The 72,089-nt window shown below is 38.5% G+C and overlaps 1 non-coding gene across 1 annotated transcript; it reads left to right on the top strand.

The window, feature by feature from the left end:
• The first annotated feature begins 36,102 nt into the window (after positions 1-36,102).
• LOC127088452 (small nucleolar RNA R71) lies at positions 36,103-36,209 on the top strand. The gene has a single exon (XR_007790287.1). It is a non-coding gene; the product is annotated as a small nucleolar RNA R71 (small nucleolar RNA).
• The last annotated feature ends 35,880 nt before the right edge of the window (positions 36,210-72,089 follow it).

Below are 72,089 nucleotides of genomic sequence, written 5' to 3'. Positions count from 1 at the left end.
AACACATTCATGCACAACTTCTATGTGTTAACCGTTGGTGAAGTACAAGCCAAATAGGGGATGGTGGAGGCTCGTAAGGTAGTCAGACTACAAAGAGGTCATGCACAAACCTGTCATACCCCAAAATTTTCCCTACTTTTTTATTCAATTCGTCTGGCTTATGGTTTTGTTCATTTGCATACTTTTTTCTATTTAATCATGCATTCATCGGCATTTGCATATGGTAACAAATTTATGCCAAAGGTTTGGTGATAATGGATTTAATCGGTTTAAGTGGATTTTTCAGGTGGATATTATTTGGTAATTATTCGGGTTTATTTCTCGTATTACTTGTGGTGAGAATCATCTCTTTATTTGAGATTCATGGTTATCAGGGGGGATTGAACGGATCATCACTTAATTCAGATGTTTGCTTGGATTCAAAGGAAAGGGAAAAGTTGGAATAAAATGAAGATTTCATTCATATATTATAAAATATCACTTCTAAAAATTACTAAAAGTCATGGGTTAAGTCACTCAAAATTCAAGCCAAAAGTGGTAGAAAAATCAAGGCAAGTGCATGAAAATTCAAGTTAATTACTAGTGACTCTTTGTCTTACATCCTAAGTTGGTACTGTTGCTAAACTTCAACATCATTGGTCTCTAACTATCCTTAACTATCTATTTCTCCACAAGTTATCCATTTACGTAATTACCCTTAACTACCATAACTTCCAAACTAACACAAACCTCAACTTCCATTTTTTTCACTCAATCCTAGCCACTCTTAACAATTAATCCTATGGTTGAAATTGATGATCCACAACTTGAGCTTAAATTAATTTCTAATCATTTGTAAAACCAATTACTTGGATCACAACCCAATGATGATCATTCACCTACCAAGTCTATACAAACATATTATTTCTCATAATTTTGGCCTTAGCTAATATCACTAACCTAACTTAGAAAATTCACAATTAATCATTATTTTTTCACCATTTTTTCTTCTTAATTTCTCTCTCAATATTCATCTTCTCCTTCACACTCACTAAAGTTCATCTTCATTACCATTTAAAACTTGACATTGAAGTTCTAAAATGGTGGAACTTAGCCATCAACAATTTCTATATTATCATTAACAATTATCAATCAACAATTCAAGCATTATCATCAAAAATCACTCATCAACAATTTCTACAACAATCATCATCTAAAGTTTATCAAGATTTATCAACAATCATCATCCAAGATTCATCACTTCAAGCTTATTCATCAATATTCTATATTCATGATTCATCTTCTACTATTATTCATCATCAAGAATAATTATCAAAGCTTGGAAGTTAATTGGATTAATGGAGTTTATTCTTGAAGTTTTCCGAATTTCTTTTTGGCGCTTCAATTTTCAACATTAACCGGAGTAAATCTCCGCTCCGTCGGTAATAATTTATCTCTTCCACATCTTTGCATGAATTATTGAATTTTTGCTTGTTGATCAATTTTAGCTAATTTTTTTAATGTTGCTTATTAAATAATCACTTATTTTGGCATAAGACACATAAACTTGAAAATAGTGATTTTTTAATTCTTAACAATTAATAATATGTGAATATACCATTTGAATTGTGTAGCGGCAAATTCATGATCATCAAGCTATGGATAAACTTGACGTCAATAAAATCAGAGTTACCACCGTGCTTTTATTATTTCCAAAGGAAAAGGGTAAAAGTACGAACAAAACCCAAAGACAAGAAGTTTTCGAATTAAAACTAATAAAATGTTAGAGACTATAGGTAATGGGGTTGGTTACACAGAGGGAAAGTGTTAGCACCCAAAGTGTCCTAGGTACTCCTAAGGAACCCTTTTTTGTGTGAAAGTGTTTTGGTCTAAATGATGTTTGATAAAAAAATATAAAGTGGGAGGATAAGAAAAGAATTTATTGATTATATTTTTGTGTTTAACAAGACCTTCGGTCGCATGTCTATGTACCAACATAAAAATGAGGGATCAAAACCTCGTAGTTCGTGGTAAAAACTTCAAAGAAGTTGATGAATTGATTTTAACAAAAGTTTTACAAGAAAAGAGCATAAAAGGCCAAAGATTTAAATGGGGTTATTAGTTCTTTCTGTATTTTTGAGATTAAAGTCAATATGATTAAGTTTATTTATGTTGATTGTATTTTTAAGTGTCGGGTTTTTGTTATCGTCTCCACAGGGATTGTGAGATATCACCGCCTTTTGACAGTTGTTTTAATTCTTAGCTTAAGGTAACAATGGGGTTTTGGTTTTAGTCACGGTATCTTGCATAAAAGTGTAATAAAATGCGGTAAAAGTTTTGGTTTTTCTATTTGAGAAATATTGCCAAAGTTAGGGTTCGACGATCACTTTGCATGTATATGTTCGATAAACAAAACTTATAAACTCCTTTAGATGATAAACTATTTCACAAAGTCCTCCCAATGTGTTTATCTCTAACACATATTATGAGTTTTCCCATTTTGATCCATTGTTTATCTCTAACACAATCTATCAAAATGGCAACTTTTTGGTTCAACCTTATGGTGAATAAAATCATTCATTACTATCTCTAGCTAACAAACAAGATTGGATGAAAACCTAGGTAAAGAGTTGGTAAACATCTCTCGATCATAAACCAACACAAAGAGTTTTCAATAAAACAAAGTTTTCACCATATATTCATCATTAAAGAGTTTACAAATGAAGATCATCTCATATACACACAAAGCTTATGACCATCTACATCTAACCTTGACAAAATGAAGAACTTAGCTACTCATTTTCATGGTAGCTTGGTCAACAAGTTTCGGAAGAAGGTTGATCAACATCTGAGTCGAATAATCGAGATTGGATGGGAATCCACCTTCTTTTTGTGAAAGATTGTTAAGAGATGAAGAGAAATGATTTCTAGGTCACAAAGTATCTCTAGAGCAATGCTGGAAAAATATCTCAAAAGTACAAAAGTATGGAGGTGTAAAGTATGGCTCCAAAAAGTAACCCCTGCTACTTATAGTGCTGCTACTGAGCTGTCATGCTCGCTAGGCGAGCAGAATGGCTCGCCTAGCGAGCCCCAAAATGAGGCACATGTGCCCAAAGAAATATCCTTTGCCAGATTGGCATGTTCGCTAGGCGAACAAAACCTTCGCTAGGCGAAGCCCACGCTTCACTCTTCGCTCCAGCGAGCTTAGGAGGTTTTGCTACTGGAATTGCTCGCTGGGAGCTCGCTAATGGCTCGCCTAGCGAGTGAGTGCTGGCTGCGCTTTTGACCAAGTCTGGATGTGTTCGCTACACCCTTCGCTGGCTGCTCGCCTAGTGAGTTTGTTGATGTTTGCTACTGTAAAATACTGGAGCTCTTCGCTGGGTTCTCGCTGGTTGCTCGCCTAGCGAGCTCTTCGCCACAGCCCTCGCCTAGCGAGCAAGCTGATGAATGCATCCTTTTTTGGTCCCTTTGCCAACTTTCTTGTGCCTTCATTTTCTATTATTTCATGCCTAATTCCTGCACAATAACACACAAATCAAAGGTACCAAGGTCGTTTATCATTGTATTGCAATTCATCTAAAACAAAGGTAGTTTCGAACACTTTAGCAAGGAAATGGAGTGAAAGATGCCCATATTTGATAGCTCAAATAAGCACTTTTGGGTATCTAACAACTCTCCCCAACTAGATTTTTGCTTGTCCTCAAGCAAAGTATGCCTTTTGAAGGACAAGAGGATTTGCATTAAGAAAAAGGTTTCTCCGAAATCAGATAAAACGGCTCAAACACAAGCGAATCAGCAGATACAAATTTCCAACGGTTAGAATAAAATAATACACAAGAACTAAAACTTAGTAGCAATGCGAAATATGTATCTATCCACAACAATATTATCTTGAATGAATCACCCTATCTCTCCTCTTCGAATAAGGATTGAAGAAATTACGCGTTTGCAACCGCGGGAATAATCTTACTCTCCAACAAACAATGAAGAAATCAATTCAATTCATACAATGTCTAACAATTATAAATGGTAATGTGGAAGCACGAAGATCACTAAGGACTTTTCGGTTGAAGCTTGGTTAGGTTAACAAACAAGGGTCATTTCTAAGGCCATTGAAAACGAAATTGCCGATGCAAAAGAGACATTCACTGTACATTATTCACACATCTCAACTTCGTTCCATTTATTTCTCATTTGAAACCTTCACAACTCTTATTTCACAACTCAATTTTTATTTTTCACTATTTTTCTTCCAAGCAAGCATTCATTTTCATTTTCTCTATTTTTTCTTTTCTTTCACATCATATTTACAAAACAGATGTTTCTCTTTTCTATATTTTATATATATATTTTTTATGCTTGCTCGGTTTTTCAAGAGTTGTGGCACTTACCGATTCTCATTTTTGTTCTCCCTAACTTATTTCTTACTCACCCTAAGTGAATGCTCTTGACTTTTTACGGCAAAAGAACAATTATCAAAATTTTCCGGGTTTCAAGAAAAAAAGATTTTTGAAATCTCACTTTATTTCAAGCTGAGATTCAACTGTTTAAGCTCAAAGGGGTTAACGAATACTCTCTCTGCTCACAGGTAAGTTGTATTTGGAACTGGTTGTGCTCGATAGAAAACAAGTGCCTTGATCATTTCTAATTGCTTCCACATATTCACAATAATAAAAGACAAAGCATGAATCAAATGAATCAACAAAGCTTATTAGAATCCAGCATTTAAGTGTACAATGGAGGTTTCCTCACAATTTGTGGTTTTAAATCCTAGATAAAACATTCATTCAATTATGTTGCAAAAAGACAATATTCAATTACAAAAAAGAGTAAAGTTCTTAATGCATTCTAAAATTCTAGCCGGAGGTAACCATGTACCTTAGCATTATTCACTTGTTTATTTTTATCATTGCCATCCAAACTCGGATGCACCTTCATTGGATACTTCTTTGAGGAGCAACCAATCTAGAAGGTTTGACACTCAACCAACCAAAAATTATTAAAACAAAATAAATTTAAAACATAAATAATAACATTACTTCAAAATTTAAAATTGTGCATGGGGGACAAAACACCCCAAAAGTACATAACCAAAATCAAAATACACAAATCTGAAAATACAATAGAAATACAACATAATATGAAAAATAAAATAAACTTAGCCCTCCAAGGACTCATAACCCTCATCACTACCGGCTTCAGAACCGGTAGCCTCATCATCATCAGCAGCAGCAGCAGCAGCAGCTGCACCAGCACCCGCCCCCTCTCCAAACACAGGCCTGTCCACAGGCCAGCTAGCGTTTTGCAGAAACTGCTCACGTGTCATCATAGAATTCTCACCGGAGGGGTCGCGCATCTGCAACTGTAACAGCTGCATAGAATCGTGCATATCGAGCATGGCGCGCTGAGTTTCCGCCATCCAATCCTAGTTGTTGTTGCAGACAGCCTGCTGGAAAGGATTGGATCCTAGAGTAAAAGTACCAGGACCATCAGAAGCCCCGGTAACCTCAGCAGCTGAACTACTTCTTACATTCTTCAGTTTGTAGTACTTAGCCACGTATCGATCATCAATGGCCGGCGGGATCCTTACTTGACCCTTGGAGGGTAGCCTCACCCTCGCTTGTTGGCACAAAGCCATGATTAGACAAGGGAAAGCCAGGGGACAATTCACTCGTGCCCCCGACTTTAGCCCGCTTTCAGTCACGGACTTCAACTCCAAAGCAATAATCCTCGCCACATCAATCTGGATATTCGTGAGGATGCTGTGTACCTAGTGTGCCACTGGGATTGGCACGGTAGAAGTATGAGACTTGGGTTTGATGTTTGTAAGAACCAACAAAAGGATCAGTTGAGCCAAGGGAATCATGTCCTCCCTATGGTATCTCATCGGAACCCCAGATGGGTTCAACTCAACTGATTTCCCTTCCAAAAGCAGGGCAGCAGAAATCGAATCGGTATCCCAGTTAAGCCTTAAATCTTGGTGGTAGGTGTCTCTCTCATTGGCTCCCAGATGGAGTGGTTCACCCAGGACACGGTTAATTGCATCCCGATCGAACGCAACAGGACGGTCGGACACTCTAGACGTCCATGTGAATGGCTCGTCGTCGTTCGGCAGTGCGTTCGCGTAGAACTCACGCACTATCGCGATGTCGTAATGCTCCAGGGGGGATATTAACCGGTCCCACTTTTTGCTGTTAATCAACACGGCGAATGTACGGTTCGTGCCTTCAGGGTTGATTATAAATCTCTTTTCCGGCAAAATCTTTCGCTTTTCCAAAGCAACATATCTTGCTGCTTGCTTTGGCCCGACAAATTTGTCGGTGTCGAATTGTATTGGTACAGGACGGGAAGTGTTCCCGCCCTTTCTCTTTTTCAAAGCTCCGGACCTGGATTCCATCTGCAAAGACATAGAGAGGAAACAACACAAACACAAAACAGATTAGAAAGCAAAACCAGAATTCCAACTACTGTCATGGTCGCTGCTGCTTCGCCTAGCGAGAACCTAGCGAAGCTTCGCTACAGGTTCGCCTAGCGAAGTGGCAGCGAATGCTCGCCACTGATTCGCCTAGCGAGTTACTAGCGAATCTTACGGGTTTTTGGGTTCTGCAATGTTTACACTGAAATTTCAGCAAAACCCAAGGTCTCATGGTGTCTATTTCAGAACAATATGATTTATCAAGAAAGGCATCGTTCTAAGGTACATGCAAATCTACACCCACATGCAAAACCTAATGCACTCATTCCCCCAAATTCACCCTAAATGACATATACTTCAGAAATTTACAATGTGCAAGCATAAAGTAATGAGAAGGAGCAAACCTGGTTTGAGATCTGTAGAAGTTAGAATGGACAATGATGGTTGCAATGTAACAGGTGGGGTTGTGAGTGAGATGCAAAGTGAGAGTGTGTGTGAGTTCTGTAGTTTAGAGTTATAAAAAGAAAAATGGTAGTTGGGCCCAAAAGAGTGGCTTGCTGAGAATTAAATGAGTTCTGCCACGCAGCGCTCGCTGCTGCTTCGCCTAGCGAGCAGCTAGCGAATCCGCTCGCTACTGCTTCGCCTAGCGAGCATCTAGCGAGCATGACAGCATTTGCTTTTTCAAAAATAGCATTCCTGGGACATTCAGTAAGGTTTAACAATTGGAATCCCAATACGACACCACAGAAAAACTGTAAATACTTACAATGTTGGGGTGCCTCCCAACAAGCGCTTGTTTAACGTCGGATAAGCTCGACGGTGCGATGCTCACAGAGGAGCATCCAAAGAAATAGCACAGCTCTCGCGATCCACATGACCGCCGAGATAAACCTTCAAACGTTGGCCATTAACGGTCCAACTCTCCTTCTTTTCCATGTCCTCAATGACAATAGCTCCGTACTCCTTAACTTCGTTGACCCGAAATGGCCCGGACCATTTTGATTTCAACTTTCCGGGGAATAACTTCAACCTGGAATTAAACAATAGGACCAACTGTCCGGGCACAAATTCTTTCTTTCGAAGCTTTTCGTCATGATATTTTTTTACCTTCTCTTTGTACAACCAACTTGAGTGATATGCGGCATTGCGCATCTCTTCCAACTCGAGCAGTTGAACCTTCCTTTTCTCACCGGCCAAATCCTTTTCAAAATTTAAAAATTTCAGAGCCTACAAGGCTTTGTGCTCCAATTCGACCGGCAAATGGCAAGTTTTACCAAACACCAATTGAAAAGGAGTGAGCCCAATTGGAGCTTTAAAGGCGGTACGGTATGCCCATAACGCTTCATCCAATTTTTGTGACCATTCTTTTTTCGAATTTGACACAGTTTTTTCGAGAATTCTCTTAATCTCACGATTAGAGACCTCGGCTTGCCCATTAGCCTGTGGGTGATACGGAGTTTCCACTCTGTGTGATACACCGTAATGTTTTAAAATGCTTTCCAACAATGCATTACAAAAGTGTGACCCTCCGTCACTTATCAACACTCGGGGGGTTCCGAAATGGGAAAATATGTTTTTCTTCAAAAAAATTATTACCGTTTTCGCATCCGCCCGAGGTGAGGCAATCGCCTCAACCCACTTAGAAACGTAATCAACTGCGACAAGCATATACTCATTACCTTAAGAGGGTGGGAATGGTCCTATAAAATTGATGCCCCAACAATCAAATACTTCGACCTCTTGGATGTTTTGGAGAGGCATCTCGTCTCTCTTACCAATCCCACAGCTTCTCTGGCAACTATCACAACTTTGCGCATGGGTATGTGCGTCTTTGAAAATAGTGGGCCAATAAAATCCTGACTGAAGGATTTTAGTGGTCGTTCTCACCCCATTATAGTGTCCGTCGTAAGGCGAGTTGTGACAATGCCAAAGGATGCTCTGCGCTTCATCGCCAGTAACGCATCTCCTTAAAAGGTTATCACTACCCAACTTAAACAAGTACGGGTCATCCCATACGTAATACTTGGCATCCGAAAGAAACTTCCTTTTTTGGTTCGAAGTTAGGTCGGGAGGCACAAAACCACTAGCCTTGTGGTTCACAAAGTCTGCAAACCACGGCCTAACTTGAATTTTGAAAAGTTTTTCATCAGGAAACTCTTCCCGGATTTCCTTCTCTGAAGCGGTAACCTCCACATTAACTAAGCGAGATAAATGATCCGCCACCAAATTTTCCGATCCTTTCTTGTCTTTGATTTCAACATCAAATTCTTGCAACAAGAGGATCCAACGGATGAGCCTTTGCTTCGAATCCGGTTTGGTGAGCAAATATTTAATCGCCGAGTGGTCGGTATACACTACGACTTTAGACCCTATAAGATAAGACCTAAACTTTTCAAGCGCATACACTATCGCAAGTAATTCTTTTTCAGTGGTGGCATAGTTAATTTGAGCCTCATTAAGAACTTTACTTGCGTAATGTATCGCATGAAAAATTTTCTCTTTTCTTTGGCCTAATACCGCTCCGATTGCATAGTCGCTCGCATCACACATTAGCTCAAAATTTAAATTCCAATTTGGAGCGACTATAATTGGAGCGGTAACCAATTTTTCTTTCAAAGTCTCAAAAGCTTGCAAACATTCATCGGTTAAGAGAAATACCTGGTCCTTAGCTAGCAAATTACTCAAAGGCTTAGCTACCTTTGAGAAGTCTTTGATAAAGCGCCGATAGAACCCGGCGTGCCCCAAAAAGCTTTGGATTCCCTTCACATTCACCGGAGGAGGTAACTTTTCAATCACTTCAACCTTAGCACGATCAACTTCAAGCCCTCTTGAAGAGACTTTATGGCCAAGCAATATCCCCTCGGTCACCATGAAGTGGCACTTCTCCCAATTAAGCACAAGATTGGTCTTCACACATCTTTCAAGCACCGTTTTCAAGTTTGCCAAGCATAAACTAAAGGAACCACCAAATACCGAGAAGTCATCCATGAAGACTTCCATCGTTTTCTCAATAAGGTCGACAAAAATGGCTTGCACACATCTTTAGAAAGTCGTCGGTGCATTGCACAACCCAAAGGGCATTTTTCGGTATGCGAAAATTCCAAACGGACATGTGAAAGGCGTCTTTTCATGATCGGTCAGGTCAACCGCAATTTGGTTATACCCGGAATAGCCATCCAAGAAACAATAGTATTGTTGCCCCGAGAGTCTTTCGAGCATTTGATCCATGAACGGGAGTGGAAAATGATCTTTTCGAGTTGTGGTATTCAACCGCCTATAATCAATACACATTCGCCACCCCGTTGCAACTTTAGTAGGGATCAACTCATCCTTGTGATTTCGGATCACGGTAATTCCACCTTTCTTCGGAACCACATCCACAGGACTAACCCATGGACTATCCGAAATCGGGTAAATCATTCCTGCATCCAACAACTTGACAACTTCCTTTCTAACAACCTCCTTCATAGTAGGACTTAAGCGGCGTTGTGGTTGAGCTACCGGCTTAAAATCCTCTTCCATTAAGATCTTGTGCATGCAATAGGAAGGACTAATTCCTTTTAGATCGGAAAGAGTCCAACCCATGGCTTCTTGATTATTTTTTAGCACATTGATCAAACGGGCTTCTTCATCATTTGACAAAAGGTTGCTTATGATGACCGGCTTTGCTTCGGTCTCATCTAGGAATACATACTTCAAAGTAGAAGGTAACATTTTCAATTCAATAGGCGCTTTTTCGTCATTAACCTCCTTCTTCAAGTCTTCCTCCTCAACTTCCCACGGTTGTAGTTCGTTTAAACCATCAAGTTCCCTTAAGCATTCATCAAGAGCTTGCTCTTCTTCAACTGTGAAAACTTTAAATGAGTCATCAAGAGCTAACTCCATAGGAGATATCTCATGAATATGCTTAGAAACCTCCAAAATTGCCTCTTCGATCACATCGATGCGAAAGCTATCACTTCTATCTTTTGAATGCTTCATTGCTTCGAATAGATCGAAAGTAACTTCTTCATTTTGGACTCTCACCTTCATCAAACCGTCGTCAACGTCTATCATCATGCGCGCGGTTTTCATGAACGGTCGGCCCAGAATGAGCGGAGCATCATCATCCTCTTCCATATCAATAACAATAAAATCGACCGGGAAAAAGAATTTGTCGACTTTAACCAAAACATCTTGGGCTACGCCACGAGGATGGGTAGTCGACTTATCGGCCAATTGCAAAGTCATCCGGATGGACTTAATTTCAATGTTGCCAAGCCTCTTTACAATAGACAATGGTATAAGATTAATGCTTGACCCCAAATCAATTAGTCCTTTTCCGACATAGATATCACCAATTTTAACCGGCAAAGTAACTCGTCCCGGATCAACCTCTTTTTTCGGAAGCGTCCTTTGAATGATTGCACTACAGCTCGCATCTAGGACAATGGTCTCCGGTTCCGTATACCTCCGTTTTTTTGTAAGTATGTCTTTCATGAATTTGGCATACGTGGGCATTTGCTCCAATGCTTCGGCAAACAGAATGTTGATTTGCAGTTGTTTGAAAATATCCATGAACCGGGCGTAATGCCGTTCATTCTCCCTTTTAGATGGAGCATGTGGATAAGGAAGGTTTTGGATTTGAGTAGCGCTTACTACCTCCTTTCCTTTAGCAACTCTAGAACTTCTCGCTCTTGGCTTTTTCACTTCCTCCCCCATTACTTCATCACTCTTATTTTTCTCAATTTCCACACTTTCTTTCTTTTCAACTTCACCATTCTTTTTGTTCTTTTCAACTTCTTCCTCACTCCACTCCCCCACTTCACCATCAATATTATCCTCCAATATTTCCTCCTCATTTTTCTTCTTTTCCTCTCTTTGTTCACTCTCATCTCTTTTTTTATTCTCACTAATCAACTCCCTCCCACTTCTCGCCGTGATCGCTTTACAATGCTCCTTAGGATTTGTTTGCGTGTTCGCCGAAAAATATGGACCGGGTTGTTGTTCCGCTAGTTGCTTAGCAAGTTGTCCAACTAGAGTCTCGAGATTTTTGATTGCCGCATCGTTGCTCTTTTGATTAGCCATTGACATTTGCATAAATTGTGTCAATGTCTCTTCTAACTTTGAAGTTACGACCGGCGGTTGTTGAGGTTGATAAGGATTTTGGGGAGGGTTTTGACGGCTAGAAGAACCACCCCCATAACCTTGGTTATGGTAATAGTTACTCCTAGGTTGGAACCCTTGATTCCCTTGGAAGTGTTGTTGTTGATTTTGAGGATGTGGTTGATAAGGTTGTTGTTGTTGTTGTTGTTGTTGTCTCGGTTGGTAGTCTCGTTGCTTCGCCATGTAGTTTACTTCTTCGAACCCGGGAGGTGGACAAAATCCGGTGTCATGCTCACCTTTGCAAAGCTCACAACAAGCTATTTGTTTAGCTTTTGAAGGTTCTCTCAACTCTTTTATTTGCTGCATTAAGAGTTCCACTTGTTGTGAAATGAGTTTGTTTTGGGCAAGAATGGCATCGTTCGTCCCAAGTTCAAGCACTCTCGGCTTCTTCAAAGAGTTGCCTCTACTTTGACTTTGGAGATCATTTAGAGCCATTCGATTTATGATATCTGTAGCTTCTTCGGCGTTTTTAGACAATAAAGAACCACCCGAGGTAGCATCCAACAAAGTCTTGCAATTTGGTTGAAGTCCATTTTTGAAAATATGGATTTGAGTCAATTCATCAAAACCATGCCCTTTACATTTCCGAAGCATGGGTTTGAATCTTTCCCACGCCTCATTTAATGATTCGTTGGTTCCTTGTGAAAACACTGAGATGACCGTCTTGGATTCCATGAACCGGTTGTGGGAGAAAAATCTTTCGATGAACTTCTCTTCCAACACGTTCCAATCTGTCATGACGGCAGGTGTTTGATCTAAGTACCAATCTTTTGCTTTGTCGAGCAAAGCGTGGGGAAATAATCTTTTGAACAACGGTAGCTCTTGAGCTTGATCAACTCCGGCCGCCAATGCTATCTCGTAAAATTTGGTGAGAAAAGCAAAGGGATCTTCATGGTCCATTCCGGTGAATGGACTTCCATATAGTAAATTAAGAGTTCCCGTTTTCATCTCGGCTTGCCTTCCCGTGTGGTTGGCAAACTGAGCAGTATTCCTTGGACTGTTTACACATGGAGTGGAAATGGGCGGTGGTGGTGGTTGTTCCATGATAGGTATGAACGGTGGTGGATGTGTGGTAGAAGAACTTTCTCCTTGTTCTTGTTGTTGTCTAGCTTGTTGCCTCCTTCGCCTTGTTCTGCTATTCAGCCTCCTTGCGGTTCTTTCGATCTCGGGATCAAAAAGAAGTTCGTCCACAGGAATCTGCCCTCGCATAAAACGAAAGTTGCACACTAAACCAAACAAATTACAAGCACAAGTCAAAAATTCGAAAGCTAAAAATTAAGCAACTATTGCGATGCTCGCAATATCAATTCACAATCCCCGGCAACGGCGCCATTTTGTTGATTGTATTTTTAAGTGTCGGGTTTTTGTTATCGTCTCCACAGGGATTGTGAGATATCACCGCCTTTCGACAGTTGTTTTAATTCTTAGCATAAGGTAACAATGGGGTTTTGGTTTTAGTCACGGTATCTTGCATAAAAGTGTAATAAAATGCGGTAAAAGTTTTGGTTTTTCTATTTGAGAAATATTGTCAAAGTTAGGGTTCGACGATCACTTTGCATGTATATGTTCGATCAACAAAACTTATAAACTCCTTTAGATGATAAACTATTCACAAAGTCCTCCCAATGTGTTTATCTCTAACACACATTGTGAGTTTTCCCATTTTGATCCATTGTTTATCTCTAACACAATCTATCAAAATGACAACTTTTTGGTTCAACCTTATGGTGAACAAAATCATTCATTACTATCTCTAGCTAACAAACAAGATTGGATGAAAACCTAGGTAAAGAGTTGGTAAACATCTCTCGATCATAAACCAACACAAAGAGTTTTCAATAAAACAAAGTTTTCACCATATATTCATCATTAAAGAGTTTACAAATGAAGATCATCTCATATACACACAAAGCTTATGACCATCTACATCTAACCTTGACAAAATGAAGAACTTAGCTACTCATTTTCATGGTAGCTTGGTCAACAAGTTTCGGAAGAAGGTTGATCAACATTTGAGTCGAATAATCGAGATTGGATGGGAATCCACCTTCTTTTTGTGAAAGATTGTTAAGAGATGAAGAGAAATAATTTCTAGGTCACAAAGTATCTCTAGAGCAATGCTGGAAAAATATCTCAAAAGTACAAAAGTATGGAGGTGTAAAGTATGGCTCCAAAAAGTAGCCCCTGCTACTTATAGTGCTGCTACTGAGCTGTCATGCTCTCTAGGCGAGCAGAATGGCTCGCCTAGCGAGCCCCAAAATGAGGCACCTGCACCCAAATAAATATCCTTTGCCAGATTGGCATGTTCGCTAGGCGAACAAAACCTTCGCTAGGCGAAGCCCACGCTTCACCCTTCGCTCCAACGAGCTTAGGAGGTTTTGCTACTGGAATTGCTCGCTGGGAGCTCGCTAATGGCTCGCCTAGCGAGTGAGTGCTGGCTGCGCTTTTGATCAAGTCTGGACGTGTTCGCTACACCCTTCGATGGCTGCTCGCCTAGCGAGTTTGTTGATGTTTGCTACTGTAAAATACTGGAGCTCTTCGCTGGGTTCTCGCTGGGTGCTCGCCTAGCGAGCTCTTCGCCACAGCTCTCGCCTAGCGAGCAAGCTGATGAATGCATCCTTTTTTGGTCTCTTTGCCAACTTTCTTGTGCCTTCATTTTCTATTATTTCATGCCTAATTCTTGCACAATAACACACAAATCAAAGGTACCAAGATCGTTTATCATTGTATTGCAATTCATCTAAAACAAAGGTGGTTTCGAACACTTTAGCAAGGAAATGGAGTGAAAGATGCCCATATTTGATAGCTCAAATAAGCACTTTTGGGTATCTAACAATTTACAAGTGTGATTTTAAGAAAAAAAGTTTTAAAAATCCAATGGCATAAGGCCAAAGTTTCAAATCTTTAAAACATGTCTAAGTTGAAAAACACAAACAAAGAAAGTTTTTGAAAAGAGGGAGAGATTTTGAAATTTAAGAAGTGGGAGGAGATGAAGGGGCTATCAAAGATAAAAATTTAAAAGTTAAGAGTTGAAAAGATCTGACCAATGGGATGCAATCCAACAAACAAGAATGTCATATAGAAACTCATTTTCCTTTGGATTTTAGCAAGCAACAAGCCTAAGCAATCATGGACCCAAGTAACTGGTAACCGGTAAAAGGTAATTTACCTCTTTGATTTTCTCCAGCAGACTCATTTTCGTTTCTCAGACAAGTTTATCCTCGATATGTTCATCTTAACCGATGACAAATATTCTTTCTTTTGTATTCTACCAAGTAAAAAGGTAGTTGTAATTCCTACTTTCCCCAGAAGAGTTCATCTTTGATATGTTCACTTTAACTGGTGACAGACTTTCTCTTTTGTTGGTCTTCTATCCCCACAGATAGTTGTAAACCCTATTTTCCTGGTAGTTTATCCTTGATATGTTAATCTTAACTGATGACAGATATTTTTCCCTTTGAGTTTATCCTTGATATGTTCATCTTAATCGGTGACAAATACTCTCTCTTTGGTATTCTACCCAGTAACAGGTAGTTGTAATTTCTATTTGATTTCTTTTCCCCAGTAGGTCATTCTTACCCAGTAACCGATAATGAATATGCCTCATTTTATTCTTAGCGATTCATCCTTGATATGTTTACCCTAACCGGTAACGAATGTCCTTCTATCTGAGTGTATTATCTTCCTACACAGTAACCGATAATAGATAATATATCTCTTTTTACTCTTGCGTTGAAGTTTTTCTTCCCCAGTTGAGTTTCGTTTCGTATTTCTTTGAGAAATCGAATCCCCTTTTACGTGAATATTTCAGCTTTGTTCTGATTTACGCAGCAAGTGTTTCTTGCGGTATTAGAGTTATCCCGATAATGCAGATTTCCTCCTCCCCAGTCTGAGTCTTTCCATTGATTTATTTTCATGGAAATCCCCTTGTGTCTCCAGCAGTTTTCAAGTTGTAGCGTGGTCTACACATAGCTATATCCTCAGAGTCTATGTCTCCTCAGTGAGCTTTCCTTATGGAATACATTATGCTCTTGTGGACTTTTGGTTTCTTTCGGATTCTTTTCCTTTGTGGAAATATATTCCCCAAAAAGATTATTTTAAGATTCATATCATATGCATCGTGAGGTCTCTCAGGGATCAAATTTTTTTTCTTGATGTTGTTATTTAAGTTCAATTGATACGGAGATTTTAACCTTCACATCCTCAGTTAGAATGTCCTTAAATAGGGGCAACTGTAAGACCCCAATTATGACCCTAAGATCCCTCATGTTATCTCACCATTTGCATTGGCTTTGGGATCACACCTTGGCATCCTCCTCACCCCTCATTCATTAGTTTAACATTTAAGACTTTTTTTTTATTTGGAGCTTGGATCATGATGAATTTTGAGGTGGACGTTGGAGAAATCAAACATGGTTGAAAAGTTTCTAAGTACAAAGTCAAATGACCACTTTTTCCACCTTGAATAACTTTTTCTATGAGCTTCAAATGAAAATGGTTCCTTTGTCAAAGTTGTATCTCTTTCATTCCTTTTCAATTTGGTCACAAATTTGACATCATTTGGATTTGGCATGAGGGAGTTATGGATTTTAACATTGAGGAAAATTGTTTGTTAAATGATGATGTCCCAATGACCTATCATGTTTCCTCTTGGCACATGCTCTTGCAAGTTGAATTTTACATTTATCAAAGGATAAAAGTTGGATAAGACATTTTGAAATTGGTCATGAAATTTGGATAGCCTTCATATCATAAAAATTGAGCACGTTATGGTTTATGGAAGTTGACCTCCTAACTAGGGCACAAACAAAATGACCTATAATCTTTCACCATAAAAAATGACTTTCCAAGCAAAATTATCTCTTGATACCAACGTGAAAGTTGTTCGGAATGTAATAAAGAGTAAATTTTCTCTTGTAATCATTTTGTTATGACAAACATTGTAGGGGATAGGGTCTAGGGAACCCCAGTTTTGACCAATTGACTTTCTCTGGTCAACCTCTTTGAACCAACTTGCAAACTTGAAGTTTTCTTGATCTTTGGGACTCATGGAGGATCATATATTCTTGATATGATGTATAATTAAGTATACCTTGATATCTTTGACCAACTGGTGAAGAAACTTGTTGAGGAAGTTACACAAGATACCCAGATGAATTAGGGCTTCCAAGGCAAACAAGCTTCAAACTCTTGATGAATTCTTGATCAAAATGACAAATAAATAACATGGGAATCCATATATGGTGCTTAGAACCAGTATGAACTTCTTCTTGATTGATCTCTTGCCATGAGGGTCTCAAATCCTAGTTGTGAGCTTGATGAGACACAAGTGGACACACACTACCTACAAAAGAAACAAAGCTACACATAAACATATTTTTGGTATTTTGGTTAGTAAACAAAAGAAAAGAAAGTATGATACAATCAAATATGCTTGGTGATATCTCCCAATGAAAAACCAATGACAGAGGGGTAAAGAGGATGTCAATGTGTGATCCTAGAGCCAATGCAAATGGTGTGATAGCACGAGGGATCTTAGGGTCAAAATTGGGGTCTTACAAATTATTTTTTCGCACTGATCATGAATATATAAATATTTTTCGTTTAGATGTATAGTTTAGCCGAACGGGTGCATTCTTTAATCAAATATTTTGTCCATTTTTACTATTTTTGGGTATAATTCGTAGCTTGTTTCGTAGTTTGCAATATATATTTAACTTCTTCATGAAATTATGATTCCAGCCATCACCCTGAATTTAGTAAACGCATCTTCTAGCCAAAGGCATTTTTACCATTGAGCTTTGCTATAAAGCCCAGGCGCGTTTCACTTTGGAAAACCCATGTATAAGGGCCATACCCCCCAGCTTGACTTTTGTTCTATTTCTTTTTTTAATTGTTTAGTTTTTATTTTATGTTCTTATTGTTGATTAATTAAAATAATTAGGATTTTAGTTAGATTAACATGATAGAGATTTCTTATAATTTAATTAAAAATTAAAATATTAATCTTGATTAGAATTAATTGTTTTAATTAGATAACTAGAACAAATGATTTTAATTAGATTTTTAATTCTAATTTTAATTCCATAATTGTTTTCCATGAGATTTGACAATTTTAACCCTAGGGTTTATTAGTAGAATTCATGGTCCCTTAGGGTTAGGAATTGACTTAGAATAATTGATCTTTTAATCATTAATTTTTATATGAAATTTGGTAATTGATGACTAGTTTGATCTTAACCTTTGCATGATCCCTTAGGAATAACTTGTAGATAATTTTAATTTTAGATTAGGTTAACCATATATTTTCAATCTAATACAAGCCCTTAATTCAAGTTGATCAAAAGCAATTTTGATTAAATAAATCCTTTGATTAGGTATAATCCCACATTCTATTCAAGTGATCAAAAGTCCTTTAATCACTTGATAAGACTCTTTCTATAAGCTGTGGATCTCAATGCCTCAAGTTCAGACTTTCATACAAGGCATCCCAGTCAAAACAAGTAGTGGATCATGCAAGGCACATCAAAAGTGGTTCTTCAAGAGCTTGTTAAATCAAAGTTAGAATTGCGTGGCATGGGCCTTAAGCAATAGAGAATGAATGAGATTGGAGAATTCCCATCCTCATTCTGAATATCATTGGGTACGGGACGAATGATCTAGTTGCTCATTGTATTCACTTCTATTCATAGACTTTAGCACAACTCAAATCATACGATTGACAAGTCTCTCCCCTCACAACGTAGCAGTGCAACAAGCAAAGGACTAAACCAACAACTTATCAATCCTGATTCAAGTTGTACAACACGAGCCTTAAGTAATAGAGAAGGGATGAGACTATAGAATTCCTAGCCTCACTCTGGATATCTTTGGGTGCGGAACGTTTGGCCTGTTGCTCATCGTATTCAGCTCCATTCATAGACTTTAGCATAATTTGAATTACATGATTGTAAAGTCCCGTTCTGCAACATTAATAAGATTAACACGCGGGATCTCCTGTCAGCAACTTGTTAATTTTGATTCGAGTTGCATGCTATGAGCCTTAAGAAACAAATAATGATGAGAGTGGAGAATTCTTATCCTTGTCTAGAATATCCTTGGGTAGGGGATGAATGACCCAGTTGCTCAAGGTATTCGCCTTTGTTCATAGACTTTAGTGCAATTCATACAATTGATAAGTCTCTTTCTTCAAGCAAGCATCAATCTTTCAACACCCCAATAGTGAAGTATCTTTTGCTATCGGCAACTTGTGGTTGTACACCCTCTTCCAATCAACATTCTTTGCCTTGTAAGGTGTTAAACCTTGGCATATTATTTGCCTTGTAAGGTGTTAACCCTTGGAATTATTCTTAGCCTTGTAAGGTGTTAAACCTTGGCTATTCAATTCAGTCATTTGCCTTGAGAGTCATGGACTCTGGCATTGGTTTCTCTTTGCCTTGTAAGGTGTTAAACCTTGACACTTTCTTTGTCTTGTGAGGTGTTAGACCTTGGTTATTTGATTTTGTTATTTTCCTTGAGAGTCGTGGACTCTGGCATAAGTTTCTGTTTGCCTAATGAGGTGTTAAATCTTGGCTATTCAATTTGTTCTTCGCCTTGAGAGTCATAGACACTGGGATATCAGTCTCTTTTAGCTTGTGAGGTGTTAAACCTTGGTTATTCAATTCAATTCTCAACCTTGAGAGTCATAGACTCTGGCATCTGATTCTCTTCGCCCTGTAAGGCGATAAACCTTGGTAGTTCAGTTCTTCGACATCATTAGTTTTAAACTCTGGTAGTGATACTTTGATGTTTGTGCTATAAAACCAAACATGTAATTCCTTTATTTTCGGTTGTTCCAATACAATTATACTGTGATGTAGGCCCTCACTTGTTGGTTCATACCAGTTAACTCTTGGGTTTATATTTCACCCCTTGTTGGAGTTCAAATAAGATATTCTTTGGCTTAGACCATACTTTGATCACAATTCTTTTCATCTCCCACCATTAGTTCTTTGAACTATGGAGCTCTGAATTCCTCATTGCACTATGAGGATACGTAGGCACGAGGGCCCCAGTCCTCACCGAGCACTTTATCTATTTCTTTTCCTTTCCCCCATCGCGAGTAATATTTAGATAACACCCATTCAAGCGAGAATAGTCAAAATGGTTCACATGGAGTACCATGGATGTTTAGGGTGTTAATACTTTCCCCTTGCATAACCGACTTCCTTACCCAACACATCTCTTTCCCCCGGGTTTTATCGATGTTTTCCCTTTCCTTCGGGAATAAATAAAGTTCGATGGCGACTTTTTTATATCTTCAAGCATGCGATACATTCAGGTATATTTCCGCTAGCTTCAGCTAGCAACTCTGTTGGGGATGCTTCGTTGCTTGGAGTACTTCCTAGTCGCTAAAAGGAGTCGAGCCTAGCTTTGGTTATTTTCGCTTGATATATGTGTTTACTTTTATGCTTTACTTGCTTTATTTATCACTTTCTTTATCACTTTAAATATTGTTTATTATGGATATTATTAGTTATACTCTTTGTTGGGTTAGAAGTTATGCTACATGATTGTAACTCTATACTCGAGCTCAGTATACACCCAAGATAGATTCATGGATAGTCGTGTACACCTGTATTTTGCACGTTGGGTTGTCACGAGAACCACGCCCAGACTAGATTCACTTTGAAGTACTTTTGTCATGTGAGCATTCACTACGGAAGGGTATTTTCATTTCGAGTTGATGATTCTGGGAGACCTTCTAGGGACCACCTTGGAGCATAGTCCATACTTGTGAGGGGGATATGGGTTTTTCTGCAGGAAACCATAGACCCTACATACATTTATTCTCATGAACGTTAGACCTTTGATCCTGCATCGGGCAGTAGGCACAGATTATCTAGATTACCTTTATGCTGTTAACATACTTTATTGCATATCATCATTGCATCGCTGTATATATGCCAGAGTTTTGACCCTGAATTATTATATCATTGATGCTTTGAATCTATGGGTGTTGCATAATCATTTTCATTCCATACCTAACATATGAAATCATTCACTATCATTTCATGCATGTTTGGCACTGATGATTTTGGAGACTTGGCTTTTAGTGCAAAGGTGAAGAATGTGGAAATTTCTATGGATATTCCTCAACAAGGACAGTGTCTTGAAATCCCTTCGGACAAACAAATATTTCGTCATGGCTCCGAACTTGACCATGTTTCTTGGGATAACTATAATAGTCTGGAATATTTTGTTTCCATTTCTAGAGGTACTCAAGCCAACCTCATGAGTCGGCAACGCTCAGAATCTTCAAGAGTTGTGAAATATGCAAATATGCTGTCTGTGAGTGATAGGATGCTCCACTACGTCCTCGCATATGTGTTGGTACCCAAGCACTCTAATCACTCTCAAGTCAGTGAACTTGAATTGCAGCTGATTAGAGCCATGAAGTTGAATTTAAAGATTAACTGGTCATACGTTATCTACCAACACATGATGCATCAACTTTCTTTGAGTGGTGGACTTCCCTATGGCCGCTTTATCTCAAGAATTCTTGAATTCTCTGGTGTTCCGCTTTATCTCAAGAATTCTTGAATTCTCTGGTGTTCAGCAAAGGAAACAACGATCAAGAAAAGGAGACGTCCTTGCTATGATTTTATTCCTATGTATTATTCATATTTGCTACCTATACTAGTTAACGTTGGGGCAATTGTACCTAAATAGATCGAGCCTGCTAGGTCCCCCTACAACCGTAAGCACAACATTAATGCCTCGTACGCCTACATTGGCATGTATATAGGACACTCTACCGAGTATTGTTGGCCTCTCCAGTCAAGAGTATAAGAGAATATTGATCAAAAGGTTTTGTCATTCTCTGAGGCAATACCCAATGTCCTAACCAACCTATTGCCAGACCACTGTGGACAAGCAGTGAATGCAGTTAGTGATGAAGATTGCTCAGATTCAGTTGCTTCTTTAGAGGAGTATTAAAGCTAGCAATATCATATTGATTCAATCATGTCTCATTTGTAATCTTTTCTTGTTTGTTAATTGTTGTTCGCTTGTAAAACTTGTCTGGTTTTCAGATGATAATAATAATGAAATAAACATGCATGTTTTGATTAAATCCACTTGTGTTCACTCATATTTTATTTTTCAGTATTAAACTGTTTCTAAAAAAATCAAAAGAGAATGATGCAATTAAAAATTCACAAGATCGTTGCCTGTATGCTTTTAAATAAAATGTGTTGATGATGTAAGGCATTAGTCATGTGGAGACATGACTTCTCAGATATTTTGATGACGACAAACCTTGCTACATAGCTAAAGTCGGATTAACAAAAAGATTGATCAAGGTTTAAAGCTCGTGTATGAAGTTTCCAACAAATGATCAAGTTTTGGTGAATCACATGAAGATTCGGCTTTCACATGGATTAAGGTAACACTTGAATTCTAGATAGTTATACAAGTGTTCATAACATGTTGCATTCATATCATAATCATTGAAGATAGTTTTATGCATCAACAAACCACCACACTTCATTTTTTAAGTTATTTTTCAAAACTGTGTTAGAGTAACCGGTTATCAGTTTTAGAGTAACCGATTACTCTGAGTAATTTTCAAACATTTTTTTAACGTTGGAACCATGTAACCGGTTATCCAATTTAAGGTAACCGGTTACTTCAAGCAAATTTCAAATTATTTTGTAACGTTGAATGCACGTAACCGGTTACCCTATTTAAGGTAACCGATTACCACTGATCCATAATGAAAAATACTTGCATCTTTTCATGAAAACTCTTATGGTCTCTTCATAATGAAACATGGTAACCTTTGGATTATTGCATTCATCTGAGGAGGTGTTTTAGACATTATATAAACATCATTTTTCAGATTTCAAAATGACCTCCTTGCAACAACAAAAAAAAATCATTTACACACATTCTCTCAATCTTTCTAAGTGTTCATCCACATTTTCTTAAGAGTGAAACTTTGCATAAACCTTCATTTTTCAGCATCATAGTTTCATTCCAATACAAGAACACTTGTATAATTACTGTGAGATTTGAGTGTTACAAAGGAGAAGATCAATTATTTAATTGATATACTTCAATTTTCATCTATCTCATCTTATACAAATTATTCAGAATTATATTCTTTGATTACAACTTATTCTTAGGATTATTAAGGATAGGTTTGTAAGGTATTATCCTTGTTATCCGGGGTGTGGATACAAGAGGTCCATTTGTGCGAAATTGAGTCTCGGTTGGACTTTAAACATTGTAAATCCAAGAGGATTGTTCTTGGTGTGTTAGAATAGATAGAAAGACCTTAAGGTGTCTTGTCTAGGAATCTAACATTCTAGTGAAATTCTCTTTCATGTTGAAAGGGGAGTGGAGTACTCTCAATCTGTGAGGGGAACCACTATACATCATTGTGTCATTTACTTTCCGCACTTTACCGTTTTTCATCACTTAAGCATTTCAGAAAGTAAAAGTCATAAACCGTCAAAAATCCGAAAAATCTCTAAGTGCCTCATTCACCCCCTCCCCCCTCTAAGGCACTCCTTAAACTTACAATTGGCATCAGAGCAGGTTATAGGTAACCTGTTCCTAAAAGATCCGCATGGCTTCCGCAAGCACGAATCAGGTTTTTAAAGACGGTGGAAGTAGTAACAAACCACCACTATTCTCTGGAAAATATTTTGATTTTTGGAAGATCTGTATGAAGGCACATCTAGAAGCCCAAGGAGAAGGCGTATGGGAAGCCGTTGAAAATGGACCACATAATCCTACGAGTGTGATCAATGGCGTTGGTACTCCAAAGATAAAGAGTTCGTACGATGAAGATGATAAGAAAAAAATCTTATATGAAAAGAAAGCAATAAACATTCTTCAAAGTGCTTTAAGCATGGATGAGTTCTTCCGCATATCTCAATACGAGTCGGCAAAAGAAATATGGGACACCTTAGTGGAGACACATGAAGGCATCGCCGAAGTAAAGAGATCAAGGTTGAATACATTAAGTCAAGAATATGAGATGTTTAGAATGTTGCCCGGAGAATCCATCGTAGCGCTATAAAAGAGATTTGTTCACTTGACAAACCACTTGATTGCTCTCGAAAAAACATTTACAAATGACGATCTCAATCTTAAAGTACTAAGATCATTGACTCGAGAATGGAAACCGAAGGTGGCGGCTATCTCCGAAAAGAAAAGTCTCTCAACAATGACGTCCGCATCTCTCTTTGGCAAACTTCAAGAACATGAGTTAGAACTTGGTAGGCTTGAGAAACATGAAAGCCAAGAAAAGAAATCTAAAGGGATTGCCCTGAAGGCAGACTCAAAAGAAGATAAAGATGATGACGCATTGGAGGAAGATGAGAATTTCATGCTCCTTGTTAAAAGGCTCGGTAAGTTCTTTAACAAAAATGATAAATCCTTTAACGCTAAAAAGAATAGACATTTCAGGAAGAAGGAGGCCACCACATCTACGCAAGATATATAATGCTACGAATGTGGAAAACAAGGCCACATAAAGCCGGAATGTCCTAAACTTTCAAAGAAAGGAGGATTCAAGAGCAAGAAGGACTTCAAGAATAAAAAGGCATATCTTGCATGGGAGGACAATGAAATTAGCTCTTCATCTGGATCGGATAGTGAGGAATGTGCAAACTTGGCGCTAATGGCTTCACATCATTCTGATGATGAAGAAGAAGTTAGTAATAATTTTTCTCTTTTTGATAATGATGCACAAGATGCAATTAATGAATTGCTAAATGAATGCAAAATTCTTTATAAAACTATATCATCTCAAAAGAAACAAATTTTTTCCTTGGAAGAAAAGATTGAAGTCTTTGAAAATAAGAAACAAGAGATGATTAGTGAAAAGAAGAATCTTGTATGTCTAGAGTGTGAGTCTCTCTCGTTCCAAATTGTCCAACTTAAAAGAGTCCTTGAAAGATATGAAAAAGGACAAATTGGTTTGGAAGGGGTTCTTAGCCAACAAAGGTACTCAAATGACAAAAGTAGACTTGGTTACTCCAAATTTTCTAAACCAAGTACAAGTAAAACTATCTTTGTAAGGCCTAAGGATTAACCTCCAAAAGAAAGAGTCAACACACCAAAAGTAGCGCATCAACATCCTAAAAACTAAAAGTTTATCAAGAAAAAGTCTTTCGTTCCTAGATACAAAAGCAATTTTGAACCAACCTGTTTTTATTGTGGTATTATTGGCCATACACCTAATGCTTGCTACATTAGAAGTTTTAGTGTAGCAAAAGGGAATTATGTATGGGTTGAAAAAGATACTAATTATAAATGACCCAAAGCAATTTGGGTACCTAACAAAACTTAACTTTGTTTTGTAGGTTTGCTTGAAGGCCACAACAAATCTTTGGTATTTGGATATTGGGTGCTCCAGGCATATGACCGGTGATGTGCACAAATTTTCAGATCTAAAGCTTAAGGCCAAGGGTTATTGATCGTGACTTTATGAGTCGATTTGGGGTACTAACTGCAAGTGCACAGTTCTATCGCGTAGTTTTAAAAGATATCGATCCCACAGGGACTTATGAATCGATATATTGTTTTCTAAGGTTACTTCGAAAAGCTAAGGCGGATGATACTTTGATTGTTTGGGGGAAAAGTAAAACTAAAATTAGATCTAAATTAAATATCAATTAAGCGGATATCGGTATGTAGTTCGTCGTAATTAGGGAATCAAATCTTCGTTGGTTTCTTGGTTTTGAAAATAAATCTTTTCGGTAGATACTATTGATTAAAAGTCTTATCTCAAACTCTCGCTCTGTTGAATAGACTATGACTTTATATTAACGTAGCTGTCACTTATTAGTTAAGTACAAAATCACTTTTTGAAAACAACAGAATCTATAGAAACTCTTTTCATTAAAATAATAATCGTTTAAACACCCTCGTCTCAAACTCTCGCTCTATTGACTTAGATTATATAATTAAACTTAAATGCTTAACTCTCGTCCTCTCATTTAACCTTTAAAAATACTTTTTGAAAAAGATTAGAATTTAATTAACTCTAAAAATTGCTTTCGCCCTGATTTAGAATTAATGTCCAATTTACACTGTCCAATTAAAAACTCAAACTTTCGTTCTATTGATTTTAACTTCTTTACGTCTTTTACTCTCGTACAAAAACTTTGGGATTAACCCTGTAAATTGAGACCATAAAAAGAGTGACTTTATTTTTAAATGAAATTAAACCAACTTAGCTTTGATTCCTTCATTCCGCTTACTTTACATACCGGTATCTAAAATACTTAGCCGGACATGCTAAACGGGTCTAAACAATCATCATGCTTAAATAAAACCATCTCAGGCAAACAGTATAAATAAACAGCAATGCAGAGCATGTATAAATTAAAACAATAAATTAAAGAACCTGAATAATTAATAGCAATCTTGAACACTCCACCACAGACCGATTGGATTTGTTCTTGAACTCTTCAATCGGACAGGAAAATAAAAGCGAAGGAATAAAATACTATGATCTAACATAAGGTTAGATCCAGTAAAAGATACACAATAGTTTCCGGTGTAGAAACTATTGTGTGAAAAATTAATTAAGTGCTTGAAAGATTGACTGGAAAAGAAAGAAATAAAAATTGCTAATAAAATAGAAAGCTGTAGAAAAGTAATGCTGTAAAATATGCTTGCACGGCGGAAAGAGACGGGGGCTTCAGGGTTGGATAAAAGCAACTATTTATATTAATCCACTTTTGTAACGGTTTCCAAAAATGCCTTTCGTAAGTAGTCTTCACGTTCCAAGAGTCAAGCGGAAGAACAGGCTTCAACGTGTCTCTGTTGCGCATTAAAAGCCAAAAATATAGGAGAGGGGTGTGACGTTCGTCACACCTTGTGTTACGCTCGTAACACAAGGTAGCAGGGTGTGACGCTCGTCACACCTTGTGTGGCGGTCGTCACAGCTTCAGCGCTCCTGGCTTGTGATTGTGGGCTGGGCTTTAGTGGAATTTGCTTCTCATTATCTTTTTGCACCCCCTTTTCTTCCTTTTTCACTTATGCTTCAAATAAGTTACCTGAGACAAATAGAAGGAAAAATACCAAGTAATATCGAATAAAATGAAATAAATCAAAACAAATAATAATATAATTTAATTAAATCGAGTTCAAAAATGTGATATTATTTCATGTTATCAAACTCCCCCATACTTAGACCTTTGCTTGTCCTCAAGCAAGATACAGTATAGAAATCGTTTAAAAATTTAGCCAGATGAAATTTCAAAACACACATCAATTTGTACTAGGTTGCAAGTAAACCTTGTTTAGAAGTAACCTGGGTTTAATCTTGACATCAACAACTACCGTTACAACCTCAGATAACTTCACCTTATGCAAACCAGTTCGAGTCATGCTATTATAACTAGCCTAGTTCCTTTACTCTTATTTCACCCGTTTTCATTCTAGCGAAATCACATTAAGCCCTTTATCATTTCGCGCACATAGTGGAGTGACTGGTTAGTGATTCTGATCCCCTTTTTAGCTTGAAGTTCTGGTACATAAGTTGGATAACTTCGTTATTTAGTCCATTGCAAATTGCGGGGGATCAAACCGTAGTCCGCCCTACCAAGTTCAGCACCAGATACCTGCTGAACCAACTCATAATGGATCTTTCGTATCATGCTTTTGTATGATCTGCAACCTTTAGATTAAATGATCTGGTAAGGATCACCTAACTTAATTAGTGCATTTCCTGATATATATATATTTTTTTTGTTTTGGGAATCATTCACTTATATTCATCGGCTCTCCACGTAGTTTGCTATTAAGATGGTGCTGACTTCTTGTATAAACTACTCGGGGTTACTATAAAACTAAAAGTTCAAGGGATTGGTATAATAGGTACTTTTCCTGATCTAACATGTTGAAGTTTGTTTAGAGCGTTGGGGCGGTAATAATTTTTGTCTAAATTTTACTCAAGTTTTGTAAATTAAGCAACCTTTATACTTATTGAGTGTATTAAATTTTTGTTATGGCTCAAGAAAATTTGAGGGGAATAGATAATAAGAATTTTTCACACTAGGGACTTAACTTAAAATAAATATGTATTATAAATTTTTTTTATTTTTTTTCATAATAATAAGAAAGGGAAATAACAATGAAAGGGAAAATAACATACTTGAAAAGGGAAGGTTGAAAGAACAAGGTTTCCCCCCCCCCCCCCCCCCCCCCCCCCCCCACACTTAAATGAAACATTGTCCCCAATGTTTCAAAGAAAACAAAAGAAATAGAAAAAAGAAAAAGAAACTAAAGTCAATGCTGCCTGCCGCCTCTTGTTCTTGGACCTGGTGATCGTTGACGTACTTCTAAGTCGTCAAACCATCTGAGCAACTCAGTGAACCGCTGGTCGGTTATGGCATTTCTCGCTTCCTGTTGTTGTTGCATCTGGCGCATCATTTGCATCACTTCGAGATTCTGCGCTTGCATACCATCAATAGCATCCATGATGTCGTCGTTAGTTGTGGCCTTCTTCGTCGACGACGTCGTGAGGATGGACCAGCTGCGTTATCGGAAGGGTTGAGCGGGACTGATTGTTGTGCAGGAACCTGATCACCTTGCTCCATTTCTTCAAACTCGTCTGGAGGCAGGTTTGCGTGTGAAGGCTCGGTAGCTTCGGGAGCAGTCAGATCGTAGATGAAGCGGTTGGGGTTGGTGACATCTGTGAGGGCAATGTTGGGCAGAACAACGCTTGGGACTTCTTGGTTGTTTACCATAAGATAATACCTTCCGCCTACCCTGGTTTTGATTAGGCGACTGGACCGACAATAGCTTATATCCATAAATAGGGGTGGGAGAGCTTGTAAATTTTGAAGTCGGTCCCCTAGATTCAAACCAAGTGCTATGGAGGTTATTAATCCTCCAATCACGAAAGGTTGGCGGCCTCTAGCACATAGGGTGCGGATATGATGAAATAAGAAAGAAGCAGCGTTTACCTTTGTATCCATTTCAAAGACGCAGTGGAGGAAGAATAATTCCTTGGCGTTGACTTTGCTGTTGTTCGGTCTTCCAAAAACTGTGTTTTGCAGGATGCGGATAAAGTATCGGATGGTTGGGTTATGTATATGCGAAGCAAGCAGTACATCCCAGTTGTTGGTTTCCACACCGGATATTTTCCTAAAGAGGTCGAAGGCGTTTATTTGCCACTGGGAGTTCTGAGGGATTCTTGGGTGGACGTGGTCTCCTACACGGAACTGCAGCATGGCACTCAGCTGATCCTGGGATAGTGAGTATTCGGTGTTGAACATGCGGAAGGTTGCGGTGCCGGTTAAGTACTCGTCTTCACCGGTAGGAGTGTTGTACGAATAAGAACTTAAAAATTCTAAGGTGAGAGATGGGTAGGTAGGTTGATTGTGTGTGCATAGAAAGGTTAAATCAACAAGGCGGAGCATCCATTGTATACCTTGAAGTAATCCAAATTCTTGTAAACAAGTTGAATCAGGATACCTGGTGGATACGACACCTCGCTGTTGGAAACGCTCGAACTGCTCCCTTTGATAATTATCATCTTCGGATCGGAAGATGATATTTCCGAATTCTTGGTTTCCTGCCATACTGATAAGTGGGTTGAAAGAAGTAAAAGGAAAGAAAATGAAATGTATTTTATAGAATGGTTTGTGGTGTATGAAGAAAGGTATGGTGGGTATTTATAGGAAAAAAATTGGAAGTTGGAAAGGGAGTGGGTGAAAAATAAATAAATGTGGGTAAATGTGAGTAAATGGGTGAATGAATGGGGAAGGTAAAAAGTGGGGTGGTGTAACGGTCGTGTCTCCAACGGTTACTAACGTTCACCTAGTCTGAAGGTGTCACGCTCGTGACAGAGGTGTTACGGGCGTCACAGGCACTTGGTGTGACGACCGTGATGGCTAGTGTGACGCTCGTCACACAGTCAGCTTGCAACGGTCACTGCTTTTGTTTTTATTATTATATTTTAGTTTTTTGTTATTTTGTTTTGCTTATGCTTATTTTATTTTGCTATTGTAATGCTTTTAAATTGTCTTGCATGCTATTCTACTACCATAATATATGTATTTCTTTAACAGGCATAGCATGTAGTGGATATCATTACTTGTAATTATAGAAATTGCATAGATCAAAATAAACTAATAATGCAATAGCTTCATAAAATAATCATAATGTAACATTGGAAAACAAAAGCGAACATGCGAAAGAAAAACAAATACTAATATTAAAAATAATGTGAAACAAAATTAATAAATAGCCTAAACTAAAACTAAGTAACTAAGAAAAACAACTTCTAGCCACTTGCATGATCTCTGGCTGGATGAGCAAAGGAGTTAACACGGTTTAGCAACTCGTGGAATTGATTTGTCATACTGCTCATGTATCCCAAAAATTCTTGTCCCATGTTAGCTAACTCTTCTCTAAGGGTGTCTTGTTCTGACATCAAGGCTTGAATGATGGTGTTATAATTATCTCCAGGCATATGATGTCTAGGATCGGGTATTGCCGACTCTTCGGTCGGGATAGGTTGAGGAGGAGGGTCAATATCATAATAACCAGATGGTGTCTGAGGATCAGACTCAGCATAAGGAATCTGGTCGTCACAAATCTCATAGTCCTGGATGGATTCAGTAGATCTAGCAGGAGAGGGTATTCCGTTCAGATTGTAGTGCCAGTTATTACGGTTATGAACACTAGTCCTCGGACTAGGCAAGGTGAATAGGCAAAGAACTTGGTTGTTAATTATAAGCTCAAACTCTTCAGACCCAAGGTTTGCTATAAACATAATGTTGAAGAGGAAGGGTATACTCATAGTCGCAATGCCACAGAAAGGTCTTAGGTCAAGCATAGGTTGACGTAATCCGATAGCATTACCAATCATGGTTATCAATCCGCCTATTTGAATTGGTGCTCGTTCATCTTGGATAAGGCGGTCAAAGTTCGCCAACATAAAAGTGGCACCATTCACAGGACGGTTCTGGGAAGCACAAAACATGATGAAGAGTTTATCACGTGATACTGTAGTAATATTTGACTTCTTCCCAAAAAGGGTGTGGGCCAGGATCTTATGGAAATAACGAAAGGTCGGGTTATGTATGTTTCCAGAGAGAAACTCATGTTCCTCGGGGTCGTCATTTTCAGTCAAGCTTCCCCAAAAATGTTCAAGTTCTCTATATTCAAAAAGGTCTTCTTGGCTCACTGTGAATGTATCAAAAGAGGTAGGGAAACCTAAAAGGTTGGTAAAATCTTGAATGTTAAATTGATACTCCATGTTGAACATTCTGAACTGAATGAAACCTCTGCTTATTCCTTTTCCATGGCTGGGTAGATAGATCAGGGAGCTAAGGAATTCTAGCGTTAGTCTTCGGTAAGTGACGAATTGTCTTCGGATAGGAGTGGTTTCCCACCCTATTTGACTCAGCAAATACATGACACTTTCTCTTAGTCCAAGGGCAGTCATTGCCCAATCATCAGCATACAAACTAGGTAGCATCTCTCTCTCTGCTAGTTCCTCAAACTTTTGTTTCTGAGCTTTCCCTCTGAATTTGATACCCATACGATCAATTTGTCCCATCAGGTTAGTGTTAGCTAGAGAAAAGAAAAACAAGAGTTTTAGTCAGGATTTGGCCAAATGCCGAAAGAAGAAAAGAAGAATTTTTTTATAAGTTAAAATAAATTAAGAATGAATACTAAATAAAATTTAAAAGAATAATTAAAGAAGAAATAAAAATAAAAATATTTGTGGGTTGTCTCCCACTAAGCGCTTTGTTTAATGTCGCAAGCTCGACATAAAAACTATCAAATATAATCTATAAATTCTTGAGGCATTTCGTCTAAGTGCAGGACTTGTGAATCTTCATTGTTCTCTGCATAATGATAATGTTTTAGACGCTGCCCGTTTACGATAAATGGTTCAATAGATTTTCCTTTAATTTCCACCGCTCCACTTGGAAAGACATTGGTGATTTGGAAAGGGCCTGACCATCTAGAACGTAGTTTTCCTGGGAATAACTTAAGTCTAGAGTTGAACAAAAGGACTATATCGCCTTGTTTGAAGATTTTTCTTGATATACGTTTATCATGCCATTTCTTCGTTCTTTCTTTGTAGATTCTGGCATTTTTGTAGGCGTCTTGTCGAAGTTCCTCTAATTCGTTTATGTCAAGAATTCGCTTTTCACCAGCGGCCTTATAGTTTAAATTTAGATTTTTAATAGCCCAGTAGGCCTTATGTTCTAATTCTACCGGGAGGTGGCAAGATTTTCCATAAATAAGCTTAAATGGGGTTGTTCCTATGGGAGTTTTGTAGGCGGTTCGATATGCCCATAAAGCTTCGGATAGCTTTGATGACCAGTCTTTCCTTGAGGTGGCGGCTGTTTTTTCTAATATTTGTTTAATTTCTCTGTTAGACACTTCCACTTGTCCACTGGTTTGAGGATGGTAAGGTGTCGCTACTCTATGTCTTACACCATACTTAAACAGTAGTTTTTCGAGTACCTTAGATATGAAATGCGATCCACCATCACTGACTACTATTCTTGGGACCCCAAATCTTGGAAAAATTATATTCTTAAAGAGTCTAGTTACTACTCGTGTGTCGTTTGTTGGAGAAGCTATAGCTTCAATCCATTTTGATACGTAGTCAACCGCTACGAGTATGTACTTGTTACCGAAAGAAGGTGGAAAAGGTCCCATGAAATCTATTCCCCACACGTCGAAAATCTCTACTTCCAAAATTCCCTTTTGTGGCATCTCGTCACGTCTAGATATGTTTCCTGTGCGTTGACATCTATCACATTTCTTGATAGCCGCATGCACATCCTTCCATATGTTTGGCCAATAAAGACCGGCTTGTAGGATTTTGGAGCAGGTCTTGGATGTACTTGCATGTCCACCATAAGAAGCAGAGTGACAGTGTTGGATTATATTTTCTATCTCTTCTTCAGGTATACACCGACGGAAAATACCATCGGGGCCTCTTTTGAAAAGTAAAGGGTCATCCCAGTAATAATGTTTTATGTCATGGAAGAATCGTTTCTTTTGTTGGTACGATAAATTAGGTGGAACTATTCCGGCAGCTAAATAATTGACGAAGTCAGCGTACCATGGTGTAACACATATAGCTAAGGTGGTCTCTACCTGTTTATCAGCTTTATTTTCTTCCAAAGTAGCTATAAGTTTATCGTAGGAGAAATCATCGTTGATCGAAGTTCTTTCCGGTTCCAGGTTTTTTTGAGTCTAGAGAGGTGATCTGCTACTACGTTTTCAGTTCCTTTCTTATCTTTGATTTCCATATCGAATTCTTGTAGCAACAAAATCCACCTTAGGAGTCTAGGTTTAGTGTCCTTTTTTGTTAAGAGGTACTTAATGGCGGCGTGGTCAGTGTAAACGATTATTTTAGCTCCGACCAAGTAAGAACGAAATTTATCTAGTGCAAATACTACTGCTAAAAGTTCTTTCTCGGTCGTGGCGTAATTCATTTGTGCTTCATCTAGAGTTCTACTTGCATAATATATGACGTGAAGTTTTTTATCCTTTCGTTGTCCTAAAACAGCGCCTACGGCGTAGTCACTTGCGTCTCACATTATTTCGAATGGTTCATTCCAATCCGGAGTCTGCATTATGGGCGCGGAGATTAACGCTTGTTTAAGCGTTTGAAATGCTTCCAAACATTTATTGTCAAAGATGAATTCAGCATCTTTCATTAATAATCCGGTCAAAGGTTTAGTTATTTTAGAGAAATCTTTAATGAATCGTCGGTAAAAACTGGCATGTCCTAAGAAGCTTCGTACTTCTCTCACAGTTTTCGGAGGTTGAAGGTTTTCAATTACTTCTATTTTGGCTTTGTCTACTTCAATTCCTCTATTTGATATGATGTGTCCTAAAACAATTCCTTCTTGTACCATAAAGTGACATTTTTCCCAATTAAGTACTAGGTTTACTTTTACACATCGCTCTAGAACTCTTTCTAGGTTTTCAAGACATTCTTCAAAGCTTTGTCCGCATACGGAAAAAAATCATCCATAAATACTTCCATGATGTTTTCGAGAAAATCGGCGAATATTGCCATCATGCACCTTTGGAAGGTTGTAGGAGCATTGCACAAGCCGAACGGCATTCGTCGATAAGCGAAGGTACCAAAAGGACATGTGAATGTTGTCTTTTCTTGGTCATCATGATGAATTGGTATTTGAAAGAAACCTGAGTAACCGTCTAGATAGCAGAAATGAGAATGTTTTGCTAACCGTTCTAACATCTGGTCTATGAATGGTAAAGGGAAATGATCTTTTCGGGTTGCTTTGTTTAGTTTCCTATAGTCAATGCACATTCTCCATCCCGATTCGATTCGTTTGGTTATAATTTCTCCTTTTTCATTTTCAATAACTGTTATACCTCCTTTCTTTGGTACTACGTGTACAGGACTAACCCATTTGCTATCAGATATAGGATATATGATACCTGCCTCTAAAAAATTTATTACTTCCTTCTTCACTACCTCACTCAGGATCGGGTTTAGTCTCCTCTGATGTTCCCTAGAGGTTTTACAGTCTTCTTCTAGCATGATGCGGTGCATACAAATAGAAGGACTTATTCCTTTAAGATCGGTGATGTTGTATCCTAGTGCGGTTGGATATTTTCTTAAGATATGTAGGAGTTTTTCGGTTTCGAGTTTTCCTAGGTCTGCATTAACTATTATTGTTCGTTCAAGTTCTAAGTCTAGGAATTCATATCTCAGATTTTTGGGAAGTGTTTTCAGGTCGAGGTTTGGTTTCTTAAGGCATTGCGTAGGGTCCGGTGTTATTGCTAAACATTGGTTAAGTTCGTCTTCTACACGATAGTCAGACAATTTGTCATTCTCTAACTCTGTTTCTTTTATGCATTCATCGATGATATCCATGAAGTAACATGTGTCTTCTATTGCAGGTGCTTTCAAAAATTTGGAAAGAATGAACTCAATTTTCTCTTATCCTACTTCGAAAGTGAGTCGTCCTCGTTTTACGTCTATGATCGCACCGGCGGTTGCTAAGAATGGTCTTCCCAATATAATGGGTGTAACTTCATCTTCTCTTATGTCCATAATTATAAAATCGGTTGGAATGTAGAATTGACCTATGCGCACGGGAACGTTTTCAAGAATTCCTACAGGGTATCTAACGGAACGATCTGCTAATTGCACAGACATTTTAGTTGGTCTTAATTCTCCCATTTCCAGTTTCTTGCATATGGATAAAGGCATAACACTGATACCGGCTCCTAAATCGCATAAGGCTTTATCTATGACAAATTTTCCTATGTGACAGGGTATAGAGAAACTACCAGGATCCTTAAGTTTTGGAGGCATATTCTGGATTATGGCGCTACATTCAGCAGTGAGTGTAACGGTTTCGCTATCTTCAAGTTTCCTTTTATTAGAAAGAATTTCTTTTAAGAGCTTAGCATATGAGGGCATCTGCGTAATAGCTTCTGTAAACGGAATTGTGACGTTTAATTGTTTCAGTAGGTCAACAAATTTTTTAAATTGGCCCGCATCTTTGGTTTTAATAAGCCTTTGAGGGTAAGGGATAGGTGGTTTATATGGTGGTGGAGGTACATAAGGTTCTTTCTTTTCTACGGTTTCCTTATTACTCTCTTCCTTTTCCTTAGGTTTACTTTCTTCCTCAGTTGACTTTTTAGAGTTTTGGTTTTCCATCCTTGGATCAGACGGTCCTTCTACTTCCGTTCCACTTCTTAATATGATTGCATGAGCGTGGCTTTTCGGGTTAGGTTGGGGCTGTCCAGGAAATGTACCAGTTGGGGCAGCAGTAGGCGCTTGTTGTTGAGCTACTTGTGAGATTTGTGTTTCCAGCATTTTGTTATGGGTATCCAGGGCATCTACTTTACTTGCTAGTTGTTTAATTTGTTCGCTAGTGTGTACATTCTGGTTTAAGAAGTCCTTATTGGTTTGCTGTTGAGAAACTATGAAGTTCTCCATCATGATTTCCAAGTTGGATTTTCTAGGAACATTATTGTTAGGTGTAGATGGGGTCGGCTTTTGATATCCAGGGGGTATAGTTGGGGCTTGATTTGGAGCTTGTCCTGGTGCGTATAAAGCATTATTACTCTTATATGAAAAATTAGGATGGTTCTTCCAGTTTGAGTTATAGGTATGCGAGTAGGGATTTCCTTGAGCATAGTTCACTTGTTCTGCTTGGATTCCCGTTAGGAGTTGACAGTCTGCACGAGTGTGACCTTGGATTCCACAGACTTCGCAATTTTGAGTTGCGGCAACCACGGTGGCTGGAGGTGATACATTTAAACTTTCAATTTTCTGGGCCAGAGCATCCACTTTTGCATTAACATGATCAAGGCTACTTATCTCGTACATGCCACTTTTCGTTTGAGGTTTTTCTACCATTGTTCGATCGCTTCCCCACTGATAATGATTTTGGGCCATGTTTTCGATAAGTTGATAAGCATCGGCATAAGGTTTATCCATAAGCGCACCACCTGCGGCGGCGTCTATTGTTAACCTTGTGTTGTACAAGAGACCATTATAGAAGGTATGAATTACTAACCAGTCCTCTAAACCATGGTGTGGACAAAGTCTCATCATGTCTTTGTATCTTTCCCATGCTTCGAAAAGAGACTCGTTATCTTTCTGTTTAAATCCATTTATCTGGGCTCTCAACATAGCTGTTTTGCTTGGAGGAAAATATCGGGCAAGAAAGACTTTCTTCAACTCGTTCCATGTGGTGACTGAGTTGGAAGGAAGAGACTGAAGCCATCTTCTAGCTTTATCTCTTAACGAGAAAGGAAAGAGACGAAGTTGAATTGCCTCTGAAGTGACACCATTAGCTTTAACAGTATCAGCGTATTGGACAAATACAGATAAATGAAGGTTTGGATCCTCGGTAGGATTTCCAGAGAATTGATTCTGTTGTACTGCTTGTAGCAGCGAAGGTTTAAGTTCGAAGTTGTTTGCTTCGATTGCGGGTGGAGCAATACTCGAATGCGGCTCATCTTGCGATGGAGCGGCGTAATCTCGAAGAGCACGAGCTGGTTCTGCCATCTCGGGTATCGGCGAAGGAAGACGATTTTTGAGGTAGGGCACTTCGATAGGAGGGAGATTGTTTGCAGCACGATATTCCCGAATTCATCGTAAGACTCGGAGATATAGTTCAATGTCGTTGATTCGTAAGTAAAACGGCTCGCCTTGTGAGCGAGTGTGTGGCATACAAATCAACGAAAGAAAGAAAGAAAAATAAAAATTGCCTTAGTCTCTACAGCGTAACAGAAGAGTTACGATATCGACTAAATAAAAGTCCCCGGCAACGGCACCAAAAACTTGATCGCGAATTTATGAGTCGATTTGGGGTACTAACTGCAAGTGCACAGTTCTATCGCGTAGTTTTAAAAGATATCGATCCCACAGGGACTTATGAATCGATATACCGTTTTCTAAGGTTACTTCGTAAAGCTAAGGCGGATGATACTTTGATTGTTTGGGGGAAAAGTAAAACTAAAATTAGATCTAAATTAAATATCAATTAAGAGGATATCGGTATGTAGTTCGTCGTAATTAGGGAATCAAATCTTCGTTGGTTTCTTGGTTTTTAAAATAAATCTTTTCGGTAGATACTATTGATTAAAAGTCTTATCTCAAACTCTCGCTCTGTTGAATAGACTATGACTTTATATTAACGTAGCTGTCACTTATTAGTTAAGTCCAAAATCACTTTTTGAAAACAACAGAATCTATAGAAACTCTTTTCATTAAAATAATAATCGTTTAAACACCCTCGTCTCAAACTCTCGCTCTATTGACTTAGATTATATAATTAAACTTAAATGCTTAACTCTCGTCCTCACATTTAACCTTTAAAAATACTTTTTGAAAAAGATTAGAATTTAATTAACTCTAAAAATTGTTTTCGCCCTGATTTAGAATTAATGTCCAATTTACACTGTCCAGTTAAAAACTCAAACTTTCGTTCTATTGATTTTAACTTCTTTACGTCTTTTACTCTCGTACAAAAACTTTGGGATTAACCCTGTAAATTGAGACCATAAAAAGAGTGACTTTATTTTTAAATGAAATTAAACCAACTTAGCTTTGATTCCTTCATTCCGCTTACTTTACATACCGGTATCTAAAATACTTAGCCGGACATGCTAAACGGGTCTAAACAATCATCATGCTTAAATAAAACCATCTCAGGCAAACAGTATAAATAAACAGCAATGCAGAGCATGTATAAATTAAAACAATAAATTAAAGAACCTGAATAATTAATAGCAATCTTGAACACTCCACCACAGACCGGTTGGATTTGTTCTTGAACTCTTCAATCGGACAAGAAAATAAAAGCGAAGGAATAAAATACTATGATCTAACATAAGGTTAGATCCAGTAAAAGATACACAATAGTTTCCGGTGTAGAAACTATTGTGTGAAAAATTAATTAAGTGCTTGAAAGATTGACTGGAAAAGAAAGAAATAAAAATTGCTAATAAAATAGAAAGCTGTAGAAAAGTAATGCTGTAAAATATGTTTGCACGGCGGAAAGAGACGGGGGCTTCAGGGTTGGATAAAAGCAACTATTTATATTAATCCACTTTTGTAACGGTTTCCAAAAATGCCTTCTGTAAGTAGTCTTCACGTTCCAAGAGTCAAGCGGAAGAATAGGCTTCAACGTGCCTCTGTTGCGCATTATAAGCCAAAAATATAGGAGAGGGATGTGACGTTCGTCACACCTTGTGTTACGCTCGTAACACAAGGTAGCAGGGCGTGACGCTCGTCACACCTTGTGTGGCGGTCGTCACAGCTTCAGCGCTCCTGGCTTGTGATTGTGGGCTGGGCTTTAGTGGAATTTCCTTCTCATTATCTTTTTGCACCCCCTTTTCTTCCTTTTTCACTTATGCTTCAAATAAGTTACCTGAGACAAATAGAAGGAAAAATACCAAGTAATATCGAATAAAATGAAATAAATCGAAACAAATAATAATATAATTTAATTAAATCGAGTCCAAAAATGTGATATTATTTCATGTTATCAGTTATGTTACTTATGGAGATAAAAAACAAAGGAAGAATTCTTGGCATAGGCAAAGTAGGTGCACCAAATTTCAAATCCATCGAAGATGTGCTATATGTCGAAGGACTAAAACACAATCTCTTAAGCATCAGCCAACTTTGTGACAAAGGATTCAAAATAAGGTTCACAAAAGATGAATGCTTAATCAAAGACGAAGTCACACAAGAGGTAATGCTTATAATTAAGCGTATTAATAATATTTTCATGATTTCCCTTGACGATGTCTCTTTGAAGGTTAAGTGTCTTGTGGCAAATAACAACGACTCATGGTTATGGCATAAGAGATTCACTCACATTCACATGGAGCACTTGAATTAGTTAGTAAAACATGACCTTGTCATTGGATTGCCAAAGATAAAATTCATCAAAGATAGGCTTTGCGATGCATGTCAAAAGGGGAATCAAACCAAGTCAACTTTCACATCCAAAAGTGTGGTGTTCACTTCTAGGCCACTACAACTGTTACACATGGACTTATTTGGTCCATCAAGAACAAGAAGCTTCGGAGGTAACTTATATGCTTTAGTTATTGTTGATGACTATTCTAGATATACTTGGACTTTCTTTTTAGTGCGGAAAAGTGATGCATTCAAAGCATTCAAGAAGTATGCAAAACAGATTCAAAATGAGAAATCATTAACAATTGCCTCCATAACAATTGCCTCCTTTGAATATTTTTGTGAAGATCAAGGAATATTTAATAACTTCTCGGCTCCAAGGACTCCACAACAAAATGGAGTAGTTGAAAGAAAGAATAGGTCGTTGGTGGAACTTGCAAGAACAATGCTCAGCGACTCAAATCTTCCTAAGTATTTTTGGGCAGATGCGGTTAGCACGACATGCTTTGTAAGCAATAGAGTTAACATAAGACCTATCCTAAAGAAGACTCCATATGAACTCTTCAAAGGAAGGAAACCCAACATCTCTTTCTTTCACATCTTTGGATGTAAGTGTTTTGTCCTAAACAAGGACAAAGATAACCTTGGTAAGTTCGACGAAAAATCGGATGAAGGTATCTTTCTTGGTTATTCTCTTACAAGTAAGGCATATAGAATTTATAATAAAAGAATTTTAAATATAGAAGAATCCATGCATGTTAAGTTTGACGAATCTAACCCCTCGAAAGAGGAAATTGTTGTTTGTGATGATGATGATGATTTTGTAGAAATTCCTAAAGAAGATACTTCAAACAAGGATCAAGAAGCACCGATTCAACAAGAGTCAAATGAAAATGATCTACCTAAGGAATGGAGAACTCATAGAGACCATCCCATTGACAAAGTAATTGGTGACATTAGTCAAGGTGTCGCTACAAGATTGAATCTCAAGGATGCATGCTTAAACATGGCGTTCGTTTCGCAAATAGAACCTTCCAAAATTGATGATGCTCTAGAAGATGATCAATGGATTGTTTCTATGCAAGAAGAATTAAACCAATTCGAGAGAAATCAAGTTTGGGAACTTGTTCCTAGACCAAGTGATAAGCACATCATTAGAACAAGATGGGTGTTTAAGAACAAACTTGATGAGAATGGGATAATTGTTCGAAACAAAGCAAGATTGGTTGCTCTAGGGTATAATCAAGAAGAAGGAATCGACTTTGAAGAAACTTTCGCTCCGGTTGCAAGGTTAGAAGCTATTCGTTTATTACTTGCTTACGCATGTTCAATGAATTTTTAGCTTTTTCAAATGGATGTCAAAAGCGCCTTCTTTAACGGCTACATCAACGAAGAAGTCTATGTCAAACAACCCTCGGGCTTTGAAGACTTCAAGCATCCTTCACATGTATACAAATTGAAGAAGGCGCTCTATGGATTAAAACAAGCACCAAGGGCGTGGTATGATCGTCTAAGCAATTTTCTATGTGAAAAAGGTTTTGAAAAAGGCAAAGTAGACAAGACTTTATTTATCAAGAAGATAAAAGGGAATACCTTACTTGTGCAAGTTTACATAGACGACATAATCTTCGGTTCATCCAACAAAGAACTATGTGAAGAATTTGCGTTAATAATGCAAGGTGAATTTGAAATGTCTATGATGGGGAAGATGAACTACTTCCTTGGATTGTCAATCAAGCAACTAAAAGACGGAATTTTTATCAACCAATCAAAGTACTGCAAAGAACTATTAAAGAGATTTGAAATGGATGGGTGTAAAGCAATGTCAACACCAATGGGCTCTGGAACTTATGTTGATCAAGACGAATCGGGTGTGTCAATTGATATCACGAAGTATCGAGGTATGATTGGTTCTTTATTATATTTGACGGCAAGTCGTCCTGAAATAATGTTTAGCGTGTGTTTATGTGCTCGCTTCCAAGCAAATCCTAAGGAGTCACATCTCACGGCGGTCAAGAGAATCATGAAGTACCTCAAGGGAACAACCAACTTTGGATTATGGTATCCTAAAGGTAGTGTTTGTAAGTTAATTGGTTATTCTGACACGGATTATGCAGGTTGTAAAACAGATAGAAAAAGTACTAGTGGAACGTGTCACATCCTTGGTAATGCTCTAGTCTCATGGTCCTGTAAGAAACAAGCGTGTGCTGCTCTTAGTACGGCTGAAGCAGAATACATAGCAGCATGCAGTTGTTGTGCCCAGAATCTTTGGCTAAAGCAACAATTAACTGACTATGGAATCGATCTTGGATGCATACCACTCTGATGCGACAACACAAGTGCGATTAATATCACAAAGAATCCGGTCATGCACTCAATGACCAAACACATAGACATTCGACACCATTTCCTTCGTGATCATGTGCTTAAAGGCGATGTCGAAGTTACCTTTGTCGATACTCATAATCAACTGGCGAATATCTTCACAAAGTCGCTCGCAAAAGAACCATTCTATAAGATTCGAAGAGAACTTGGCATTCTGGATGAAGGTGGCATATAACTATCTCACAATTATTCACTATACATAAGGCCAAGGTACACAAGTTCTAAATCCCTCTTAATTTTTGTGAAATTTTTTCTTCTAATTTTTTTTGTGTATATGTGCTTTTTGCCACTGTGTAACCGGTTACTTCACTTTGGATAACCGGTTACCCTGCTCATTTTTGCCTAATTCACGAAATTTCACTCTGTGTAACCGGTTACTCACATATGGATAATCGGTTACCCTATTGTTTTTTGTCTAAAAATCACATTTTCCTCTCTGTGTAACCGGTTACTCCCTTATGGATAACCGATTACCCTGCATTTTTTCAGTTTTCTCACGTTGTTTGCTCACTGTGTAACCGGTTACTCCCCTTTGAGTAACCGATTAACACTGTTCATTCCAGAATTTTTTTAAAAAAATTACACGTGACCTTCTGTTGTATATATGCTAAGTGTTTATTTTTATTTCTTCAAATTGTTTTTAATCACTTCACACATTAAGCTCTCTCTCTCTCTCCAACCTTTATCTTCCTTTCCAAAACCCTAACGTGCTCCATTATCACTAATTCTAGCTCCATTATCACTACTCCTCACTCAAAGCTACTTACCCCACTATCTCTCTTTCAGCTCACCATACTCCATATCCAACCAATTCAGAAAACACTTTCCTAAACCCTAACCTTCAAAATCTCCATGGCTCCTCCTAGAATAGATAAGGGGAAGAAGAAAGTGGGTGAAGAATCCTCTCATCAAGAGCACCAAGATGGCAGTATAAAGTCCCGACGATTAAGCTATGATGTCCGGACTCGGACCCTCATGCCGGTAAAGTACGTTAAATTTCAAGATTTTCCATCGCACAACTTTAATTTTAAAATATTGCTGCGTAACTTTGGTGTAGATAAAGTAGTTTCGGATATAGGAGATTACTACCCAGGTTTGATTAGAGAATTCTATTCCTCCATTAAGTTTGGCACTGATAATTTTGGAGACTTGGCTTTTAGTGCAAAGGTGAAGAATGTGGAAATTTCTATGGATATTCCTCAACTAGGACAGTGTCTTGAAATCCCTTCGGACAGACAAATATTTCGTCATGGCTCCGAACCTGACCATGCTGCTTGGAATAACTATAATAGTCTGGAATATTTTGTTTCCATCTCTAGAGGTACTCAAGAGTTGTGAAATATGCAAATATGCTGTCTGTGAGCGATAAGATGCTCCACTACGTCCTCGCATATGTGTTGGTACCCAAGCACTCTAATCACTCTCAAGTCAGTGAACTTGAATTGCAGCTGATTAGAGCCATGAAGTTGAATTTAAAGATTAACTGGTCATACGTTATTTACCAACACATGATGCATCAACTTTCTTTGAATGGTGGACTCCCCTATGGCCGCTTTATCTCAAGAATTCTTGAATTCTCTGGTGTTCCGCTTAATCTCAAGAATTCTTGAATTCTCTGGTGTTCAGCAAAGGAAACAATGATCAAGAAAAGGAGACGTCCTTGCTATGATTTTATTCCTACGTATTATTCATATTTGCTACCTATACTAGTTAACGCTGGGGCAATTGTACCTAAATAGATCGAGCCTGCTAGGTCCCCCTACAGCCGTAAGCATAACATTAATGCCTCGTGCGCCTACATTTCCATGTATATAGGACACTCTACCGAGTATTGTTGGCCTCTCCAGTCAGGAGTACAAGAGAATATTGATGAAAAGGTTTTGTCATTCTCTGAGGCAGGACCCAATGTCCTAACCAACCTATTGCCAGACCACTGTGGACAAGCAGTGAATGCAATTAGTGGTGAAGATTGCTCAGATTCATTTGCTTCTTTAGAGGAGTATCAAAGCTATAAATATCATATTGATTCAATCATGTCTCATTTGTAATCTTTTATTATTTGTTAATTGTTGTTCGCTTGTAAAACTTGTCTGGTTTTCAGATGATAATAGTAATGAAATAAACATGCATGTTTTGATTAAATCCACTCGTGTTCACTCATATTTTATTTTTCAGTATAAAACTGTTTCTAAAAAAATCAAAAGAGAATGATGCAATTAAAAATTCACAAGATCGTTGCATGTATGCTTTTAAATAAGATTGTGTTGATGATGTAAGGCATTGTTCATGTGGAGACATGACTTCTCAGATATTTTGATGACGACAAACCTTGCTACATAGCTAAAGTCGGATTAACAAAAAGATTGATCAGGGTTTAAAGCCCGTGTATGAAGTTTCCAACAAATGATCAAGTTTTGGTGAATCATATGAAGATTCGGCTTTCACATGGATTAAGGTAACACTTGAACTCTAGATAGTTATACAAGTATTCATAACATGTTGCATTCATATCATAATCATTGAAGATAGTTTTATGCATCAACAAACCAACACACTTCATTTTTTAAGTTATTTTTCAAAATTATGTTATAGTAATCGGTTATCAGTTTTAGAGTAACCGATTACTCTGAGTAATTTTCAAACATTTTTTTAACGTTGGAACCATGTAACCGGTTATCCAATTTAAGGTAACCGGTTACTTCAAGCAAATTTCAAATTATTTTGTAACGTTGAATGCATGTAACCGGTTACCCTATTTAAGGTAACCGATTACCACTGATCCAGAATGAAAAATACTTGCATCTTTTCATGAAAACTCTTATGGTCTCTTCATCATGAAACATGGTAACCTTTGGATTATTGCATTCATATGAGGAGGTGTTTTAGACATTATATAAACATCATTTTTCAGATTTCAAAATGACCTCCTTGCAAAAAAAAATTAAATCATTTACACACATTCTCTCAATCTTTCTAAGTGTTCATCCACATTTTCTTAAGAGTGAAACTTTGCATAAACCTTCATTTTTCAGCATCATAGTTTCATTCCAATACAAGAACACTTGTATAATTACTGTGAGATTTGAGTGTTACAAAGGAGAAGATCAATTATTTAATTGATATACTTCAATTTTCATCTATCTCATCTTATACAAATTATTCAAAATTATATTCTTTGATTACAACTTATTCTTAGGATTGTTAAGGATAGGTTTGTAAGGTATTATCCTTGTTATCCGGGGTGTGGATACAAGAGGTCCATTTGTGAGAAATTGAGTCTCGGTTGGACTTTAAACATTATAAATCCAAGAGGATTGTTCTTGGTGTGTTAGAATAGATAGAAAGACCTTAAGGTGTCTTGTCTAGGAATCTAACATTCTAGTGAAATTCTCTTTCGTGTTGAAAGGGGAGTGGAGTACTCTCATTCTGTGAGGGGAACCACTATACATCGTTGTGTCATTTACTTTCCGCACTTTACCGCTTTTCATCACTTAAGCATTTCAGAAAGTAAAAGTCATAAACCGTCAAAAATCTGGAAAATACTCTAAGTGCCTCATTCACCCCCCTCTAAGGCACTCCTTAGACTTACAGTTCAATCCCTAAACACCGGAGATATAAGGAAGTTGATCCATAGTCAACCACTTTAGGCCTTGAAGTAGGAGTTTTCTTTCTTTAATATATAAAACCCTCATGCTTGACCAGGGACAGGGTAGTCTTCAGTTAGCTTAACCTTGCAGTCAAATTTCAGAAAGAGAATATCTCATCAAGTGATCAATCACATCATATCCCTCTCAAGAGGATAGAATCATAATTTCAAAATATCCCTTACTAATAAAATGAGTGAGATAGTCACGAACCTTACAATAAATCGAGAAAGTTGTGTCACGGGATTTGCTCCAAATACAAAAAGAAAAGATGGAACAAAACAAAAATAAAAAACAAATGAAAAGCCCGCTAATTCAAAAGCTTGAAAACAAGATTGACTTATGCAAAAGTTAGGGTATGTCGGTGGGTTGCAGACCCAAAGGATCAGCCTAGGAAAAAACAATGGAAGATATAAAACAAAAGAATCAGAGGATCAATATCAAAATCCTCAGCAAAAGCAAATCTCTTTGACTGCGGACAAACGCAGAAGGTGAGTGATTGTCGCTCCAAACTCTCATGGGTTCCATAACCATCATTGATATTATTCAAAATCCTTCTCTGAAAGATGGATGCTTATTTTAAGCAAACTGAAAGTAGGACTGGAGAACATCACATAGAATGGGCGGATTAGAATAGGTTTTGAGCCTTATATCCTTTCCTTCTAAAACTGTGAACCAAGCCACGTTAAAACCATTAAAATACCTAATTTAAGCATGGTTTATTTCAAAAGCATACTATGGAAGATCACGTTAAGCTGACTCCTAAAGAATTTCTTGTCAATTGTATTGATATTGATATGGCATTCTAAATAGTGATTCGTTCACTAGATGTTATAATCTTAGTGAACACACTTGAGGTTCAAAACTTGCATGAGCATGACATTTCAATTATCATTTTAATAATGAGCATTTTACATATGAGCAGTCATTTGACATCAAGGAAGCTTACACAATGGGAAAGTTGATCAAATTTCTGATATCCCATAGCTCAGATCTCTTCAGGAGTCAGTCAATCTGGGGCAACCACGTCGAGATTCTACAAATCTCTATGAATCAGCCGAATAAGGGCAAAGTTACTTCAAGGCTCATATTAGCGCAGGCCACCTCGAGAGCATGAGAAATCAATCATTCCCAAGACGGTTAATCAAGAGAATATAGTTTCAAGACGCTGGGGCAAGCCAGTTTGAGATCCTCAGCCGATGAGACTACCCCACGACTGGTAACTGCGATAATTGGTGCAGATATCCAACAAGTTAGGGCAGAGGCAAACTACGCAGGTACAAACTCTCTCCATGTTCCAGACATAATCTAGAGGTGCTACAACAGTTGTTCAGCTTGAAGTAGGTGTCGAAGAATCACATCTAGATGATCCCATATCCTATCCCAAAATTCCCACCTCCCTCTATATGAGCATTTGGCTTAACCATTGTATAAATCATTGTTATGTATCAATCACGTCGCTTCACTCATTCATCTAGCATAACTTGAAGTCGTGTGTGCAAATCAAAGGAATCAAAGCCCAGTGTTTTATTGGCATCTTCCAATTCCAAACTTGCTTGGTACCTTTTAAAACCAGTTGGTTTGACACTCCCTCCAAAATCCAACTCACTTGGCGTCTTTTAAAATCCATTATGCTTGGTGTCTTTTTCCAACCGTTAAGATGACCTCTTTTTCCAACCTTCGTGGTTGTTGACTCTTTTTCCAACCTTTAGGGTTGATGATCCTCTTTTTTCAACCTTTATGGTTGTCGAATATTTATGCGATCTTTAGGGTTGATGATCCTCTTTTTCCAACCTTCGGGGTGATGAACCTTTTTCAATATGCAGGATTGATACCCTTTTTTCCAACCTTTAAGGTTGATGACCATTGTTTCCAACCTTCGTGGTTGATGAATCTTTTTCCAACCTTCGTGGTTGATAAACCTTTTTCAATCTTCAGGATTGATAACCTTTTTCCAACCTTTAGGGTTGATGATATTTGTTTCCAACATTTCTGGTTGTTGAATCTTTTTCCCATTATTAGGGTGATGGTAGACTTTTTCTCAACCTTCAGGGTTAATGATATTGCTTCTTTTTCAAAACCTCCATGGTTGACTTTGTTTCCAGTTTTTGAACTGGTGATTCATTTTCGAAACCCCTTGTTTGCAAGGATATTCCAGAACTTTCATATTTAAACTCTTATGGACTCTTCGATTAGCATACATGGACTCGTTTATCATAAAATGATAAAACATACAATTCCTCATGCATATCATGATCTTCACCTTCCATTAATATCCCCACAATACATCAAAATTCCCAGCAGATGAACCTGTAAAAGTCAAACAACCATCCCTATATCTCATACAACCGTCCTCAATGGGCAAATTTTTGGATACTTCGGTATTTAATCCACTCATACCTTGAATACCCAAAAAGCTCTTGCAATTCGTGCATTCAGGTCCAAGATGATTAAATAAGGGTAGCTGTCATACCCCAAAATTTGCCCTACTTTTTTTATTAAATTTGTCTGGCTTATGGTTTTGTTCATTTGCATACTTTTTTCTATTTGATCATGCATTCATCGGCATTTGCATATGGTAACAAATTTATGCCAAAGGTTTGGTGATAATGGATTTAATCGGTTTAAGTGGATTTTGAGGTGGATATTATTTGGTAATTATTCGGGTTTATTTCCCGTATTACTTGTGGTGGGAATTATCTCTTTATTTGAGATTCATGGTTATCAGGGGGGTGAAATGATCATCCCTTAATTCATATGTTTGCTTGGATTCAAAGGAAAGGGCAAAGTTGGAATAAAATGAAGATTTCATTCATTTATTGGAAAATATCACTTCACAAAAGTGCTAAAAGTCATGGGTTAAGTCACTTAAAATTCAAGTCAAAAGTGGTAGAAAAATCAAGGCAAATGCATGAAAATTCAAGTTAATTACTAGTGACTCTTTGCGTTACATCCTAACTTGGTACTTTTGCTAAACTCCAACGTCATTGGTCTCTAACCACCCTTAACTACCTATTTCTCCACAAGTTATCCATTTACCTAATTACCCTTAACTACCATAACTCCAACCTAACACAAAACTTCTAAACTAACACAAATCTCAACTTCCATTTTTTTCACTCAATCCTAGCCACTCTTAACAATTAATTCTATGGTTGAAATTGATGATCCACAACTTGAGCTTAAATTTTAATTTCTAACCTTTGATAAAACCAATTACTTGGATCACAATTCAAGGGTGATCATCCTGTTAGAAAATATTGTTAGATCCACAGGCCTATATTTCTAGCCATACTATTCCACCCTCTATTTTCAATGGCAGTCAACAAAAGAATAGTAACTTTGAATTTGACCAATAGAATAGTACCTTTGAATTTGACCAAAAGAATAGTAACTTTGAATTTGGAACATTGTTTTTGGTGAAGAGAAAATCACGGGCAGCCATTATTGAAAGGTCACTTTGCATGCACATGGGGTATACCACATGAATCCTATAAATACTCATTGAAGCTATAGGAAAATTTAATTTTTCAAGACAATGAATGCATTTGCATTTGACAGAAAAATTGTAATTTGAGAGTTAGAGAAATTTTCTAGTGTGAGAAAAATTTCTGTGAGAGAAACTCTTGGGTGTAATTGGGTTGTGGGTGAGAGAAATTTTGAGTGTTTGTAAACACAGTGTATTTTTCTCTTTTTAATAAAAGGTCTGCAGCAGCCCGGAGACGTAGGCATATTTGGCCGAACTCCGTTATCAATTGTGTGTGTGCTTTTATGCTTCCGCATATTATTGTTTTTACGAATCTGACTAAGAGGAAATTCGGCGTAGTTTTCTAACAACTGGCATCAGAGCTGGTTGGTTCGGCCGAATAATTTTTTTTGGGGGAAAGTACTATTCATGTGAATATTAACTTCGTGATTAGTGTTTTTCGTGAATAGTGAAAATTGGTCAGCGTTACCAATTTTTTCGGAGGTTTGCATAAATTATCAGAGGCGATCCAGAGGAGTCAGGTTCGAGTAGGAACTATGGCGGCAGATGAAGGAAAAGTGAAAATCGAAAAGTTCGACGGTGCAGACTTCAGCTTTTGGAAGATGCAAATAGAGGATTATTTGTATCAGAAAAGCATGCATCAACCTCTCACGAGTAAACCAGCAGATATGAAAGAAGATGACTGGAAACTTCTTGATAGAAAGGCTCTTGAAGTCATTCGATTGACGTTATCTCGTAATGTTGCCTTCAACATTGCCAAAGAAAAGACTACGGTTGGTCTTATGAAGGCCCTTTCTAACATGTACGAAAAGCCATCGGCCTCAAACAAAGTTCATTTGATGAGGCAGTTGTTCAACTTACGGATGGCAGAAGGTGCATCAACGGCACAACATCTAAATGAACTCAACACAGTCACAACCCAGTTGAGTTCAGTTGGAATCGACTTTAATGATGAAGTACGGGCTTTGATACTCTTGTCTTCCCTACCAGAAAGTTAGAATGATACTGTCACAACTGTGAGTAGCTCATCGGGAAGCAACAAGTTAAAATTTGGTGATGTTCGTGATTTGGTTCTCAGTGAGGAGATCCGACGGAGAGAGTCGGGTGAATCATCAACCTCTTCAGTATTGCATACAAAGTCAAGAGGAAGGAGTTCAACCAGAGGAAGCGGACGCGGAAAATCAAAAGAAAGGCGATCCAAGTCCAAAAATCATCATAGTTCTAACAACTCAAAGACTATTGAGTGTTGGAATTATGGGAAGACGGGACACTATAAAAACCAGTGCAGGAGTGCACCGAAGAGACATGAGGCGAAAGATGAGGCAAATGTTGCTTCAACCTCAAGAGGAGGTGATACGTTAATATGCTCTTTGGAGAACAAGGAAGAGTCGTGGGTGTTAGACTCTGGAGCGTCCTTTCACACAACTTCGCAGAAAGAACTCATCGAGAATTATGTCCCTGGAAACCTTGGTAAAGTTTACCTTGGTAATGAACAATCTTGCGAGATTGTAGGAAAAGGTGTAGTGAAGATCATGTTGAACGGGTCTGTTTGGGAGCTGAAGAATGTCAGACATATCCCCGACCTGACAAAGAACTTAATCTCAGTAGGCCAGTTGGCCAGTGACGGCTACACAACAATCTTCCACGGAGATAAGTGGAAAATTTCAAAGGGTGCAATGACGATAGCTCGCGGCAAAAAGAGTGGTATTGTTTACAAGATGGCAGGAGAATGTCATCTAATTTCGGTTGCAGCAAATGGAAATCCCAACCTATGGCACCAGAGACTTGGCCATATGAGTGAGAAAGGGATGAAGGTAATGCACTCGAAGGGCAAACTTCCAGGTCTTCAGTCAGTAGAAATTGACATGTGTGAAGACTGTATATTTGGAAAGCAGAAGAGAGTTAGCTTTCAGACAATAGGAAGGAAGCCAAAGAAGGAGAGACTCGAGCTCGTTCACTCTGATGTTTGGGGTCCAACGACAGTCTCATCCATTGGTGGGAAACGATACTTTGTGACTTTTATTGACGACCACTCCAAAAAGGTATGGGTATACTTTCTGAAACATAAATCTGAAGTATTTGAAGCTTTCAAGATATGGAAAGCCATGGTGGAGAATGAGACAGGGTTGAAGATCAAAAAGCTCAGAACCGACAATGGTGGTGAATATGAAGACACCAGATTCAAGAAGTTTTGCTATGGGCATGGGATCAGAATAGAGAGGACCGTGCCAGGTACGCCTCAACACAATGGTATAGCTGAGCGCATGAGTCGAACATTAACTGAAAGAGCTAGAAGCATGCGTGTGCAATCAGGTCTTCCAAAGCATTTCTGGGCAGAAACAGTCAATACAGCAGCTTACTTGATCAACCGAGGTCCATCAGTGCCATTGGAACATAGACTACCAGAAGAGGTATGGAGCGGAAAAGAGATAAAACTCTCACATCTTAGAATTTTCGGCTATACAACATATGTACACATCAGCGATCAAGGTCGAAACAAGCTTGATCCCAAATCAAAGAAGTGTACTTTCATTGGTTACGGTGAAGACGAGTTTGGTTACCGTCTTTGGGATGACGAGAACAAAAAGATGATCCGCAGTAGAGATGTGATCTTCAATGAGAGGGTAATGTACAAGGACAAGCATGATGCAGGTGCTAGCAACTCAGAACCAAGTGGGCCAGTTTATGCAGATGTGGACGATGTCCTTGAAAGACCCACAGTTGATAGTCCTCAGCCAGAAGAATCAACTGAACCAGGCAATGTGCAGCAGTTTGACAGAACAGAGCATTCTACTCCAGCTCCGGAGTTAAGGAGGTCTTCTCGAGTTCATGTACCTAATAGGAAATACATGAGCTACATGTTGTTGACAGATGGAGGAGAACCTGAAGACTATCCAGAAGCATGTTAGACAGTAGATGCGAACAAGTGGGAGCTTGCCATGAAAGACGAGATGAAGTCTTTGATCTCAAATCAAACATGGGAACTAGAAGAGTTACCTGTGGGAAAGAAGGCACTTCACAACAAATGGGTGTATCGAGTGAAGCAGGAGCATGATGGCTCTAAAAGATATAAAGCTCGACTTGTTTAAAAAGGATTCCAGCAAAAGGAAGGAGTCGATTACACCGAGATTTTCGCACCAGTTGTGAAGCTCAATACTATCAGGTCTGTGTTAAGTATTGTTGCCAGTGAAGAGCTCTACTTGGAGCAGTTGGACGTGAAGACTGCATTTCTTCACGAAGACCTAGATGAGGAGATCTATATGCACCAACCAGAAGGTTTCTCATAGAAAGAGAATATGGTGTGCAGATTAAAGAAGAGCTTGTATGACCTAAAACAAGCTCCAAGGCAGTGGTATATGAAGTTTGAGAGCTTCATGCACAAGGAAGGTTTCAAGAAGTGAAATGCTGACCACTGTTGTTTCTTCAAGAGATATAACTCCAGTTATATCATTTTGCTACTTTATGTCGATGATATGTTAGTAACAGGTCCAGATATGACCGAGATCAGAAATTTGAAGAAACAATTGTCAAAAGAATTTGACATGAAAGATTTAGGTCCAGCGAAGAAGATCCTTGGAATGTAAATCACGAGAGATAAGCAAAAGGGAACCTTGCAGTTATCTCAGACAGAGTACATCAACCGTGTTTTGCAGAGATTCAACATGGACAACACCAAACTGGTTAGCACACCTTTGGCTAGTCATTTTCGTCTATCAAAGGATCAGTCCCCTAAGACAGAGGAAGATAAGGAATTAATGGCTAAGATTCCATATGCTTCAGCCATAGGAAGTTTGATGTACGCGATGGTCTGCACGAGGCCAGACATTGGCCATGCAGTGGGAGTTGTAAGCAGGTTTATGTCAAATCCAGGTAAAGCTCATTGGGAAGCTGTGAAATGGATTTTGAGATATCTATGAGGCACTAAGGAGAAGTGTTTGTGCTTTAGTAAAGGTGAGTTAAAAGTACAAGGTTACGTAGATGCAGACTTTGCAGGTGAAGTTGATCACCGAAGAAGCACCATTGGTTACATATTTACTGTTGGTACTAGTGTTGTTAGTTGGATGTCGCGGATACAAAAGATTGTTGCTCTATCCACTACAGAGGCTGAATATGTCGCAGTAACAGAAGCTAGCAAAGAATTGATATGGCTTCAGGGATTGTTAACAGAGTTGGGATTCATCCAAGAGGATAATGTCTTGCACAGTGTTAGTTAGAGTGCAATACATCTGGCAAAGAATTCAGCATTTCACTCTCGAACGAAGCACGTTGATCTTCGCTATCACTTCATCAGATCTCTGCTTGAGGATGAGGTACTAACATTGAGGAAGATCTTAGGAAGCAAGAACCCAGCTGACATGTTGACAAAGGTGGTGACCATTGGCAAACTGAAGTTGTGCTCAACTTCAGTTGGCCTGCTAGAATAATATGCCAGAGAGGTTGTTGCATGATCGAGGTGTGAAGACCGACTGAAGTCAGTCTTCAAGTGGGAGATTGTTAGATCCACAAGCCTATATTTCTAGCCATACTATTCCACCCTCTATTTTCAATGGCAGTCAACAAAAGAATAGTAACTTTGAATTTGACCAATAGAATAGTAACTTTGAATTTGACTAAAAGAATAGTAACTTTGAATTTGGAACATTATTTTTGGTGAAGAGAAAATCACGGGCAACCATTATTGAAAGGTCACTTTGCATGCACATGGGGTATACCACATGAATCCTATAAATACTCATTGAAGCTGTAGGAAAATTTAATTTTTCAAAACAATGAATGCATTTGCATTTGACAGAAAAATTGTAATTTGAGAGTTAGAGAAATTTTCTAGTGTGAGAAAAAAATTTGTGAGAGAAACTCTTGGGTGTAATTGGATTGTGGGTGAGAGAAATTTTGAGTGTTTGTAAACACAATGTATTTTTCTCTTTTTAGTAAAAGGTCTGCAGCAACCCGGAGACGTAGGCATATTTGGCCGAACTCCGTTATCAATTGTGTGTGTGCTTTTATGCTTCCGCATATTATTGTTTTTACGAATCTGACTAAGAGAAAATTTGGCGTAGTTTTCTAACACATCCACCTACCAAATCTATATAAACATATTATTTCTCATAATTTTGGCCTTAGCTAATATCACTAACCTAACTTAGAAAATTCACAATTAATTATTATTTTTCCACCACTTTTTCTTCTTAATTTCTCTCTCAATATTCATCTTCTCTCTCTCACCCTTACTAAAGTTCATCTTCATCACCATTTAAAACTTCACATTGAAGTTCTAAAATTGTGGAACTTAGCCATCAACAATTTCTATATTATCACCAACAATTATCAATCAACAATTCAAGCATTTTCATCAAAAATCACTCATCGATAATTTCTATAACAATTATGTTCTTATTGTTGATTAATTAAAATAATTAGGATTTTAGTTAGATTAACATGATAGAGATTTTTTAGAATTTAATTAAAATTATAATATTAATCTTGATTAGAATTAATTGTTTTAATTAGATAACTAGAACAATTGATTTTAATTAGATTTTTAATTCCATAATTGTTTTCCATGTGATTTGACAATTTTAATCCTAGGACTTATTAGTACAATTCATGGTCCCTTAGGATTAGGAGTTGACTTAGAATAAGTGATCTTTTAATCATTAATTTTCTTATTATATTTGGTAATTGATGATTAGTTTGATCTTAACCTTTGCATTATCCCTTAAGAATAACGTGTACATAATTTTAACCTTTAGATTAGGTTAACCATATATTTTCAATATAATACAAACCCTTGATTCAAGTTGATCAAAAGCAATTTTGATTAACTAAATCCTTTGATCATGTATAATTCCACAGTCTATTCAAGTGATAAAAAGTCCCTTTATCACTTGATAAGTGTAGCGGTAAATTCATCACCATTAAGTTATGGGTAAACTTGGCGTCAATAAAACTAGAGTCATCACCGCGCTTTTATTGTTTCCAAAGGAAAGGAGAAAAGTACGAACAAAACTCAAAGATAAGAAGTTTTCAAATCAAAACTAATAAAATGTCAGAGATTACAGGTAATAGGGTTGGTTACACAGAGGGAAGGTGTTAACACCCAAAGTGTCTTAGGTACTCCTAGGGAGCCCTTTTTTATGTGTGCATATGTGTTTGGTATAAAAGATGTTTGATAAAAATAGAGTGTGAGGATGATAAAAGAATTCATTGATTATATTTTTGTGTTTGACAAGACCTTCGGTCTTGTGCCTATGTACCAACATAAAAATGAGGGATCAAAACCTCGTAGTTCGTGGTAAAAATTTCAAACTTGGTGAATTGTTTTTAACAAAAGGTTTAATAAGAAAAATACACAAAAGACCCAAGAATTTGAATGGGGTTATTAGTTCTTTTTTAGTCTTTTGAAATTTTAAGTCAATATGATTTAGTTATTTACAAATTTGATTTAAGTAAGAGTTTTAAAGTTCAATGGCATAAGGCCAAAGTTTTTAATCATTAAAATAAAGTCTCGGTTTAAAATCACAAGCAGAGAAGTTTTTGAAAAGAGAGCGGGATTTTTGAAATTTAAGTAGTGGGAGGAGATGAAGAGACTATCTTAAGCACAAAATTAAAAGTTAAGAGTTGAAAAGATCTGACCAGTGAGATGCAATCCAACAGACAAGAATGTCATATAGAAACCCATTTTCCCTTGGACTTTGATCAAGAAATAATCAATAAGCAATTAGCAATATCCAGACATCATGAAGATCAATGCATCAAATAAAGATAGCCACATCCAAGCAAGCAATCCCAAAAGCTAGCAGTCTTCTTTGTCTTTTCATGTATCAGATGAAATATTCCTTGATCAATTCAGAGCAAAATATCAGACACGAGATCAAAATAACAATTAACCACAAAGACATAGTAGTAGGTGAGTTCAAACAAATCCCAAGGCTTGTATCAGATGAAGGCTCAGTTCACAATAACTCAGTCTCAAAGTCTTGGTATTGGCCAAGTCTTTTTGCATAGGGAATGTTGCATAAATGCAAGAATTCATATCAAGATCAATAGTCCACCAGATATTTTTTTAGGGTTTTTATTGTTATTAGGTGTTTTAAGGTCCTAAGACCACAAAAAAAATCAAAACACACAAACAATATATGCAATCACAGGATATGGCTCAAATGAGCAAAGTGAAAATGACATAAACATAAACAAGTTATATGAAATATAAATGGAAATGAATGATAAATGACTGAAATTTAAATTTCATAAAGTAAGTGACTTTAAAGTAAAGCAATATTAACAAGAATTAGTCAAATGTTAGTCAAAAGTTAGTCAAGTGTTAGTGGTAATTTTTAATTGATTAAGTCATTCTTTGGAGAACACTCAACCATTCATTCACAAGTATGAATCCTTAAACCAAGACATCTTCCATGAGAAAGGCTTCAACTTGGATAATTCAACAAGTATGCCACTAGCTCTCATGAAAGAAAAAAAGGTCAAGTCTCCACACAATACCAATAATGAGAGACTTACAATCTCACTTACTAGAATGTTATGCCATTAGGGTCAAATTTAGCTCTATGTTAAGCAATCGTAATTGGACTTATGTAGAAGTCACAACTATCTGAGGTCGGACAATAAAAATTTAGGTGTTAATGCATGTTAGAAATTTGGTATGAAGAACCAAACTCCTAAAACATACCACACACTAAAAGAAAAGATCAAGAGGGAGGGACTTATCTTAGTCATACTTGTATTGGTTCATCTGACACAAGGTCATTGATGAACCAATTAGCCTTAAGACATTAGAGATTTCATTGGCCAAATGGGGCAATGGGAAAGAATAGGGATGAATATGAAGAGGAAGGGGAAAATAGAAACACAAATTGACCAAAGAGAGGACTTTCATCAAATCAAAACCATTCATTTATTTTGGAAGATGAAATGTACATTTAATCAATCCCCTAAATCCAATGGTTTTGATCCAACAAAAGTCAAATCAACTTTGACCAAGGCCCAAACAGAAAGTCAAACATCACAAGACCATAAAAATGGCTCAACAATATTTTTAAGCATTTAATCAATTAAAAATCCAATTAAAAGTAAATTAAAATACATTTTAATTTGGTCAAAACCTAAAGTCTCTTCAAACACCAAATAAATAGCCAAGGGATTTATCCTAGGTCAAACAAGGTCAAAGGACCTTAGACAAAAAAATTCACTATTTTTGAAAACTCAGAAGTATTTTTAAATAATTAAAAATATGTACAAAAACATTTAATTCATGAAAAATATCAAAATTAATCCAAAAATAAATTTTAATTCAGAATATGGAAGAGAAAAATATTTAAAGATTTTTATGAAAGTCCCATATTTTTTGGATTAAAAGTGAAATTAATATGAATTAAACAAAATAAAAGGATTAAATGAAAATTCAGAAAATAAAAAGAAATTAGAAAAAACAAGGGCCACCAGATCTCCCTCATTAGTTGAGGTGGCGGATCTGATGGCCACACGCACACTATCCATAATGGACACAAGTCAAAGCAATGTACGCGTGATAATTCAAACCAAAGGCCAGGATTAGATCATTGGACCAGGATCAGATGGATGTGAAGCTGCCAACACACCACCGGAGCTAGGGCTCCGGTCTTCTTCTCCGGTGGACCTCACCAGACTGGTCCACCATCAACCACCACCAAAATGAAAAACAAGGATATGGATTTAAAGGAAAAATGCTCATGAGCTCGAATCTGGCCTTAATTTTCTTCAATTCCAAGTATATCAAAAGATATAAGAATTTGAATATTGAGGATCATGAACTGAGTTGCTTAGATTTGACCTAAAAACAACTCAATCTTGTTGTCTACATTGGTAGGACTTCAGCCAACCAAAAATCAAAGAGAACTGTGAAGAATTGAGAGAGAATCAAAGAGATGAAGTTTTTGAAAAATCACCTTCGAGGGAGCTTGAATCTTGCTTGATCTTGTTTCCAATTGGCCTTGGCTTGACTTCAGATGCTTGCAGGAAGTGAAATTGAAACTTGATTTTCAATTGAAAACCTTCAAGTTTATCCTCTAATGGTGAGGGTTAGGATTGCAGGTTCAAAGCTTGGGCAAGGTGTCCCCAATTCTGAGCATGAGGGGTCTTATTTATAGGCTATGCATTTGCTTTCTACACACTTCATTCAAAATGCCAAAAATAGAAATCTCACTTGCATGGATGCATGGGTGTGTGATAGGTCCATCCAATTATGCCAAATGATTCATAATTATGTGTTATCCAACTTGAAATGATGTTACATAGCCATGCATAAAGGAAATGAAATTTGACCATGAATCTTACCAAATGGAACCTTGTAAAGAACTCATGCGCAAGTCTATCAATCTTAGTCCAAATGAGAGAATCTTGGACTTTTTGGAAAGGTGAGATCAAGGAGAACAACTTTATTGTTGAAAAGTTTTACATTTGAAGCTTGTATCATGATGAATTTTGAGGTGGAAGTTTGGGAAATCAAACATAGTTGAAAATTTTCTAAGTCCCAAGTCGAATGTTCACTTCTTCCATCTTGAATAGCTTTTGCTATGGACTTCAAATATAAAAAGTTCCTTCATTAAAGTTGTATATATTTCAAACCTATTCAATTTGGTCATAAATTTGACCTTATTTGGATTTGGCATGAAGGAGTTGTGCATTTTAAAAGTTGAGGAAAATGTTTTGTTCAATGGTAATGGCCCAAAGTGACCTATAATGTTTCCTCTTGGCACAGGCATTTGCAAGTTGAATTTGAAGTTCATCAAAGAATAAAAGGTTGATAGAACATATTGAATTGAATTATGAAACTTTAATGGATTTCATCTCATAAAAATTGAGCAGATTATGGTCCTTGGAAGTTGACCTCCTAACTAGGGTTCAAACAAAATGACCTATAATCTTTCACCATAAAAAATGACTTTCCAAGCAAAACTAGATCTTGAAATCAACATGAAAGTTGTTTGTAATGTCATAAGGAGTAACCTTTATCCTAGAATCATTTTCATATGACAAAAATGTGGTCAAAAATATTAGTCATGAAAAGCTTTGATGAACATTGTTTGATTCAAGGAGATTCCAGTGGTTTACCATGTTTTAAGGGAGAGTCATTATCGTTTGAGTTTTTCAAGAGCCGAGCCTGGTTATCGTCGGAATCAAGCTAGTGGCCGAAGGTCATCCTTTATTTGCATGGATTTTAATAGATAATTCAAGGGAAACACAAAAGGAGTCTCGATCATGTTCTATAATTTGGTTTTGATATTGGGATTTAAATCTAAAGGGGGCATTTGGTCGAAGCTACTGATAGTCATGTGCAAACTTTATGCTTGGATCCTAAGGAAACAAATGTGCATCATGTTTTTGTTAACCGAGCGACATTCAAAGTAGGCTAAGACCATGCAAGAGAAAATAATAAATCTTCGTTAGATCTTAATTGAAGTGGCATACAAAGGAGAAACTAGTATGTTAATTGAGGAAAATTACAAGCATTGAAAATGATACAATAAGATTAGTTGTTGGCCATTAATACTGGACCAAGCAACCAAAAAATCTAATTCCTTGTTCACTTCAAGACAAATCCTGTTGGTGTGTCTAATAACTCTAGAGAAGAGAGTTTGCCATCTCGTCCACAGTCAAAATCCTCTTTTGCATCTTGTTTTATAAAGAAAATGGAAGATAATGCTAGTTGTACAACTAATGATTCATTTAGCAACGAGATGCCACATTTCAAGCATTGCAACAGCCAGGTAGTACGACAAAACAGAAAACAAAGCTCCTGAAGGTTACTTAACATCAACTATCATGAACTTTTACATTCGATATTTAAAGCAGCAAGTATCTCCTACAATATCAGACTACCATTTTTTTCGACACATATTTCTACAAGAAACTCAAAGAAGTTGTTTCCTGCAATGGTTGGTCCCTAACAAATTTCCAAGGAGTTCCCTAACAACACAAGCTTGTCTTCTTATCACCCTTTGGCTCCAACATAAAAGCAACCAAGTTCAAACTCTTACAATGCAGCAGGTGACAAACCAAAATCTAAACCATGCCACATCGAACTGAATGGCTAACAAGGCTGCAAATCCAGTTGCATACCTGAGTGCAAAACATGACCATTGAGACAACCTTGCGAGTGTTCTACACCCATCTGCACCAGACCAAATTCATAATTAACACCAAGGTCAAGCCATGAAGTGTTGCTAACCTGCCATGAATCTAGCTGCATTGCCTTTGCCAAATCAAAATTGCAAGTAAATAGTTAGGTCCTTGAAGTGATTATCTTGCCTTTACCAAATCCCATCTTGAAGTTATGTTGCGAACCTTTCACTAACCAACCTCCATATGCTCATGACCAAGATACCAAGGGGAGTGAACCAATGGACCTGCATTGAGCTACAAAAGAAAACTACAAAATAGGTCAGCAACAACATCAAGTAGCCTTCAAACTTGTAATCACAAATAAGCAAACAATGGCCAAACATCATAAAACAATGCATATGCATTCCAATGGCCTACAACATTCTTCAACCAGAACCATTACCTTAGGGAAAGCCACAAATCCGCCAAGACAATGTCAAGGACAAATGGAAACATGTCATGCAACATGTGAAAAAAAAACCAACCTAGTTATGCTGCATAAACCATGACCAAAACCACAGCCTGTACTCACTTCACTTCACCAAGCCTGCATTAACAATTCAGCAGTCAACATTTAATCATGACAGCATAACAGATGGGCAAACCATAAGACAAAACCTGCAATGCATCCAAACAGCAGCAACAGTTCAGGCAGCCTACCTTTTGGCCTTGGAGATATCTTTTTTGCTGATGAAGGGATTTGCAGCAAACAATTGCCCATCAATGTTTCACGCTCAAACTTGTACCCGTCCTGTTTCAATTGTGCCCCTGGTCCGCATCCTCATCCACTACCCCAAAGTTTCACTGCAGTAACAAAATAATTGCCAAGTCAGTTAAATTCCAAGAAAATATCCTAATTTGGCATAGAGACAAAAAATGAAGAAGAAAGCACGAACTCAGACTATCATTTTCGGTTTTAGCATTAAATAGGGCAATTCGCTTCTGAGTACATCAAAAAGTAATTTGCAGGGATACTTCTTTGAACATCAAAGACACCCTTTGAAACCCTAATCAGCAGAACATAAATAGAGAGGGAGAGCGAATCAGTAGGAGGAAGGAATTGGCGGCGAAAAAACTTCAAAGAGCGAAAACCCTAATTCCCAAATCAAAAAAAGGAACCAATTGAAAGGAGCGAAGGAAGGGGATTCGATTCGTTACCTGAGTTGCCAAAACCACCGAAGGTGAGTTTTCCATTTGGGATTTTCAATCTCTGTTGTAGTTTGGTTTTTAGCGTGAGGGTGAGAGTGACGCGATTGAGAGAGACTCGTTGGGAGAGTGAGAGAAGTGAGCGAGGTCGAGCTTGATAAGCGATTCTGAGAGCAGAGAGAGGTTTCGCTTGAGAGAGTTTTGAGTTAGAGAGATTTCTGAGATTGAGATTGGGAAGGAGGACGATGAGTTTAGGATTCGTTTGCGTCCTCCATTTTCTTTTTTTATTATTATCATTTGGTCTTTAAATTAAACATTATAAGACAAATCATTTAACTCCATTTAAGTGACCTTTGAGTGTTTCCAGTAAACATTAACGTTGGTGTTTAACAATGATTCCATTTTTTCTATTCCCAACTCACCAGCCTCTTAAACCCAACAGCCAAGCGGCTGGGTTTAATTACTGGTAGTCCAACAGACTTTTTTTATTTTAGTTTTTATTTTAATGTTTAATCTATTTTGGTTTATATATTTAAAGTAGCATCAAAATAATAACTAGTCATAAGTGGTCTGGTGGAGAAGGGTAGTATCATAGTCTTGAGTGGGGTGGGTTCAATACTCATATGTAGCATTTTCTTTTAGCATTTTATTTTCTTTTAGTATTTTATTTCTTTTAACATTTTTTGTTATGTTTATGCTTTATTATTTTCATAGTTTCATTATCATAACATAGATTTGTTTTCTTTTAATTTCATCATTCATTCAAAACCATTTTAAAACTATAAAAATCATATTTTTCTCGATTTAATATCGAGCCCATTTTCCACACCTTTGTAAGTCGATTGCTTTTTAAGCATCGCCATCAACCTCACATAGCTTACTCTTGGGCTTTCTTACAATGAGCCGGTTCTCTTGCACTTACACTCATATTTCGCATCATTTGTTGTTTGGGCCTGATCTAATTATTTCATGATTTTGAATCCCCATTTGACAAAATGTACCCCACTTCCCCAATGTGTATATAATGTTGTATTGTTTTATTTCTCTATTTGTTTTAGACACTAACCCAAGAGTAAAATCCACCATTTCTGAAAAAATACAAAAATATGACTCGATCCAACGTCGAGTATTTTCTCAATAAACAAATCAATGCATTTCGCCCTCCTATTCTATTCCTTTTCTTTCAAACTTTCTGAAATTCTGGTGTAGTCAGAGTTTAGATGTTCTACTCCAAGTAATGACATCTGATCTAACATTGTTACTAATATAGCAAGACGGTTATACAAATTAAAATCTAGTACTGATAATCACACATTCACAGATGTCCCGACATCTGCTACTATATCACCATAGAGTGGAAGAACACCCAGTTCTGTCCATCTGGTACAAAGGCACAGCAGAGATCAAACATAGCACTTACTTCTGTTGAGCCTGCATAGTTATCAGCATGATGTCTCAACATTGATTTGAACATCAGCTGTTACAGCATTACAGTTTGACCTTATTTTATAACCGACAGAGTTATAACGTGCAGAAGGTAAAAACACAAGTAATTGTTAACCCAGTTTGGTGCAACATCACCTACGTCTGGGGGCTACCAAGCCAGGAAGAAGATCCATTATCAGTAGTATTAATTCAAAGCTAAACTCACCCGTTTACAACTCTTCACTTAATCCCTACCCAATGCAATCTATACCTAGGAACTCCTAGATAGAAACCTCCAGTTTCCATTCCTATCACTACAATCACAATGTAATGGTAAACGACTTGAACTTGCTTCACAGCTTCATTCAAGACCATAATCACTCTTGCCTACAGGCTTTGAGTTACAAATACTCTCAGCTTTGAACACTGAGAAACACATGGTAACCTTCCCACAGATTGGGAGGTTTACCTTACACACACCCCTAAAAATTCATTCTAAGAGGCTTACAAATACTAGGTTACAAAGTGCTATTTATAACCTAATCACCCAACTGGATTTGGGCCTTCAGAAAATCGCAGCAACTTGTTCTTTGCTGTTACAAAGTCAGCAGAAACTTTCTGCTACAAACAAGGTCTTCAATCCTAAAATCTCTCCATATATATCTCCTTATTTTGAGCCTATATATATTCCAAGACCTCCACAAATAATGCCACATAGGATTCTAACTAATTTCCAGATATTAGTGTGCTAACAAATAGGCTATTTGTTAGGTTCCTTAATTGTAGCTTGGTTGTTGGTTTCCTGGATTTTAGCCTGAGAAAAATGCTGAAACAGAAAAACTAAACAACCTACAATATAGCATATGCTGTCAGGAATGAATGTCACAACATTCAGCTTGACATCAAGGACCATATGCTAAGTCTGTTTTTCCTGAAAACAGACTGTACATAATTTGCTGAACTGTACAAGACCAACCTGTCCATTCTACAGTAGCAGCTTACAATAATAAATGTCAAGGCATCCAATTTGACATTTACACATTTAGCCTTAAGTCAGTTCTGTTTTCCTCTTGAAGAACAGACTCAGAAACATACTGAAGTGTAGCAGAACTCCACTCTGTTTATTGTTCAGTATATGCTGTCAATGATGAATGTCATAACATCTAGTTTGACATTCAGACAGTAGGCCTTATGCCAGGTCTGGTATTTCCTTGATAACCAGACTGGAAATAAACACTGAGTTCTAACAGAACACCAACTGTTCTATTCCTCAGTATTTGCTGACAGGGATGAATGTCACCACATCCAATTTGACATTCAACAAATCCTGTATTAGCTAATCCTGCAGTAAACTACTCAAGTGTGTCATGACATCAGTCAAGACATCAGAGTACAGTTAGATATTCTAACCTACAATGCAGTCACACCTTCACACCATGTCATGACATCAGTCAAGACATTAGAATCCAGCTAGTGTTTTACCATACAATGCAGCCAATTAAACACCTACACTTTCATCAAATGCTTGATTCAACGTCAAACCATTTTCTCTAATAAAAACTCAAAAAAATATTAATTCATAGTCAAGACTTTTTCAATAAAGATGGAAGTGGAACGTGGTGTATACCACGCACTCCTGAGACTAGGATTCGAGATGTATATCTCGCCAATCCTAGCTCTCGCCATCATCTAATTTACCCACTTTGTTTTCTCAAACACTCATTCAAATCCTTCTCAAACGTCCATCAATACTTGATCTAGGTCAAGTCATTTTCACAACAAAACTCAAAATACCTAATTCCTATTTAACACTTTTTCAATAAAGGTGGAAATGGAACATGGTGTATACCATGCACTCCTGAGACTAGGATTCGAGATGTATATCTCGCCAATCTTAGCTCTCGCCATCGTCTAAAATTGTCAATGCGGTTTCTTCAAACCCTTTCTCAATCAAACCTAAAAATACTTAATCTCTATTAAACACTTTTGCAAATAAAGATGGAAATGGAACATGGTGTATACCATGCACTCCTGAGGCTAGGATTCGAGATGTATATCTCGCCAATCCTAGTTCTCGCCATCACTCAAAGCACATCCAACCAATCAAACTCTTTTTCTCGCCGCCGTGCGACCAATCAAAAACCTTTTAAAATGAAAGATATATTGTCTTAAGAGATACAAAACAATGTTTCGGCCACGATTGTTGAGTAGAGATAAATGACGCTTTTCCGAATGTAGATTTGTAAATCCTAACACCTAAGTACATATTGCATGACAACTCTAGGGCAGAACTTCCCCATTTCTTTTAGACCTTCCGTGCGTCTCCGGTCTTGTGGCATGTCAATCCATCCTATTGCAAAGAGGTAACTGCCTAAGACTCGATTCAGCGAGCTGCGACACCTACTGCTAGGACGTGAACACATTGCCCACTCTCCTTTGACACAACTAGTGTCCTCCTTTGTAAGTCCATGTTCAGATGGCAATCCCTATGTAGCCGAACTACGGCAACTCTGATTCTCATGTTCAGATGAGATACGTAGGCACAAGATGCGATGTCTTGTCGAGATTGACTAACGACTAACAACTAATCCTTGTTTGCTTTCGCCCTTGTTGCGATCCTTTCTCTCGCCCTCGTTGCGATCGAGACATTCCCTTTCTCTTGCCCTAGTTGCAATCGAGACCCTTATTCCCGTAGTTAGTTGAACTACATTATGCTTTGATTCTCATTCCAGATGAGATATGTAGGCATAAGACGCGATGTCTTAGCGAGCACACATCTCTTTAACCCATAGGTACCCGAGCTACGAAGACTCTGATTCTCATATTCAGATGAGATACGTATGCAATGGATGCGACATCCGTGCGAGTCATTTTCTTTGACCCTTTCTTTTAGTAAATAGTACATTAGATAAACACACACCCTTTAGACAAGAACAACAAGAGTGGATCCCGTAGAGTACTACAGATGCGTAGGGGTGCTAATACCTTCCCTTCGCATAATCGACTCACGAGCCCAAGATTTGGTTGCGAGACCTTGTCTTTTCCTTTCGTTTCTCCAGGTTTACTTCGAGCGTTTCCTTTCCCTCCCTTGGGATAAATAACGCACGGTGGCGACTCTTCTGTCATTCCTTCTTCGCCGGTTGTTTTTTCGCATACGGTATTTTTCAGGTTGCGACAGCTGGCGACTCTGCTGGGGACCCGGTTTCCCTAAGCGAGTCCCTCCTAGCTTTTGTAGGTTTCTTGTTTGTTGGGTGTTTATTCTTTTGTACAGTTATTTATTTTCAGCATTTACCTGCTTTACCTTATTGCATTCATGTACATATGTTTGCTGTATCTGTGGGTTTTGTGGGTTGTTTGTTTGTTGGGTTGGGGCTGTTCTATGAGAGATAAGCCCACTACCCAGGCTTGAGTGTACACATAGGTGTTAAAGTGGATAGTCATGAGGCTTGCGTGGTATGTTGCTACGTTAAGTCGTTCATGAGACCCACATTCCAGACGAGGTTTCTGTTGGATATATTTTGTCCTATGGGTGTTCCATAACGACAGATATTCCTTTAGAAATCGTCGACTCTGGTGACCATTTCCCGAGAACTCAGTCGAGGCCTCTCCTCCGAGACGTGATTATGTTAGCTCTAGTGGGCGCATTCTCGCTGCTCAATCCGAGGACCCCGAGACTGGGAACTTGCTTTAGGATGTCCTGTTGAGGGGAGTCAGTGGAGGTCTTTTATCCCGAAATAATACCAAACCTTCAGTGGTAAACGTATTATTCTCGACTGAAGGGCTGAAGCTGACAAACTTCTGTTCTTAGAACCTACCAGTGAGGGGCGGGCTAAATTCGGGGAACCTTAACCTCCAACCAACCCGGTTTTCTGGAGCAGAGTTTTGATCTTATATTATATTCTTCAGTGGGTTTTCTCTTCAGACAGTGCAACCCGACAGATGTTCAAGCAGATACAGCAGTCCTGATTTCCATGTCACTGCATTGCATCACATCATTTTGCATTAATATCACTTAATACATGTTTATCTATTCCCAGGGGTTTATATCTTCTTCTTGATTCCGGTCGGGGTTCTCTTGTTTTTCTACGATGGACATTGGCAGAAAGAGACACGTCGCCTACAAGTTTCCTGTGGTTTGTTTGGAGCCTATTCAACAGATGACGAAGTTAATGAATCACGATTCTTTAGAAGGATTCCGGAAGGAGTACGGGTTGATTCTAAGTTTCGTCACGGTTCTTTCCAAGGATCAACATGATGCTCTCTTCACACTGTTGCAGTTCTATGACCCTCCATTGAGGTGTTTCACATTCCCGGATTATATTTTGGTCCCTACCTTGGAGGAGATTTCCAGTTTTCTCAGAGTTCCTATCAAGTCACAGTTGTTATTCTACAGTTCTGAGCTTCTGCCCGATCTCAGCATGGTTGCTTCGGCCACATATTTGGGGAAATCAGTCTTGAAGGCTAATATGTGTCAGAAGGGAGGAGTCAGTGGTTTTCATTTAAGTTTCTTACTGGGAGAAGCAAAGAAGAAGCTTGAAGATGGTGACCAGAGGGGTTTCAATGCTGTGTTGGCTCTTTGTGTGTATGGGGTTGTCCTATTCCCTAATGTTGCAAAATTTGTGGACATAGACGCCGTACGCCTCTTTGTATTGGGAAATCCGGTGCCGACCTTGTTGGGAGATTTCTTTCATTCAGTGCATCACAGGAATGAGAATAGAAGGGGAGGATTGGTGAATTGTTGTGCACCCTTGTTTCATAAGTGGTTCAGTTCTCACCTACCCAAGTCAGAAGCGTTCGTTGATGTCGAGGACTCGTTGAGTTGGTCGAAGAGATTGATGGGGTTGAGAGCTGAAGATATTTCTTGGTGGTCTAACCGGAGCTTGCTTCGGGCGGATATTATTCATAGTTGTGGGAACTTCCCAAATGTACCGTTGGTAGGAAGAAGAGGAGGAATCAACTATAATCCTTCTCTAGCGGTTAGACAGTTTGGATATGCTTTAAGAACTCCGCCTTTGGAAAAGGACATGGAAGAATCACTGTTTTTCCATTCTTCGCCTGATTTGACTGTATCCCGTAAGGTAGCAGAGGCCTGGCTCAAGGTGATCAAGAGAGGAAGAACTGTGCTTGGAAAAGGAGATTGTAGAACTTACCCTCAGTATGGAGAGTGGCTTCAAGGAAGAGTCGAAGAGTTGGGTCTGCCGTTTCCTATAGAAGAACCTTTGTATCCACCTACTCCTGCGCAGTCAACAATGGTGAGCCGAGAGGAGTATGACAAATTGAAGAAAGCCATGGAGGAGCTTCAAATTGAAAACTCGGAGTTAAGTGTGAAGTTGCAAGACTATATGCATCAATTCCATGAGGCAGAATATCAGAAGGGGGAAGCCGTCAGATTGCAAGAGGAAGCAGAGAGGAAATTAGCTGTGGAGGTGGACTTCTTCAGGAAGACAGACAAGGCCTTGGGATCATCCAGGTCTGAGTTGAGGCGAGTCAAGCAACAGTTAATGGATGCTCATGGTAAATTAGTTGGGTGGCAAGAGCAATGGGATGCATTTTCAACTTCTCGGAAGGCAAAGGAGGAGGAGATGGTGGCCGAACTGACTGGTCAGATGGAGAAATTGAAGACTTCACTAAAGGAGAAGAACAATGAGTTTCTGTGCGCCCGTTCTACTAATGGTTACATCACCGATCAACTCAATGAGGCTCGAGGACAGATTGAGGAACTTAAGGTGTTGGCAGGTTTGAAGAAATCCAGACTTGAAGAGGTATTTGAAGAAGATGACGGGAATTACTACAGAGAGCACATCAACGAGTTGGATGGAGTTATTCACCAGAGGAATCTGCTTATCCGGCGTTTGATAGAATTCTCAAATCATCCTGACACGACAGCATTGCTGACTGAAGTGAGGAGCAGTCCTCATGGTTTGTACACAGGAGGCTGAGTCCTGATTATTGCTCCTCCCTTTACTTATTGCTTTGTTGTTGTGTAGTGATGATCCACATGCTTGTTGTGGAGATTCTCTTTTGATGTACTTTCGGCTAAGGCCCTTTTCCTTGAACTTGTTTGTATGATGGTTTCCCTTTATTGCATATTGATCTCAGAAGTTTATCCATGACTCGGTCTTCTTGCACTATTCACCTGATGTGAGACTGGAATCAAGGGGGTAGAATACCTTTTGGATTTGATAAACATGTCATTGCATTTACATATTCATTTTCATATCTTGCATAACAGGTACCGCTGCGGTGTTCTCATATTATTTGGTGTTCCACTAGCAGGATAGCTGATTCAGGAATTCACCGGTACGGAACCCGCAGAAACCAGCAGAAAGCAATGGAAAGTCTACAAGCAGAACTTGCTGAGATGAGGGTCCGCATGAACCAATTCATGGATGTGGTTCAGGGAGTAGCTCAAGGACAGCAAGAGATTAGACAAATGATACAAAGGAATCCCGCAACTACTCAACCAGAGGTCGTGACTGATCCTCCAATTGCAGAGGTTAATGGACCGGGGCCTGTCCCGATCCCACATAACAACCACGATCAACAACCCATTCACGATGATCAAGATGATCAGTTCTTGCTGCCAGAAGACTTTGGCATGGGCCATGGCATGGATCCCATGTTCAGGAGATTAGAGGAGAGGCTGAAGGCGGTAGAAGGACAAAACCCCCTGGGGGTAGATGTTTCTGACTTGGGATTGGTCCCAGGCGTGAGGGTCCCACCGAAGTTCAAAGTCCCAATCTTTGACAAGTACAATGGTAGCTCTTGCCCGAAGACTCATGTGCAAGCCTACTTCCGAAAGATGGTTGCATACTCTGATGACGAGAAGCTACTTATGTACTTCTTCCAGGACAGCCTAGCTGGGGCATCCCTGGAATGGTACATGAGGTTGGATAGAGCCCACATCCGTTGCTGGAGGGATTTGGCGGAAGCTTTTTTTGAAGCAATACCAGTATAATGCAGACATGGCCCCGGACAGAACTCAACTCCAGAACCTGTCTCTTAAAAGCAATGAGTGCTTCAGGGAATACGCTCAACGCTGGAGGGAGACAGCTTCCCGTGTTCAACCTCCCATGTTGGAAAAGGAAATGGCCAACATGTTCATGAATACGTTGCCTGGACCTTACCTGGAGCGTCTGGTGGGGTGCAATGCCTCCAACTTTGCTGATGTGGTCTCTACCGGAGAGAGGGTAGAGAATTACCTGAAGACCTACAAGAGCCACAATGGAGTTGGATCTTCATCAGGAGTAAAGAAGCCATTTATGGGAGGACAGAAGCAGAGGGAGGGGGGTGTGAATTTTGTGTCTTCATATCAAAACAGGAGGAATAATTTTCAAAATTATCATCAGCAACCGTATGTTGCAGCTGTGACTATTCCGGCTGCAGCACCACTACGACAACAACAACCACAACGTCAGCAAACTCAGTATCAACAACAACAACAGCCAGGTAACAGACCCGCCTATCAACAGAGGCAGAGGATGATGGACCGGCGTTTCGACACTCTTCCAATGTCATACGCTCAGCTGCTTACAAGTCTTCAACAACTACAACTTGTGCAGTTACGCACTCTGGCTCCTCCGGTTGGTAGACTTCCGGTGGGTTACGATGCCAATGCTAGGTGTAGTTTCCACTCTGGGGCACCTGGCCACAATATTGAGAACTGCAAAGCTTTTAAGCACGTAGTTCAGGACCTCATAGATTCAAAGGCTATCAACCTTGCACCGGCTCCTAATGTCGTCAACAATCCCATGCCACAGCATGGTGGTGCAAACGTGAATATGCTGGAAGAAGAAGCCAAGTCCGTTAAGGATGTGTTGAAGTTGAAGACTCCGTTGTTGGAAATTAAGGAATGCTTGCTGAAGGCTGATGTTTTCCCAGGTTGTGGGAAAGGTTGTTTGGATTGCGCTACACAGGGTAAGGATTGCTTGAAGCTGCAGCAGGGTATCCAGGTCTTGCTTGACAATGGTACCCTCCAAGTTGAAGACTTGTCTGTCAAAGAGTTTGCTGAAGGGGTAGTTGAAGAGGTGTTTGAAGATGCTGTTGAAGAATTCACAGATGTTGTTCCTGCTGACTGTGTATTTCCCATTGATGTATTTAATTTTTCAAATGTTGTTGCTGATATACCAAACAATGTGTCTGATTTTGATGTAACTGAACTTGATTCCGATGTTCCGGATGTTTTTGTTTCAATGAATGAGATTCCTGAGTATGACTATGATGTCGCTACTATCACCATCTTTTACCCGACTAATCAGATCAGTGTGCCAGAAGCACAACCAGTGCCACCAGTGCGACCGGCCGCTATGACAATCACAACCCCTGGTCCTTTACCTTTCACAAGCGATAGGGCCATTCCTTGGCATTATGGGGGGAATGTATACACACACGATCATGGGGTGGAACGACCTTTGAAGGTAGAAGAGGGTCAAAAGTCTGAACTCAAAGTTGAAGGTCCCGCAGTGGACAATGTTGGTGGAATCGGGCGATTCACCAGGAGTGGCAGACTATTCTCGCCACCCGTTACCCAAACTGAGAGCACTGATGCCGCGGTTAAGGCCAAAGGCAAACAAGTTGTAAATGAGGGCACTTCTGCACCCCAGACTGGCTCAGAGCCTACTTTCTCAAATGATGTGGACGAGCTCTTAAGAATTATAAAGAAAAGCGACTACAAAGTAGTCGATCAGTTGATTCAGACGCCGTCTAAGATATCCATTCTCTCACTCCTGTTGTGTTCAGAGGCACACAGGGAGGCACTTCTGAAGGTCCTTAATGCTGCATATGTGCCTCAGGAGATCTCAGTAAACCAACTAGAAGGGATCATTGCAAATGTTCATGCAAGCAACGGGTTGGGTTTTACTGATTCTGACTTAACACCAGCTGGACGCAACCATAACAAAGCTTTGCATATCTCAATGGAATGCAAAGACACCGTGTTATCTCATGTTCTGGTGGATACAGGTTCCTCTCTCAATGTGCTACCCAAGAGAGCCCTGTCAAGGTTAGAAGTAAAAGGTTTGATCTTGAAACCTTCCGATCTCATGGTGAGAGCCTTCGATGGTTCTGAGAGGTCGGTGTTTGGAGAGGTAGAATTGCCAATTCAGATTGGATCACAAACCTTCAACACCGTATTCTATGTGATGGATATCAGTCCCTCGTACAGTTTCCTTCTAGGTCGTCCTTGGATCCACAATCCTGGGGCAGTCTCCTCAACACTGCATCAGAAGATCAAGTTCCCAGTCAATGGAAGAATTGTCACCGTCTGTGGTGAGGAGGACATACTGGTAAGTAACCTGTCTACCTTCAAGTACGTAGAGGTAGAAGGTGAAATTCATGAGACTCTCTGTCAGGCCTTTGAGTCAGTTCAGATCAAGGATGCAGCTCCGGTGGAAGGGGTTAAAGCAGGAGCCCCTATCTCATCTTTCAAGCAGGTGCAAGCCTTGGTGGATTCAGGTATTGCTCCCGGTTGGGGACGTCTGTTGGAGTTACCAATGAAAGACGACAAGTTCGGGATTGGGTATCAACCAGCGCTGACTTCTACAACTTCAGCACTTCAGACTCGTCAGGGGCCGATTACTTTCTCTAGTGCTGGCGTCATCCAATATGGCCAGATCTCTGCGATCAACGATGAAAATGGAGATAGTGATTGCGACATCGACAACTGGGTGCGTCCGAGGATCCCTGGTGAAGTCATCAACAATTGGTCTTCCGAGGAAATTGTCCAAGTCACTCTTCTAGAGGGGTAATTTTTCTTTGTTTATTCATGCATGTCCAAGTCTTACGTTCCGCCCAGGGCGTAATGACTCATTGTAAGGCTCATCTATGTGAATACCTGCATTGTTTATCATAAATGAAGGACGTCTTTTGCATTCAAATATTTTGTTCACTGTCTTTCTA

This window comes from Lathyrus oleraceus, chromosome 5, assembly GCF_024323335.1.
Source record: "Lathyrus oleraceus cultivar Zhongwan6 chromosome 5, CAAS_Psat_ZW6_1.0, whole genome shotgun sequence".
Classification (NCBI taxonomy): Eukaryota; Viridiplantae; Streptophyta; class Magnoliopsida; order Fabales; family Fabaceae; genus Lathyrus; species Lathyrus oleraceus.
This window is presented reverse-complemented; position numbering and strand designations above follow the sequence as displayed.